General features: G+C 34.7%; 1 long non-coding RNA gene across 1 annotated transcript, besides 2 other annotated features; it reads left to right on the forward strand.

Moving 5' to 3' along the window:
- Nucleotides 20376–20475: an enhancer, noted in NCBI's record as "active region_7805". NCBI's record gives its function as "activates an Ori minimal core promoter by ATAC-STARR-seq in GM12878 lymphoblastoid cells {active_cell/tissue: GM12878}" and the evidence as "EXISTENCE:reporter gene assay evidence [ECO:0000049][PMID:35858748]".
- Nucleotides 22949–60618, forward strand: LINC01075 (long intergenic non-protein coding RNA 1075). Its single transcript, NR_125787.1, has 4 exons — nucleotides 22949–23296; nucleotides 34765–34861; nucleotides 38301–38399; nucleotides 60494–60618. It is a non-coding gene; the product is annotated as a long intergenic non-protein coding RNA 1075 (long non-coding RNA).
- Nucleotides 22963–23257: a silencer, noted in NCBI's record as "tiled region #11307; HepG2 Repressive DNase matched - State 12:CtcfO". NCBI's record gives its function as "represses a minimal TATA promoter and a strong SV40 promoter by Sharpr-MPRA in HepG2 cells {active_cell/tissue: HepG2}" and the evidence as "EXISTENCE:reporter gene assay evidence [ECO:0000049][PMID:27701403]".
- Nucleotides 60619–72089: the final 11471 nt, after the last annotated feature.

Raw genomic sequence — 72089 nt, forward strand, 5'->3', positions numbered from 1 at the left:
TTCTACCAAACATTTAAAGAAAAACTAATAAAACACTTCTCACACTTTTCCAAAAAAAAAAAAAAAAAAAAAAAAACAAAGAGGAGGAATTACTTTCACCTCTTCTTTTCATGAAGCTATCATTACCTTAATATATAACCAGACAAGGAAATTACAAGGAAATATCCTTGAACATAGATTCAAAAATCTTTCACAAAAATACTAGCCAACTGAATTCAACAACACATTAAAGGATCATCCACCATGTTCAAGTAAGATTTATCATTGTGATGCAAGGATGGCTTAATATATACAAATAAATAAATGTGACTTATCATCTTAACAGAATAGTTTTTTTAAATCTGATCATTTCGTACAATGCAGAAAAACATTTGATAAAACTGAATATATTATTTTATGATAAAAACTTTTACCAAACTAGGTACAGAAAAAATAAACTTCAACATAATAAAGGCAATATATGAGAAGCCCGTAAGTAATATTATACTCAATGGTGACATTTGAAAGCCTTTTCTCTAAGATCTGGAACAAGACAAGGATATGCATTATTAGTACTTCTATTCAACATAGTATTGGAGGTCCTCTCTAGAACAATGGGTCAAGAGAAAGAAATAAAAGGCACCTAAATGAGAAAAGAAGAATCGCCACTGCTTATTGATGGCATGATTTTATATATAGAATGCCCTCACACTCCACCAAAAAAATTGTTAGAATAAATAAATAAATATAGTAAAGTTGCAGGATGCAAAATTGACAGATATAAATCAGTAGTGTTTCTATTCACCAACAACAAACTACCTAAAAATATATTCAAGAAAACAATACTATTTACAATAGCTGCAAAATAGAATAAATACTTACGAATAAATTTATCCAACTAGGTGAAAGGCTTGTACATTGACAACTATAAAATATTAATAGAAGAAATTGAAGAAGACATAAATAAATGGAATGTTCGTGGATTGGAAGAATTAATATTACTGAAATGTACATACTACCCAAAGTGATCTACAGATTCAATGCAATACCTAATCAAAATTCCAATGTTTCATAAAAATAAAACGTATATGGAACCACAAAAAACCCCTACTGGTTACAGTTATTATGAATAGAAAGAACAAAGCTGGAGGTATCACACTACCTAATATACTGCAAAATAATTAAAACAGCATAGTATTGGCAAAAAGAAATAGACTCATCAATCAATGAAACATAATAAAGAGTCCAGAAATGAACCCAGTGATTCATCAGCATTGGTCAACTGATTTTGACAAAGGTGCCAAAAATATGCAATAGGAAAGGGATAGACGCATCAATAAAAGTGCTGGGAAAACTGGCTTTCCACATGCAGAATTGGAACCTAATTTTATACCATACACAAAAATCAACTGAAAATGGATTACAGATTTAAACATAGACTGGAAACTCTAAAATTACTAGAAGAAAACATAGGGGAAAAATTACATTACATTGGATGGGACAATGTTTTTTTGTATTTGACCCCAAAAGTGCAGGCAACAAAAGCAAAACTAGACAAGTGGGATTGCATCAACCTAAAAATCTTCTATACAGCAAATGAAACAGCTAACAGTGTATAAAGACAATCTATTCTGAAATGGGGGAAAATATTTGCTGGCCATACATCTGATAAGAGGTTAATACCCAAACAACTTAATAGCAAGCAAAAAAAAAAAAAACAAAAACAAAAACAAAAAATCCTAATTAAAATGGCCAAAGAACCTGAATAGACATTTCTGAGAAGACATACAAATTGCCAATAAATATAAGAAAAAGTGCTCAACATCACTAATCATTAGGGAAATGCAAATAAAAACCACAATGAGATATCATCTCACACCTGTCAGAATGGCTTTATCAAAAACATGAAAGATACGTGTTGGCAAGAATGTGGAGAAAAGGGAACTCTCATACACTGTTGGAGGGAATGTAAATTAGTACATTCATCATGGAAATAGTACAGAGGGTCCTTAAAAAACTAAAAATATAATTGTTATATTACCTAGCAATTCAACTTCTGGGTATTTCTGCCACTCCCATATTCATCACAGCAATATTTAAAATAGCCAAGTTATGGAATCAACTTGAGTGTCCATCAGCAGAGAAATCAATGAAGAAAAGGTTTATATATATATATGTACACAACATACATTGTGTGTGTGTGTGCATCTATATATATACACTATATATATACACACAATATACACACACACACACACACACAATGCACACAATGCAATACTATTTAACCTGTAAAAAATAAGGTAATTTAACCTGTAAAAAATAAGGTAACCTGCAAAAAATAAGGTAATTCTGTCATTTGCAATAACATGGATAGAACTGAGACCATTATGCTAAGTGAAACAAGCCAGACACAGAAAGAAAAATACTACATGCTTTCACTTGCAGGTGGAATCTAAGACAATCAAGCTCATAGAAGCAGAGAGCAGAATGGTGGTTAGAGAAATGGGGGTGGGGGAAAGGGAGATGATGGTCAAAATGTATAAAATCTCAGACAAGAGAATTTTTGTCTTTTAAGTTCTATTGCATTGCATGGTGAATATAATTAGTAACAGAGTATTGCACATTTCAAAATAGCTAAATGTGTACATTTTAAATGTTCTCACCACAAAAAAATGTGAAGTATTTGAGGTGATGAATAGGTTATCTAACTTGATATAGTTATTTCATATTGTGTTCATAAATTATAATATCACTTAGTAACCTGTGCATTTAGATAATTATAAATGGTCATTTACATTTCAAAAGTTGATCAATCCACACACATACATACACACACACCAAAATTTAAACTTTTGGTGAAATAATTGTAGACATAAAAATCAAAACTTTAAAATTTTAGAAATATAAGAACATGTTTTAATATCTTTGATTTTTGGATGTATTTCTGAGTGTATTTAGTAGATTTAAGTAATGTGTATCATGGTGTAATTTCAACTGTTAATTACGCAAACCTCAATAATCTCTTATGTACAATGTGTAAATATTAACATCTAACAAATAAGATAAATCTGTATACGACTGGAAATCTTGGATCTTAAAATTTGATGTGAATTGGAAGCTTTATTAACCATCATTTTAGTAGTGATAATTTTATACATTTAAACTTGTCTTTGCATTTTTTAAATTGATGCATAATATTTGTACATATGTGTAGGGCAAATGTGATATTTACTTACATGCATAGAATATGCAGTGATCAAATCAGGGTATTCGGGGTAATCAACACCTCAAGTATTTGTCATTTCTGTATGTTGGGAACATTTCAAGTCCTCTCTCCTAACTATCTTGAAATATACAATACATTGTTGTTAAAAAGTCACGTTACTTTGCTATCATACATCATAACCTTTTCCTTTTATCTAACTGTATGCTTGTACCCATTAATTAACCTTTTTTCACCCTCTGCCCCACATCCTTTCCAGCCTCTGGTATCTATTATTCTACCCTCCGCCTCTGTGAAATCGACTATTTTAACTCCCATATATGAGTGAAAATATGCAATATTTGTCTTTCTGCACCTGGCTTCTTTTACTTCTTGTCCATTTGCAGAAATATTTTTGCAGACTTTATAGCCAATTACTTTTCTTTGTTGCCTATCTTCATGAATAATTCCACTGACCAATTTGTTGACTAAGTTAAAACTTGAAATCATATTCATATTCCAAGTTAGTAATCATGTATTGGAGTTTTTCTTGCTCAATATATTCTTTTTACATTTCTTAATTTTTCTTCCCAACAACTCATTAAAGACACATTAGCTTGTTTCCTGGATTATTGCAAAACTCCCCTCCACTTTTTTCCCTTACATCAATACAGCATCATTTTCTAAAATCACACATATTACAAACAAATCGTTTTTGCCTAAAATACTCAAATAGCATGGCATAGTTTTTAATGTAATGATTCTAATCATTAGAATCTTGCCTAATCTTTGATCTTAGTTTTAAGCTTAAATAGGTTAAATAGACCCTCCTCTAATTGCACCTACATGGTGAAGGGTGTTTCAGGCAAAGAGAACTTCAAATGCAAAGACTTGAATCATATCTGGTGTTCCTGCAAAAAAACAGAGAGCCCAGTATGACTAGAGTAGATTGAGTATAGAAGAGATTGAAGTGTGATGAGAAGTCATTAAAAGAGTCTGACCTTGGCTGAGCGTGGTGGCTCATGCCTGTAATCCCAGCCGAGGAGATTACAGGCGTGAGCCACCTGGGGGGCCGAGGTGGGCGGTTCACGAGGTCACGAGATCGAGACCATCCTGGATAACACGGTGAAACCCCGTCTCTACTAAAAATACAAACAATTAGCTGGGCGTGGTGGTGGGCGCCTGTAGTCCCAGCTACTCGGGAGGCAGGAGAGTGGTGTGAACCTGGGAGGCGGAGCTTGCAGCGAGCCGAGATCGCGCCACTGCACAACAGCCAGGGCGACAGAGCGAGACTCCATCTCAAAAAAAAAAAAAAAGAGTGTGACCTTATCTATGAAAAGTATCTCTTTCCTTTAAAAGAAGATTTGTTCAGGTTGGGCACAGTGGCTCACTCCTGTAATCCCAGGAATTTGGGATACCAAGGCAAGAGTATTGCTTGAAGGCAGGAGTTTGAGACCAGCCTGGGTAACACAGTCCATCTCTTCAAAAAATTAGCTAGGCATGGTGGCATACACCAGTAGTCCCCACTACTTCGGAGCCTGAGGCAGGAAGATAGCTTGAACCCTGGAGGTAGAGTCTGCAGTGAGTCATGATTACACCACTGCATTCCAGCTTGTGACAGAGCAAGACCTTGCCTAAGGAAAAAAAAAAAAATTTGTTCATACCTGGTGTATGTAAAGACTGTGTGAGCAGAGAGACTAATTAGAATGGGGCTACAGTGGTCCAGGCAACAGATCATATTGCTTTGCGCTAATAGGGTAGTTGTGAGAATTATCAGACTCTGTCTACATTTAGAAGGGGGTGTTAACAGGTTGACTGATGGATCGAATGTGGGGTGTGAAAACAAGAGAGGAGTCAAAATGCTTCCAGGGTTTGAAGCCTCCGTGAATGGGTGATGCTGACAATGTTTATCAAGAGGAAAATCATTATATGAGGAACTGATTTAAAGGTGAGGAAAATGAGAGTTCAACACTTGATGAGAAACTCCATCCTCTATGTCCTTCTCACTGGACAGACACACACCCATGTGCACCTAGACACCACAACATGACGTCACCTCATTGCTCCAGGTGATCTCTTGACCTTCTCTGGCCTACTCAGAGCTATATACTCTGGCCCAGCACTCATTCATTCTTTTCCACTTATTTCTTTCTGGCTTTTCTGGGAAGTCACCAAAATGGCCAATATATCAAGCAGCTGATCTATATTGTTTTTTAAAACCTACACGTTGTTTAGTCTTATAATTATTAATTTTCAAATATGTTTTTCTTATTTAATGATTTCTAATTTGATATTATTGCAGTTAGAAGATTTGGTTTGCATGACACCATTTCATTGAAATGTGAAACTTTTTTAATGTCTTAAAATGCTGTTTACTCTTGTAAAAAAAAGTGAAATTAATAAGAATGTGTATTTTCTAAAGCAGTTTAATATTTTTGCAGTTTATTCATAATTTTGAATAGTGTATTTAAATATTCCACATTAATGGTGAATTTAACAATTTCTTCTTGTAGTTCCATGAGATCTAGTTTTATATATTTTGAGATTATTTTATCAGGTACATGCAAATTAGGTATTATTTTTCTTGTATTGAAACTTTTGATGTTTTGAAGGATGTGATTTTTCTTAAAATGTCTTTTATTTTGCAATCATCTTTTTAAAATCTTTTTTGGAAATCATCTTACTAGTGTATAGATTATCATTTTTTTTACTTTTGAATAAGTCTGGCTGTGCCCTTTTGCTTTATGTCTTTTTAAATTGTAAAATCTGGAGTTTTTTTGTTTGTTTCTGTTTATAAAGAGTTTTTTTATTCCTTTTACATGTGATATAATCATTAATAAATTTTCTATTCCTATTTTCTTAATTTATGCTTTTTATTTGTATTATTATTTCTATTATTTCTATTGTATTTTTCTTTATTTTAAATATTCAACTGTTTTGTTCTACTGATTTCACAATTATTCCTCCCTTTTCTTTTTAATAATTTACTTTTTAGTTTAACTTTTTATGTTTCACAAAGTATGAAATCAATATTTTAATGCTTTCCTGAAAATACAAGAAGGGAGAATATCTCCATCCCAATTTACATGTCTATTGTGAGACTTGCTCATTTTTCACTCCCTGAAAGTAGGGAATATTAAGAAATATATGTCTGTAAAATACTTTTAAAAAAGAATGAAAGTGACTTCAATGTAAAAGGCATTCTTCGGAAAAAGCATGTCCTTCCATTTACATGTTAATTTACATATTGTTTTGTCCAGTTTATACATCATTTCTTGTTTTAACCTAATAAACTGATAATATTTTATTTGTTCTATAGAGGCATACTGTTCAGAATTGCTTAGTTTATTGTTCAGAGTTTTTCCTTTACATCAAAATTATTTCCAGGTTCATTTTGATTTTTCATGCAGCACGAATTTTAGAAATTTACTTAAAAATTGTCTCTTAATAATCATTTCCTTTTCTCTCATTGCACATAAATATCTTTATTTTACATTCAAGCATGAAATAGATTTTCTAGATAGCTAATACTGGATTGACTATTTTTTCTTTTTAGTAATATAAGAGTATCATTCTCTTTTTTAACTTCCTTTATCAGTTTTGACAACTTGGTTATAGATCAAATTGTTATTACTTTGTAGATTTTTTCAATCTTTTATTTCTGTTAAGAACTTTTCTTTGTTGCTAAAGCACTAAAGCTTTACTATAATTATCTATTTGCAATTTTCTTTATATTTCACTTTTGATATATTGTGCCTTCTATATTTATTAATTCATTTTATCAATTCTGGAAATTTCTCAGTCATTTTCCAGCAAATACTACATTTTTCATTTTTTATAGTTCTAAGTCTCGAAAGCTTACTAGATCTAAGCTACATATTCTTAGTCTAACCTTCACAATTTGAACTTTTATACCATATTTTTCTTAAGACAATTTTCTTAAATATACTTTCCAGTTTACTAGTATCCTTTTATCAGTTTTTAGTCTGCTGTTTAGGTGATCAATCAAGTATAATTTCAACAAATTTATTCTTCATTTATAAAATTTCTATTTAGAGCTTTTACCACATCAGTTTGGCATCTTTGGTAAATCTCTTTTTCCTTTCACAATTTTTTTCACATTTAATTTCTTTAATTTTTCAAACAATTGTTTTTTAAATCTATTTCCAATTGAATATATTTTTAAGATTGATTTTGTTATTTCTAATTCATTGTGGCTTATTTCCACTTTTTATAATTTTTGGAGATATCATATTTTGATAAGAGTTCATCCTTATATATTTAAAAGGTTTCATTGGAAAAACTTTGTTCAGGATGAATTTCCATTTGATTCTGCCCATTACCAAGAGCTGTTGCTGACCTGGGACTATGTTAGATCCATTCTAACATCTAAGATTTAAATTGAGTACTCAGATCCATATCCTTCTACTTTGTAGAAGATTGAATTTTACACTTGAGATCCCAATCCTTATATTATCATTTGCCTTTTAGGCCACCCTGTTTTGCATTTATATACTGTTTATTGTTCTATGTTCTGGTTTCAGGTCATTGTACTTTTCTTTGACTCACTCTCAGAGATTTCCCTTAGTTTTGGAGAAACAAAAGATGAAGGATCAAACTGTAGTTTAAAACCTCTACTAGGTTTCCTGTCTAACACATGGCTAAAGTATGGGACCTCGCTAATGTTTTCTTTACAATGTGTCACATCTTTCAGCTGGTATGTTTAGACTATTTTCTTATCCTGTGATGTGTGTGATGTGTGTGTGTGTGTTAAACTTTTTTTTAGAAAAAGCCCTGGACAAGACAGAAAGCTTTGTTTTTGTCTCCCTGTCTTAGTCCCTTTGTGCTGCTATAAAAAATATCTGATACTGAGACTGAGTAGCTAATAAATAATATAAATGTATTGTTTATGGTTCTTGAGGCTGGAAAGTCTAAGATCAAAGTGCTGCCAGGTTCAGAGTCTGGTGAGAGCTACATTCTCCTTCCAACAGGACGCTTCATTGCTGCATCCTTCAGAGGGGATGAATGCTGTCTTCACATGGCAGAAGTGATGGAAGGAGTGAACTTAGCCTCTCAGGCCCTTTTATAAGGCACTAATCCGTGAATGACAGTGAAGCCCTAATGGCCTAATTATGTCTTATAGGCCTCACTTCTTCAAACTCTCTTACTGGGAATTAAGTTTCAACATGAATTTGGAGGGGACACAGTCACACCCTCTGTCATTTATTGACATTTTTTCTTCTATAAAATTTTCTGAAGTTTAAAAGAGCTTCAGGGCCAGGCACACTAGCTCATGCCTGTAATCTCTCCCCACTTTGGGAGGCCGAGGCAGGTGGATCACGAGGTCAGGAGTTCAAGACCAGCCTGGACAATATGGTGAAACCCCATCTCTACTAATAATACAACAACAACAACAAAAATTAGCTGGGCATGGTGGTGTGTGCCTGTAGTCCTGGCTACTTGGGAGGCTGAGGCAGGAGAATTGCTTGAACCCGGGAGGCAGAGGTTGCAGTGAGCCAAGATTGCAGATTGCACCTCTGCACTCCAGCATGGCGACAGGGAGACTCCGACTCAAAAAAAAAAGGAAGAGCCTTCAGGTCTAATATTTTGCCTTTCACCCAAGACCTCATTTTCTGTTTGTCCCATCTTCACTATAAAATGCCAGCCTTTTGGTTTTTGAAATCAACAAACACTTCCAGAAGGGCCATACAGTCAGCCTTATCTAACCCTCTTGTTATTCTCTCTCTTTCACCCTGAAACTATTAAAAAATCCTTTCAATTTTACTGTGCATTTTTAACTTAGTTTTATTCAATTATTAGTATGACTTCTGATAATTTTTTCAACATAGTATATGCACAATATTACTAAAGATAAAAGATTTTATTTCTTCTTTAAATTATTAAAGTTTCGTTTTTGTTATCTATTTAATGTAATCTTGGCCTTGAGGCTCTATCTACTGAAAAGCTTCCTTTACATAAGCATGAATGGTAACTGAATTTACTAACAATATAATTGTTAGTAGAAGTTCAATTTGTTAGAATGTTTGTTGTAGGCAATTCAGTTAATGACCAGATTATCAATAAACAAACATAGGGATAATTAAGTTACTACTTAAGACCTCATTGTTTATTGTGTAATCAAATTTCATATTAATTAAATATAAATATTCTAAGCAGAAACATTTAGAAAGTTAATCCTAACGTTTCCTCTACATATTTATGTGAGAAATAAAATTTGTAATTCATTTCTAACCCAAGGAAAAGTATGTTTCTTTAACAAATGTATAAAAGATGCAGCTGTTGTTCTTTAACAAGCTCTGATACTTTTTTTTTTTTTTTGTGAGACAGTGTCTTGCTCTGTCACCCAGGCTGGAGTACAGTGGCACAATCTCGGCACACTGCAACCTCTGCCTCCCGGGTTCAAGAGATTCTCCTGCCTCAGCCTCCCGAGTAGCTGGGGTTACAGGCACCCGCCACCATGCCCGGCTAATTTTTGTATTTTTTTTAGCAGAGACAGGGTTTCACGTGTTGGTCAGGCTGGTCTCGAACTCCTGACCTTAGGTGGTCCACCTGCCTCTGCCTCTGCCTCCCATAGTGCTGGGATTACAGGCGTGAGCCACCGCGCCTGGCCCGATAATTTTGTTTTCTTTTTTGCATTATGCTGAAGTGGTCATTGTAGGCGGTGTGGGTTCAATATCTTCTTTTTTTAAAAAAAACACAATAAAAATAATACAAATAAAAACAATATAATATAACAATGATTTCTGTAGCGTTTACATTGTATTAGGTATTGTAAGTACTTCGGAGATGATTTAAAGTATACTGGAAGATATGCATAAGTACTGTGCAATACTATGCCGTTTTATAAAAGGAGGTTGAACTTCTACAGATTTTTGTATTTGCAGAGGCCGTGGAATCAATTCCCATGGATATTGAAGTTGGACTTTACACCTCCAATGTCCAACAGCCTACACAATTTGATCTTTGGGCCTCTGATCTTTAATAGTAATTCTTTCGTAAGTTAATTTGTAAAGTGCTGTAGCTACGAAATAACATTTATGCAGATTTTCAAACGTCATTTTTGTTTGTTTTTGAGACGAAGTCTTGCTCTTGTCCCCCAGGCTGGAGTGCAATGGCGCGATCTCGGCTCACTGCAACCTCTGCCTCCTGGGTTCATGCAATTCTCCTGTCTCGGCCTCCCGAATAGCTGGGATTACAGGCATGTGCCACCACACTCAGCTAATTTTGTATTTTTAGTAGAGACGAGGTTTCACCATATTGGCCAGGCTCATCTCAAACTCTGGACCTCAGGTGATCCGCCCGCCTCGGCCTCCCAAAGTGCTGGGATTACAGGCGTGAGCCACTGCGCCCGGCCTCAAACATCATTTTTAAGAGTGCCCTTGCCTGGGGTGATCTCTAGGGTCTGGTTAAAACCCCATACTTAACATTTAACACCCCTAGTTATGATAGTCTATGTGAATGAATGGGAAAACCATTAAGAAAATATTTCAAACCAAAGATCTAGGTTTCTTTTCTTTCACTATCCCATCACTTGCAGTCCAAAAGTAATCACTGTTGATTCTATGTTTGAATTATATTTATAATCTGTTTGCCTCGCTCCCCCAACTGTGCTCTCATTTGAATTCAAACCACCATTATTTCTCACTTGGAAAACTGTAATAGTTTCGGACTGCCCTTTCTACATACAGCCTTGCCTTGCTACAATCCATCCTCTTTTTTGTTCTTGTTATTTGTTGGATTTAGCTTTTAATTTCCTGATAGATTAATCTTTACAAAAATCTTGGGCCGGGCGCAGTGGCTCACGCCTGTAATCCTGGCACTTTGAGAGGTCAAGGTGGGCGGACCACCTGAGGTCAGGCGTTCAATACCAGCCTGGCCAACATGGTGAAACCCCGTCTCTACTAAAATACAAAAATCAGCCAGGCACGATGGCGGGTGCCTATAATCCCAGCTACTTGGGAGGCTGAGGCGGGAGAATCACTTGAACCAGGGACATGGTGGTTGCAGTGTGAGCTGAGATCGCGCCACTGCACTCCAGCCTGGGCGGCAGAGCCAGATTCCATCTCAAAAAAAAAAAAAAAAAAAGTGCTGGGCGTGGATTGATGTGTGCCTGTAGTCCCAGGTACTTGGGAAGCTGAGGCAGGAGAATCCTTGAACTTGGGAGGTGGAAGTTGCAGTGTGCCGAGATCATGCCACTGCACTCCAGCCTGGGCAACAGAGCAAGACTCCATCTAAAAAGACAAAACAAAACAAAACATAGGTAAAATTAGGCCATTCTGCTTCTTAAAGCTCTCCAATGACTTTTCTTTATTCTTAGAGTACAACTAGGCTCTTTACCATGCACTACAAGCCACTACATCTGACAGCGTCTATATGCTTCTCTGACTTCATTCCAAATAGCATTCCCCCAACTCCTAATACTTAGCCACAGTAAATTTCCATTTATTGCATAGAAAGTAAAATTTGAACTTGACATGAGACTTAAACCCATCCTTTGCACTTGAAAACTTTTCTTTCAGATCTTCATTGGGAAACTTCTTGAAATCATTAAAAAATTCCAACATCTAATTCTGAAAGGATATTTCATAACACAATCAAAAATACCCCTCAACCAATCTCTCCCACATGTAATTGTTTATCATATCACCAATTGAGTTAGTTTTCTTCCTGGAAGTCATCATTATCTGAAATTATCTTGCCTGTGTGTTTGTGTATTAACTGAATATCCCATTACATTATAAATTCCATGATAGCAAGAACTTTATCTATATATATTAATCCAGTTAGAGATTAAAAATAAGCATACTAGGTTTATGGAATCTCGTTACATGATTGATAATAGTTGAAGTGATGAGTTCAAGTATGATATTACATATAGACAGTAAGCTGATTATGAGTTTTCTGAAAAATTAGATAAGATAATTTAGATTAAATTTTATAGACAATAGAAAAGTGGTTTACATTTTGCTTTAAATTCACAATAAAAACCTTTTTTTAATAATTTACACAACTTTACTTTCTATGGCCTGAGAATCTAATTATTGAGTCTTAAACATGACAAGTAAGCCTATTTCAAAAGATATGTAGGACAAGAAGTATTTGTGTATCTATAAATGTACTATATTTTAATCTCATGTAAACAATGAAAAAATATTTTAAAAAGTAAAAATATTTTCTTCATGCCACTATGAGGTATCAGTTTAAAAATCGCTTTCACATTTTTTTCTATTGAGAGTTTCTATTGTGTTTTTGCCTCAGAGTGATAAAAGGCAATTTGGCCTTTACTCTAGGGATTTATAAAAGATATTTGCAATAAATCAATTCAACCATAAAATATACCTGCCAAAAAAGATGGGTAAATGACTGTGGTATAAGCTCCTTGAATTTTTTTGTAAGTTATCGTAACATTTTCAACTTTACCAATATAATCACAATTATGCAATTACTTGGTCTCCTTTTTGTGGCTCTTTTTAAGAAAGACAAAATTATTCTGCTTGGCAATCAGAAGGAAGCTATTCCACATATGATTAGAGTAGACATTTAAAGCAATAATGTTCAAGAAGAAAAAGTGGCAATAGAATGACTTAGAACAATTTGAATAGAAAACGAAGAATGAACCAATAACTTAACATATTTTCCAACTGAAGATTTTTGTCCTTATATCCAGCTATAGGCAGCAAGATTAATTCTTCCTAAGATGTATTTACCAATGATAGATGACAAATAGATAAGCAGATAGATAGGTATTATGGCTAAATGAAACAGTCACATCTACTATTTGTTGAATTCGCACTTTACATTAAAATTTATCATTCAATTTTGAACACAAATCATATAGACACATGAAGGACAAATTTTTAAAAATCAATACAGCATGACATTAACGAAGGTGTCAAAGACAAACAAAATGTAAACTTGTGTAACATATATCCTTATCACAAAATAATTGTATTCCAGAACTAAAGGTCACATGGTGATGCTCCAGCTCAACCACCTAATTTTACAGCTAAACTTAACAGAGACACAAAGATACTTACATGTTGAACTTAACAGGCAGGTGGAAGCTAAAATAAAAACCATGCAATTTATAGAAAAGCACTAATAAAATAAGAGATTTTCAATGTAATTGTAAACTGTTAACATTTACTCTACAATAAGAGTATAGCTAGTTAAGGTATCTTGTGTGCTTATTTTTCTTTTTTAGCAATGGAACACACGTTTGTATGTCTCTATATTTCTGGAAATGTTTTATATAATATTTAAATCTTTACTTACATTAGCTACTGGCTTAACTTTATGAATATCAAGATAGATTGGTAGAAGACACAGCATTTGGGTAAACCACAAAACCTGGTGGTGGTTTTATGGTGTGCTTTCAATTCTGATGCACTAAATATAAAGAAAATACAAGCATGTGTAAGTAGTACTTAAAGTGGCTGTTAACAACACTAATTGTTTGCTCTCAATAAAACTATATTACTATCGTACTCGTAAGAACCCCCTTGGGAAGATAGAAGTGTGCGTGTGTGCGTGTGTGTGTGTGTGTGATTGGTATTTTCAATTATTAGAAATTCTTACAGGTTATTGCTGTAGGTTATTAGAGAATAATCACTGAAAGTCTAAAGAGAAAGAAGTTTGAGGGTAGTAGAGAGTTGGGGATTTATATTATCCACTGTCCATCTCTGCCGCCCCTGCAAACCAACAGAGTCGTTTGGTGATGTATTGAAAGAGTGAGTGTGGAGTGCAGATGATAGAAATAGAATAAATCGAACATTTTTTTAAAATTATTCTTTCAATTTTTTTGTTGACTATAATTTATATCTCAGCAAGTGGGATTTTGATAAGTGGTACTCTGCTTGAAATGATGTAATTAAAATGGCTATTTTAATCCAGAAATAAAATCCAAATGTAGCAACAATCTGATGTTTCTTATAATATCGGTTATGAATATTACTGGAAGTCTTTTTAATAAAAAATAATACATTATTTTAAATAACACACACTTCAACAATAACAGAGACCAAAGCCCATAATAATTAAGACTTCATTGTGTAAACAAAACTAAAGGTGAGAAAATTACATTTATTTACCAAGAAAACAGATAAAAATAAATTATGATAACTAGATACTATAATGCATGCCAAAAATTTCCATAAAAATAGATACTATGAATATCTTCTCTTGTTTTCCTTTATGGTGTGCAGGTGAATAATTGATTCTACTGAATAAAACTATATTCAGTAACATATTTTATGTTGTTGTTTGGGGTAGAAATAAATAAACAACATATTTACGTTGTTGTTTTGGGTAGAAATCCAATAATAAGCACGTATACATGCTTATTATTGGATTTCTACCCAAAACAACAATGTAAATATGTTATTGTGACTGAATCTGTTGGGAAATAAGAGCACAAATGTTAAGAGTAGAAATGTTCTTGTATTGGTTCAGAGAACTTAGAAAGCCCATCTTTTTAGAAAAGGATAATATGAGAAGTATATCTCAATATGTTTTCAGAAATTTGTATTCATAGGTGAGTCATAAGAAAAACGAATTCTTTTATTGTCAGTAAAAGAAATTTCAAATGAAGGAGCTAAACCTTACCTCAGTACTCATTTTGCTAAATAGTACTGTACTATTTACATACGGTCTATTTATGTATATAGTACTGTGATGAAGAAACCAGAGGAAGCTGGTGGATAATAAAAATAATTCTTTATATTATCTTTTATGCAAACTTTGAGAATGTTTCCGAAATTGGTAAATGGATTGCAAGAAGGGGAGGGAAGAATAAAAAGAAACAGATTCTTTGAAAGAAATAATTTCAACAAGATCTTGAGAGAGAAGATGAAAAAGAAAGAAAAGAAAGAACATGCTCTTATTGAATAAAAGACCAATTACAGAAAAGATGAAAATGTTTTTCAATCCAGAATAGATTCTTGAAGTCAATAACATTTGAGATTATTTTACAAACTATATTTATTTCTTTTCCAACTTCTTATTTCTGTATTTTCTCCTTTCCCATACTTCCAAAGTCTCAAAATTTTTCTCATGATGGTTTCTCTATCTTGCAGCACATAGGAAAAAAACAAAAGCTGACTTGAAGGACAAATAGTGTTCATGCTATTTAAAATTAGATGAAGCCTTATTAATTTCCTCAATTCCATCATGTCTTGAGAAGATACATAATCTCATTAAATCAAGAATTCATTGTTTACATTATAATCTAATATTATTTGTTGTACTTAATAGTGCATGCCTTATATATTTGATCTATATTAAATCCAAATATATTGTTTAAAGATCCACTTTACTTATCATTTTGAATAAAAAATACAAGAAAAGTGAGTATAAATACATATATGTGTGTGTATTTATTCCAGAAGGAATGTGAGTATAAAGAGTATTAAATAAATCCATACATATATACCTGCATATTCCAAAATATACTATTTTCCCTTACTTACTCAGGAAAAATTTTACATGTCAATAGAATCTAAATTATAAGCACACAATGTAATTGATATGTTACTGAAATACCAGGAGTTTGATCTAGGTCCCGTTGCTCACCACAAAGAAAGTCAGTCACTGAGACAATGAGTATTACCAAGGAAAAAGGCTCTATTTGGATGCTGCAGCTGAAGAGATGGGAGTTAAATCTTTCTCCCCAACTGATTAAAACTGGGGCCTTTTCTAGTGCGGAATGTAGCTACCTGAGGGAAAACAGGAATTGGAGAGGAGTAAGGAAGAAGAGTTTGTCAACAGGAAGCAAGCAGTCAGTTAGGAAAACAGGAATTAGGGAGGGTAAGTAATTTCAGTTACTGGATACTATCTAGGAGGCTTGAGGGTCCGTTTCCTGAGAAAGGAACTCAGATAAGACAAATGTAAGTTTCAAGCTTTAAGACCAGGAGGGTCGATTTCTATGTTTGTCCAAAAAAACCATCTATGGTATAATTGGTCTGGTTTCAGATACAGATCAGAGAGTAGACAAAAATACGTTATTATGCATTATGTTGCATTTAGAGATAGTGCCTATGTTAAGGTTTGAAAGTGGATTTGGTCTCTTTTTGCTCAGTGACCATTCAACCAAGAAACATGCTGGCAAGTTTCAAAAATAAGAACTAAAATTGAAAAAGTATTGTAAGAACAGAACAGAGTGGTGCTTAAAAAATGTGAATTTAAATCTCAGATAATTTTACTGTGGATATTTGTGGAATATTGGAATATTAGCATCTATTTGTCAAGTATGTACTTCAGAGCAGGGCCTTTGATTTAATGATTTAATGACTTGTGATTTAATTGATTTTTATGTGGCACACTGCCTTTATAAAAAGGGAGACTCAAGTTGGGGCTCAAGCGTTTTTCTTTCTTGGATGAAGTTATTTCAACATTTCACTTTTTGAATGGGAAAATTGATTGATCTAAAGGTACCCTAGGTGATATCGGGAACTATCTTGAAGACAAGCATCACTTTTATAATGTAAGAAAACTCTGTTCTGTTTTTGTGTTGTAACTGATACACTTTTATGCATTTAATTTCCATCTTGAAGGCCACCCAGGGCCCATGCTTACACCTGAGTATTTTAAAACTGCTATCATGGATTCTGCTGAAGATAATGCTTCTAAGGCTAGTTAAGTTAGAAATAAATCATACACCTTTGTAGTAAAGGTGAAATATGCCAGTAATTCTGTTGGAGTCATTTTTGTAATTACCTCCAAAGGGAATTATGCAAACCACAAAAGGAAATAAATATGTGCAAACTCAATAATCAGATGTATTGTAGTCACAGGCTGTAGTGTGGATTAATCATAGCTATATATTGTTGCATTCCATGAATTATTCTGAACAAATTTCACAATGAGTCAATATTGAGATAGCCCTAGCACATTAAAATGTATGATTCTGAAATAATATAGTGGGTGGAATTTTATTTTTATTAGTTAAAGTTTCCTAGGAAAGTGTGAGAGACAAGAAGAAAAAAATTGGGGAAAAGGAGATGGAAGAAATTAGAAGAAGCCACATACTCAAACACAAATATTACTATATATGGACTTACTATTATAGGAGGTTAATTATGAATTTCCTTATCAATTAGGAAGGAAAATTTATGTTTATATATATTCAATAATTCAGCATATACAGAAAATTTAATCAAGAACCAAATTCTTTTAAGAGTATATGATTAAAATAGTCATTCTTATCAATGCTCAAATGTGGAAAGAAAGAAAGGATGTCTCTTATGCTAAACAAATTAACCCCTCTTTTACATAGATAAGACACAGGATTTCCCTGTGAATGATTCTTTTTATTGTTGTTGTTCTAAGGTAACTCTCAAATGAACAATCTTCTAGGTGTCAAAAATTTTCTAAGTAACCACTGCAATTTGAAATGGTCAAGTCAGTGTTAGGCCATTTAAAAAGATAAATACAACAATAATAATAATAACAGCAACAATAATAAAAGAACCCAGCATTCTTCCAGAGGTAGCACAAGCTTATTAGTGGACGAGCCAAAGCAATACTACCCAATGGGCTTATTTTGGGTCAGATAGCAGTCCCTTAGCCAGCAAATGTGTGGCCAGGAGATTGATCTCAAAGCAAATTTCACAGATCCAAAACTGAAGAAATTCCTATTAAATTTTGAAAAACAAAGCAAAGGAAGCAGCTGTGATAGAACTTCTGAACACATTAGGGTTTGGTACTGGCTTAGAATACAGGCTCATACAACCCATATATATATATATATATATGTATATATATATATATATATGTATATATATATATATATTCTACTCTTTATAAACCTACCCTTATATACAGACAATTGTTCAGATAATAACTAGACAAACAGAAAGACTGGGAACAAATTCATGCTTTGTCAAACTGAAACTGTCCCAGTTGTCCCATAGAATTGATGTTTGTGGTTTCTTTTGAATAAACATCGAAGTTGACCTTCCCAGTCTTAAAACTTGAAAAAGTTACATCTGTCTTACCTGAGTTCCTTTCTCGGAAAACAAACCATCAGGATAGTGTAAAGGAACTGAAACTTACCAAATCACCACATGTGGACAATGAATACCAGATCCCTCATTCACATGTCTGTATAACCAACCACCTACTTCCTATTGACCAGCTCTCTTCCTTACCCCTCCCTTATTCCTGTTTTCCCACACATGGTTATATTTCTTTCTTGCTATATAAACCTCTGATTTTAGTCAGTTGAGGAGATGGAGTTGAAACTAATTGCCCATCTCCTGGGCTACATCACCTGAATAAAGCCTCCATCCCTGGCAATACTCATTGTCTCAGTGATTGGCTTTCTGTGTGGCAAGCTAACAGGACATAGACTAAAGCCCTAGAATTTCAGTAACAAAATTGTCATTAAAAAAAATAAGCACAAATTTGACAATATAACCAAAAATTCCTTAAAGATTTTATTCTTATGACAAATAAAATAGCACTAATACCAAAGGACTCAAGAAAGTATTCAGAGTTCAGATTCAGTGCAAGAATTGCCTCACCATTTTAAGCACGGTGGTCTTGAGCAAGTAGACTCAATGAATCTCATTCTGTAACTGAGTCCTAGTCTGCGTCAGCAAGGATATCAATCAAGTCATAATGAAATTCTCACTAATAAACACCAACATGCCAGATCTACCAGGAGCGTACTTGTATTCAAACAGAATAGCTTAATGCAGCAAAGAAGAATGCACACTAGAGCAACCATGGTATATTTCAGAAAGGCTGAGTGGGGAGGTATTCTCACAGAGTTTGGACTTGTGGCGAGTGATTCCAATCAAGGATCAGAGAAGCAAAGTCCATTTTATTTTTGTACCCAAAAATAATTTTTTGCAGCTTTTTAATTGCAAAAATTGCAATTACTTTTGCTCCAACCTAATACACTTGATGTTGTTCCAAAAGAAGGGCAGTTTAGGAGTTTAGTATTTCAGTAATCTTAGTTCAAGATATAGAAGGGAAGAAGTAAGGCTGGGGATACTACCTGTAGGACATCAACACTGTTCTCAAAAATGGTTTCTTTGTTATTTTCAGCTTTAGTGTGGGTTTTGCCATGTTCTATTCGAGACATTATTTTATGTTGCCCTGCTTATTTCTCTTTGAAAAATGCTGTTAATGCTCTTTAGGAACATCTCATTCTGATTTTCAGGAGGACGGGATTTCAAACTCAGGCCAGACCACTTCTGCAGCAAAGGTGGCAATGACTGTGAATTTGAGAAATACAAACCTGACCTGATGGCTCTCTTTCCCTCTAAGCTTTAGAATGGGTTTGTTGGGGTATTAAATGCATTTTTTATTTACAATATATTTTATCTATAATGGCTTTATTGTATATAATCTCATCTTAACTCAAGGATTATCTGTATATTGAGAAGTTTGATTCTCCTAAATGACAAAGATTAAAGTTATTTATTTGCCACCTATGAGATTTGTATGAATTATGGTAATTCAAAAATGTAGAACTGACTATTCCACTTACCAAATTCCACAGGGGGTTCCTGATCTTCTTCCCAACTTGTAAAGCTTTTTCTACTACTCTTCAAGCCAAGCATTAAAACCACCATGAGGTAAAAACAGACCCAGTTTATTTTCTATAATATAGTGAATTTAAAAAATCATTAAAAGCATTTTAGCAACCACATCTCTATCCTGAGTCTGTAAAATTATTTCCTTCAGAAAACTGACATCTCATTCACGTTTCAGTGATGCTTGAATCCTTGCAGGATGTTGGAGATATTTTTTTTCCATGTCTAAAACACTTGAGTTTTAAGCTTCCTCTGACCTGTTTACAAATAACGAAAACTAGGGCCCTGCAGTCTGCTCTCTTTTTTCTTTATCAACATTTAATGGAAAGGGGGTAGGGAAAGGAGAATGCTTGCTGTTAGCTATTATCTTTACAAATGACTTGTTAGCCTTTTATTTGTCTGCTCATGCTTCAAACACTCAAAGGACATTTTCAGAATCTCAGTAGATGAAGGTTCAATCTTTAAATGACGTGACAGGCTGTATCTTCCTTAAGAGATTTTGACACGATATTAAGCCATAGTTACAAGCCAATACTTGAATGGGAAGCCCTGGGGAAATCTTTTAGAGCTGGAACACGGCGTTTACAGCAGGAGGCAGGTGTCTGCACCAGTGAAGCAAATAACGATATGATATATTTAGTATCGAAAATGGAAGCGAAACTACTGATTCTTTACACTGGGGACAACGGAAGAAGTTGAATGAGGGAAAAAAATCATCTTTTGGGGCCCTAGGAAATGTTAATTTACAGACAGTATGAAATATACTCTCATCACGACAGGTGCACTCAGAACCAGGTGCTGCTCTCAATATCGTCTTTGAATTTATGTGTTTCTTTTCAGTGATAGGATGTGAAGCAGCTGTACTGGCCATGTGGAGAGAAAGCAAAGAGCTTTTAATTAGCAATTAGGGGGCTGTTAATTTCTTTGGGGATCTCTCTCTATCTTCTCTTTGTACTTTTACTATATTCTTAGGAGTTTCTATATGTCTCCTAAAATACAAAGAAAATCAAGGAAACAACATGGTAGATTCAGAGCATGGGTTGTGTAAAGTTGAGGAGTAAATTTAGAAGCCTAAGTAAAATTTTTATGGAAATCAAATTCACATCCAAGTTATTTGCTACCTTGAATATTCTTTTACTGATAATATTGCATCATTAAATTAAGAAATAAAATGTATTCATTGACATTGGGACATTTTTTCTCATGATGTAATTTTAGCATATATTTCTTTGTTTTTCATGTAAATGATCTACACGGATCAGTTCTTAATTAGTAGTCATTAATCATTATACCTAAGTGATAGTAATATATATTATAAATATATTTATGTCACTATAGTACAGCTATGTACATATAAATACGTGTGTAATCTAATAATACCTTTATTTTATAGATACAGGGAAATAAAATTAAAACTGCCATCTGGAAATTAGGCAGATTTTTCATTTTCCTCTAACCACTAATAATATATTTATCTTCCAATTTCCATTTCTAGAATTCTATGATTGTTAAGAACTTGTAAAATATATTCTAATATAGTTAATGCTTTATATTTTTATATTTAAAGCATACAACTCCTCTTTATTTTGATGTCTTTCCCAGATCAGCTTTCTCTTTCTTGCAATACTTAGCCAATCCAAACTTATACTACAAAATAGCAATCAACAAAAACAATTTATGTCTCACTGGTAAATAAATTGTTTCAAATGAGTGTAATGGTGTGGTCATGTTTCAACAATGTTTAAAATTTTCTTTTACTTTTCTTTCAAAGCCTAGCTTGTTAATACTATAGCTACATTACGTGGAAAAGAACAAGTCATGTTAAGCTCTTTTGTATTGGGAAACCCAGCTTGAGCTGAATCTTAAAATTGTATACCTTCAAAATAGGCAGACAAGAAGTGACAAATTGCTATTAAAGAAAGAACCAGCCCAGGCAAACTTAAAAACAGGAATACGGAAGGTATATCATGGGGTAGTCAGAAGTCTGGCCTTGCTGAAAAGTATATATAAACGTTAGAAACTACTTTGAAGTGCATTTTAGCTAACACGACTTGACACTAATGAAAGATCTGGAAAACTTATCTGAGCTTGCACTTGATATGGTAAAAACTAAATAAAATTAAAATGATGAGCTATAAAATTCTTAAAGGAACCATAGAATGCCTAGTAAAATATAGCAAAGGCTTTAAAGACTTAACAAACAAGTTTTAAGTCTTGGTAAACCCCCTACAGTTTTTTATGATTTGAAAATGAAGACACTCATACCTCTCACCACATATATAATGAGCTATATCTGATAAACTAATCAGAAAACAGTATTTTCTCCCACTACTACAATCAACACAGTGTTGTAACAATATCAGTAATCTTTAACTGTCTTTGCACCTTCATGACATCACAATCAATTTATTTATTTTTTTGAGACGGAGTTTCTCTCATTTCCCAGGCTGGAGTGCAATGGCACGATCTCGGCTCACTGCCACCTCTGCCTCCTAGGTTCAAGCGATTCTCCTCCATCAGCCTCCAGAGTAGCTGGATTACAGGCATGTGCCACCACACTCAGCTAATTTTGTATTTTTAGTAGAGACGGGGTTTCTCCATGTTGATCAGGTTGGTCTCAAAACTCCCGATCTCAGGTGTTCTGCCTGCCTCGGTCTCCCAATGTGCTGGTGTGTCCGGAATTGGTGGGTTCTTGGTTTCACTGACTTCAAGAATGAAGCCACGCACCTTTGCAGTTAGGATTACAGTTCTTAAAGATGGTGTGTCCAGAATTTGTTCTTTCAGATGTTCAGATGGGTCTGGAGTTTCTTCCTTAAGGTGGGTTCCTGGTCTCACTGGCTTCAGCAGTAAAACTGCAGACCTTTGCAGTAAGTGTTATAGCTCATAAACGCAGTGCAGACCCAAACACTGAGCAGTCTTAAAATTCACTGTGATGAGCAAAATAAAAAACACTGAACACCCCCAAGGCAGACCTGAATTGGTTGCGGCTCCTGGCTCCGGTGGCCTGCTTTTATTCCCTTATCTGGCCCCACCCACATCCTGCTGATTGGTCCATTTTACAGAGAGCTGATTGGTCCATTTTGGAGAGAGCAGATTGGTCCGTTTTGACAGAGAGCTGATTGGTGCATTTACAAACATTTAGCTAGACACAGACTGCTGATTGGTGCATTTACAATCCTTTAACTAGACACAAAAGTTATGCAAGTCCCCACTCCACCCCTCCCAGAAGTCCAGCCAGCTTCACCTCCCATTGGCATTTGCCCCTGGACTTTGCACCTAGCCAGGGCAGTCCCACCGCCAGGGGCTTGGCAAGTCCGTGCCCACCAGGAACCCTCGCCGGCCCAGGAGCGCCCGTGCCTCCCTGTCCACACCTCACAGCCAGCAGAGGGAGCTGGTTCCGGCCTCGGCCGGCCCCAGAGAGGGGCCCCACAGCGCTGTGGCGGGCAGAAGAGCTATTTGAGCAGGGCCAGAGAGGACGCTGAGGCCAAGGAGGCACTGAGAGGGAGCCAGGGCTGCTAACACATTGTCACCTCTCACTGGGATTACAGTGGTAAGCCACCGTGCCCAGCCCATCTCAAGCAAATCTTAAAGGTTCTTATTAACATATAGCTATCAGAATAGATTCTTTCTTTTCTTTATTTTTCCTTTCTTTTTCCCTTCCCTTCCCCTCCCCTCCCCTCCCCTCCTCTCCTCTTCCCTTCCGTTCCCTTCCCTTCCCTTTCCTGTGTCTCGCTCTGTCCCCCAGGCTGGAATAAGTTGGTGTGATCTTAGCTCACTGCAACCTCCACTTCCCGGGTTCAAGTGATTCTCTTGCCTCAGCTTCCGGAGTACCTGGGATTACAGACATCTGCCACCACACCTCACTGATTTTTGTATTTGCAGTAGAGATGAGGTTTCACCATGTTGGCCAGGCTGGTCTCAAACTCCTGGCCCCAAGTGATCCACCTGCCTTGGCCTCCCAAGTTAGAATAGACTTATTTAAGAACAGACTACATCAAAACTTAAAACTCATGTTCACTTTGAGTTTCCTTTCATTCTCTCAGTAGAGGCCTGACCAGTGGCCTAGAGACTAGCAGTTGCAGAGGTGGATGTGGGGAGTTGCAGAAATGTGGATTCTTTCAAATTTTGTTCTCTCTCTCCCCCACAGTGGACATTTGTGGTTACTCCAGGTTTAAAGAAGACAGAAGGGGCATAAGTAAAAGTGCAATTTTCCTTTTACTTGGCTGATGTGATAGGAGATACAGTCTCTTAAACCCTTTGCTCAATTCCTGCTTCTAGGACTTCAATCATAGCTTCTTTTGGTAGAAATTTCCTCACTCTAGCTGGCTGCCAACTTAGGTAGATTTCTTTCATCACAACTTCAGTTTCCTCATCTTCCTCTGTCCGTCTTTTCCTCAATAAAATAAAATGTACCCTCGACGTTAGTAAATAGTAAAAACGCAGCTTGGCTAATGGCTCCCCTCTCATAGTGCCTTGTTATCATCGAGTCACCTACTGTCTTCAGACTTTCCCATTTGAGAAATAAATACCAGATCTTGCCTCCTCACCCAATGAATGTGTATATAGGTATCAACAGTGTTGCACATATATGGGAAGAGTGTGAGATAAAATGTCCTCTTATATGACAACCCCAATGTCTATGGGAGGCTTCCCAGGAATGCCCACCTTAGATTGGGGAAAAGAATGGGCAGAAATATCCAGTCTTTTCCTAATAAAATGCCAGATCTCTTTGCATCTATAATTTCCTTAAAGAATCTCCTCAGAAATCTAATCTACCCTTATTTGAACAGTAGATGTGTGATAGAGCTAATAGAGGAATGGCAATGGCAATCTTTTACATTTTTTGACTCACCAAATTTTGTTTAGCACCATTACTTAAAACCTGATCGCAGTAGTGTGCTTTATCCTCCGTTTTGAAGTTCTAGTAAAATTTTGAAGCAACAAGAAAAGTTCCCAAGTATATTCTCATATACATATAAAACACCTATGAATGTTTTACTCAATGAACCACCAAAGTCTTTATTCTATATGTAGAATTAAGGGTCTCAAATTGTAATGAGACAGCAACTTATGTTTTTGCTATTCATACCAATAAGGGATGTAAACAATCAAAATTCACTTTATACTCATATGTTATAATTTCTTTTGTATCATAACGTATGGTGAAGTAAAATAAAATATACAGAGACAAATCTCTGAAGTTAAACATTTTATTTAAGAAGAAAGAATTGCAACTTGGGACACACACCTGGATCGGGTTGTCTTTGGTGGGTCCAAAGAACAAAGGGAAGGTTAGAGGTTTTATGCAAAAAAAGAAACATGTATTACTCTTTGAGAAAGTTAATTGGCATAGTAAGGTTGTGGAGAGCTGGTAAGTTTTGATTAATAAAAGAAGACAATAAGTAAAACTATTACAGTTACAGCAGATCCATTAGATACAACTGGTTTTAGGTTACAGCAGACAGTTCTAGCAACCAGGCTCACCCAAAATTACATTCTTAGAGCAATGTTAGGTGCTTAGTACTTCATTGCCTCAAGCATCTTGACTGTGTTTTAGTTGAGTAGGACAAGAATGAACCAACTCATGATCAACTCTCATAAGTACAGCAGAATACAAATTTATAGTGATATTATTTTTAAAAATTTTAAAGGAAATTAATAAAACTGAAAAACTGAAATAAATGTGTTATTGGATTTTGCAAATATGTTATTCCAGATTTGGAATTTATTATCTTGCTATGTTGTCTTTTTTTAAAACAGATTTTTTTGGTTTTGTTTTGGGTTAGGAGGAATGCAAAATATTATCCCTTTCTATTATTATATTATTCTATTTATATGTTATAATATTTATGGGGATAGTTTTCTAAAAATGAGGTTAATAACACTGTTTAAATATAACAAAATTTAAATATTTTTAAATATTTTATTTAAATATAACAATAATTTGCATATATCTCATGAACTTGTTTCTTTTTGGAGCAAAAAGAAATTATAAATGTCAAATAGTTCAATTGTGTGTTTTTTACAAGGAATTTGAGGTATAGAGAGAAAATATCAATATCTAGGGTCTTATATTTAATAAACAGTAAATGAGATATCAGAAATAAAACTTACAATTCTGGTACTCCAACAGTTCTGCTAAGCCATGAGGCTCCCAGAGTAAGTGCTTCTCTAGGAAGCCTTATGGTTTCTTTTAATAAATTAAATTTTGTGACAGTATGCTGTGTCCCTGTGTGATTATTGGTAGCTATTTAAATAAAAATCATTGGCTAAATTATTAATTCAAAAACTTTTAATAAACACCTGATTTCCTAAAGTAGAACAAGAAGCTTCAACTTTTTTCTAACACAACATCCAATATTTGCCATGAAGTGTTTCCATCTTTTCAATGAATTTTTTATTCTAAGTTATCATAGAAAACATAATAGAAGCATGAACAGATCAACTGGTATTTAATTAACTAGAATTCCTAGGTGAATTGTAATGGTGTTTTGGTGTTTGTCAACATGAATGAATTTAGAAATTCAACATTAACATTTTAACAGACATATTTTATGAAATATAATAGCTAACTTTGAAAAACCTGCAGTTTGAGAACAAAACTGAGTTGATTCATTTTACAGCAGGCTCTAACTTTTATGTTTTCAAAGCAGCAGTGATTCATGAGTAATTTGGTCCTGTGGGTAAATATTAATTATATCAGATAAAACAAAATGTATCATAATTTTATAAACAGCATCCAAGTTTGCCTTTATCATACAAATATATGAAACATTTATTGCAAGAAAAATAGTAAAATATACATTAAAACAGAAAAGCTTAAAAATTTTAAACTATCACCAAGTTTGCATATACATTTATAACTATATATTACACCCACTATTTATAGAAATGTGTATTTTAGAAAGGTCTTTCATAACAATATCTTATTTGACCACTGCAATAACCAGTATATTTAGGCATGGTGGAAAGCTTTTTTTTCTAATTTTATACACGGAGTAAATCTCTATTAATAAAATAACTACTTTTTTTTGTCTTGGTAACATTTTATTCCTTTTTTTAAATTTTTTTAAATTATACTTTAAGTTCTGGGATACATGAGCAGAACATGCAGGTTTGTTACACAGGTATATATGTGCCATGGTGGTTTGCTGCACCCATCAACCCGTCATTTACATTAGGTATTTTTCCTAATGCTATCCCTCTGCTAGCCCTCCCACCCCCCGACAGGCCCCAGTGAGTGATGTTCCCCTCCATGTGTCTGTGTATTCTCATTGTTCAACTCCCACTTATGAGTGAGAACATGTGGTGTTTGGTTTTCTGCTCCTGGGTTAGTTTGCTGAGAATGATGGTTTCCAGTTTCATCCATGTCCATGCAAAAGACATGAACTCATCTTTTTATGGCTGCATAGTATTCCCTGGTGTATATGTGCCATATTTTCTTTATCCAGTCTATCATTGATGGGCATTTGGGTTGGTTCCAAGTCTTTGCTATTGTGAATAGTGCTGCAATAAATACACATGTGCATGTGTCTTTATAGTAGAATGCTTTATAATCCTTTGGGTAAATACCCAGTAATGAGATTGCTGGGTCAACTGGTATTTCTGGTTCCAGATCCTTGAGGTCCTTGAGGAATCGCCACACTGTCTTCCACAATGGTTGAACTAATTTACACTCCCACCAACAGCATAAAAGCATTCCTATTTTTCCACATCCTCTCCAGCATCTGTTGTTTCCTGACTTTTTAACGGTCACCATTCTAACTGGCGTGAGATGGTATCATTGTGGTTTTGATTTGCATTTCTCTAATGACCAGTGATGATGAGCTTTTTTCATATGTTTATTGGCCACATAAATGCCTTCTTTTGAGAAGTGTCTGTTCATATCCTTTGCCCACTTTTTGATGGGCTTGTTTGTTTTTTTCTTCTACATTTGTTTAAGTTCCTTGTAGATTCTGGATATTAGCTCTCTGTTAGATGGATAGATTGCAATTTTTTTTTTTTTTTGAGATGGAGTCTTGCTCTGTCGCCCAGGCTGGAGTGCAGTGGCACGATCTTGGCTCACCACAATCTCCGTCCCCCAGGTTCAAGAGATTCTCCTGCCTCTTAAACTACACACAATTTGCTAATATTTTAAAAGGTACTTTTCACAGTGGGAAAAGTGTTTTTAATACTAAAAAATCAAGAGCCACCTTTCAGATGAGGAAACTAAGGTTCAGATAGCATCAAATACTTATGTTCTACAATATAATGTTACTTCTAACATAAATTAAGGTTTAGCTTTAACCGTAGCTATTCTTTCTTGTCCTTCAAAATACAATTTAATAATTACTTTTTACATGAAGTCTTTTCTCAATTTTATTTCTTCTCATTCTATCTTTTCATGATGGAATACTAAATGATAATAGAAATGTTTATATTTTAAATTCTAATCATATTGCACGCATTCTGATAAGCACTTACCTTCTATTATGGCAGTTAGCCTTAGTAACGTTAAATTTGATTGCTTTCATGTCATATATTGATTAAAAGATTAAATCAATGAATTGATTGCTAATTATTTGTTATCCCAAATTTATATAAAACCTAATACATCTTTTTACATGAGTTGATGGTGGCTAACCATTCTTACAAACACAAAGAGATGGGAAAGTATATTAGAATCCCAAAGAATCCTTCTTTGAACTCATTATAGAGACCACATTGTTTGCCAGCTGGGCCAATATTTGTGAACTGTGATTCAGAAGGGAAAAGAAGGATCGAGGAGGCCCTTTCTGAATTTAATTTGCAAGATTTAATATGCCTGAAATAGCCTGTCATATGATTCTAGTCATGTGGTGAAAGATGACTTGAGACAACAAAAGAGCAAAAAGAAGCAGAATAGTCAAAAACAGAAAAAAAAAATTGCTGTCAGGAATCAGGGTTGGGACTGAGGTGTTTTGGGGTCTTAGCTACACTGTCCTTCCTGTGGTTTAGTTACGTGAGCCAATAAATTATTCTTACTGCCTTTTTACATAAGCCAACATATCTTCAATTTTGCACTGGCAAAGAGTTTGAGATACGTTATCACTCTGTCTCCCAGGCTGGAGTTCAGTGGCGTGATCATGGCTCACTGAAACCTCCCCCTCCCAGGCTCAAGCCATCCTCCCGCCTTAGTCTCCTGAGTAGCTGAAGTACAGGTGTGCACCACCATGCCTGGCTAATTTTTGTATTTTTTGTAGAGATGGGGTTTTGCCGTGTTGCCCAGGCTGCTCTCAAACTCCTGAGCCCAAGCAATCCACCCATCTCGGCCTCCCAAAGTGCTGGGATTAGAGGTGTGTGCCATCGCACCTGGCTGAGTTGTGCTTCTTTTTATTATCAAAAAGAGAAAAAAAGAGAGCTGATAAAGATGTCTCCAGTTCTTATGAGAGTACTTTTCTAACATTTTTAAATACTGTATTTGTCTTTTATAATTAAAGTCCACAAATTGTATTGTCTTGTCCCAATCAACATTTTTTAGGGTGCCATGTAACACAATTCACTGATAGTTAATAATTGCTGATGTTGCCGCCCACTATAGTTTTTTCCAAATAATAAAAACTAACATTTTAAAATAGAATTGTGTTTTTTGTAATAAAAACCAACAGCTAGTCATCTTACCCCACCACCAAGTTGATAATTAAATATTTGTGTCAATTTGCAAGGTATTTCATAATTGACTTATTTTTTTACTCACCCATGTATAAATTTTAACCATGTAAAACTATAAGAAAGATTTTCATTAGATACATATTAACTTTATAATTCATGTAGAAAATTGGTGACAGGAAGCAATATGCTTATTTTAATAGTAGAGGAATTGAAAGTCAAACAATAAATGTGAACTTCATTTACAGTTAAGGCAGAAATATCAGTAGAAAATTACAATTTGTATTTTGTTACCTGTTAATTATATATCAGTAAAAGAGATGTGGTATATTTTAGGATATTTGGGTCTTGAAGATAATGTTACAGACAATTTCCAGGACTTTCCAATAAAATTTCAGTCAATAATTTAAATACAGATACACATCTTTCTGTACAGGTAATGTGATCTGACAAAATTGCTTAAATTTCAGTTCCTGTATGTTTTTGTAAATTCTTATATTTGACATAGCAAATGGAAAATTTTTGGTAACAGATAATTGCATGTCTTTTTGGATATGCATATTCTACTTGCCATATTTTACTACTAAAGTTTAAATATTATTAGTTTACCCATCAATGAGAAAAAGAGAACAATTAATTGAAATCGCCATTTACTTATTTTTCTCTAACATTCTACAAGAATTTACTGAGTAGATTTTTTGCTGGATCTGAGGGATAAATGGTTGAAAAAGACACATTTCTCTCCTTTATGGTGTGTTAAAAAAGCTAGAAGAAAAATTACAATGTAGTGTGATAAATGTAATAAATGAGAGCAGAGAGAGAGAGACAAAGAAGTAAAGCTTAAAAGGACACTGTTAAACCTGGTGTAGGCAGCGCTAGCTTCACAGAGAAGGTGACACTTCAATTGTCTTGAAATCAAGCAAGTTTCCTTGGGAACTTTGGGGGAAAGAGAAGACAAATGGGAAGGATCCAGAGAATGTTGTTTGAAATTGCTTTAATTAGATGGATATTTTATTCGCTAGTACTAGAAGGAAGAAAGAATGAGTGTGGCATTGATGCATTTTTAGGTGAGGAGGGATGAGTGAAGATCCTTTGGTTTGCACTGTATATATCAGTTTTTTGGAAAAAAATGCAAGGAAGTGACCCAGAAGACTGCATATAACAATATGAAATAATAGTTACATAATAATGATAAGGTCAGATAGCCTAAGCCCCAAAGTAGAATGAATTAATGAATTAATTAATTTGCAAGAAGCTAAAACAAGAACAAGAAATTGCATTGGCGTGTATCAAAGAACATAACCCCTGAGCCCCTGCCTCCCAGCCTGACCCAGCACATCCAGCCTTAGGACTGTACTAGCAATAGAAGGATCAAATGTCCTCAGGGAAAAGCCAGTTTAAGTCCTGGCCATTTTATTGAAAAGATATGCAGATGTTCAGCACGACTCAAAGGGAGAAGTTAGATTGAAATACTATATTTATCACAAGAAGAGGCTTTGATGGATTGAAATAAGCAATGCCAGCAATAGTTTCAGAAGCTAATGGTTATTTGCTCAATGTCTGAAGCAATCAAATGCTACCTTTGGAATTGCAATCTAAAAGGAAAGTAACTTCAACATGCTTAACTAATGGTGTCACTAATGACTAGTCAGAAATTTACTCTCATACTAAAGATCTTCAGGGTTTCTTGATAGTTTTTCCTAAAAATGTCAAATACTGTTTTTAATCTCTAGAGATCTATCCACCTGCTAAGAAATAAAAACGGAAAAGCTTCTTCCAATAAATCTCAAATATAATGAAAATCATAGTAGTGTAGGAGAAATTATTTACTTTTTATTTGGACTTGTAGAAAGTAGTTTTCTGTTGTTTGGTTTATTTTTGCCTGAAAGAGGTTCAAATACAACCCCTAGAGCCACATTTTAAAAGACTGCCATCAAAGGGAATCTGCAGGACAGTTCATATTTCTTTTAAATTCTTTTAAATTGAACCCATATTCAAACACTTTATTGCTCCATAAATATCCAATGCTCTTTCTCTATTCTTGAACACCCAATCTGGGTATCTAAAAATATGCCTCATTCTGGTCTGTCAAATATGTGTAGCTGGCCGGGTGCGGTGGCTCACGCCTGTAATCCCAGCACTTTGGGAGGCCGAGGCAGGCAGATCACCAGAGGTTGGGAGCTTGAGAACAGCCTGGCCAACATGGTGAAACCCCATGTCTACCAAAAAATACAAGCTTAGCCGGACATGGTGGCGTGCACCTGTAATCCCAGATACTCAGGAGGCCCAGGTCGGAGAATCGCTTGAACCCGGGAGGCAGAGGTTGCAGTGAGCCGAGATCTCGCCACTGCACTCCAGCCTGGGCGACCGTGAGACCCAGTCTCAAGAAAACCAACCTGCCAACCAAACAACCATAAACAACCATGTTATCTAATTACACCTCTTTGTATATTTGAATAAGTATGAGGAAAAATTAGTGCCAGACATTTCCAATTGATTCAGTCTTCAGTGACGCATCAATTCTAAGTCTATATAGGGTAATTAAGATTTTGCTTTTTTTTGTAGTCTGCACATATTTTTAAAGGCAATTTTAGAGCAGTTGAGCACTTCAGCACTAATAGTACTCTTTTTCTTGACAATGCTTACCTTGACATTTCTAACGAGTGAATGAATTATTTCTGCTAATATTCAAGTAATATCTCAGCATGATGAAAAAGATTCATGTTTAAGAACTTCCATGGAAATCTTTTAGATACCAGGTGGCTACAGTGATCACAGGTCTCTGCAGAAACAAAATGTTCACAGGTTAAATATGTAGGTAGGGCTCTCACCCATCCTTGATCTCTGCACTAGACTATTGATTTCATTAAGGATGCAGTATAGCCCAGAGTCTTTAAGCAAACACATTTTCCCCTTAAAAATCAAATAGAGGAATAGGCAAAGAATTCTCTTTCATCTATAAATTATGAAGCCAAGTTCAAGAAATTCAAACTACTTGAAAAGGAGTGTTTGATTTCTTATGTAATGAAATTGTAAAAAATAAAAATAAAAACTCAATGCAGACTTGCTCAAATGATGAGAACTTTAATATTTTTAATACAAACCCAGGACTCTACATGCAACTGTTATCTGGAAATGAATTGTAAGATGAACACATTATACAAGCAATCAGCAGCAAAGCTTAATCTCAGAATAAATGTTCATTGACTACACTTTCTTTTCAGGAAAAACAAAATTACCATTATGCACACATACACACATACACACACACAAACTTCTTTAAGCCAACATCTTTCTCACTGTCTTTTATCTGGCTGAGGGAAGAGATTGCTCTAAAAATGAGGAAACAAAAAAAAAATTTAAGTACGTGCTAAATTTCTTTCTTTTATTCTGTTTAATTTGAGAAATAGCAAATCTGTAGTCATTACTTACCTTTAAATGATTAAATGACAGTGCTGACAAAAATGACTACTTTAATATATTAATAGACTAGTTTAATATAAAATAGTTTTATATCCTGAAAATATCCCCTTAGAAGACAGTATAAATTTGTTACTTTAAAGCCATTCACAATCTTTTTCACTCCTTTTTTCCCTACCTTTTAGGTGGCAAAATTAATATATCTACCTTCTCACGTGTGCACATATGATGGTCATATAAAAGAAATCTAGTCAAAAAAGAAAAGGTAAAAGTGCTTTAGTAGGACATTGTTCAAAATGCTTCTACCAAAAATAATAAAGATACATTTTTATTAAGAGAAAATGCTCTTTTTCTTTCCTGGAACTCAGACCCAAATGAAGAGTTACAGCACATCTCCTGTTTGTGATTGGAAAGTCACAGATGAATGACAAAAGAGCAGAAATGAAAAATAAAAGAATATGTGCCCTTTGTGATCCATTTGAGCCTTGGGCAGCATATCTGTGAGCCTACTGCTTTAGCACCTAAACCTTACCTAAAGTTTAGATTTTAAAAATTTATAATTATTTGTGCTATTATAGAGTGTTCTCTGTTTGCTGTAAAAATGCAATTAACATTAAATGATATACTCCATAAATAGGAGGACCTTTCCTAAATTGAGCTATTACTTACTGCTTTCATTCAATTCTGCAGTAATGTTGGAAAAATCAGGATATAATTTTTTTGGCTTTTTAAAAACATTTTATAATTTGACACAAGCCTGCCACAATATTATGATCCCTTTCAGAGTTTCTTTTACGATAGGTGAGTCACTTAGACTTGTCAATTTTCTAGGAATAATTTCTCTACTATTTTTACTGGGCTTGTACCTTCTTTCAAACACTCGCAATCTTTCACAAACCACACTCAAAACACTCTACGTGGGAGACAGGGAAGGAGAAAAATTAAACAACATAACAATTTAGTCATTTATACATTATTATCATTATTATTATTGTTATTGAGGAAAAGATTTTTAGAAAAATAATTTGAGTAATAAAAGCTCTTTTTTAGAAATGTGATCTAGACTTGCAGAAAAGAATAGTTGATTTATTTAAAACATGCCAGTTGCTACATATATTTGATATACCTGCCTGTTTAGATGGACATAATCTCTTATTTATATGATATCCATGTAATGGTATGTTTTAAATTATTTTACTATCATATTAACAAGTTACTTATGAATAAAAACTCATTTACTTGCTTTGCTTTAATATGTTTATATCTCATTAAGTACATATGAAACCTGTTGGTTCTGTGGACTGAATGTAACATATATTACATAAAATTATCATTCAAATTTTGAATATTTAAAAGGTTTAGTTGATACACAAAATATGATATATATAACATATACTCATTTGGATTATTGGTGGATGGTTGATCTTTGTGATCTTTAAGTCACTTTCAAGCCTTGTTCTCATTAGTTTAAAGCAATTTTTTTTTTTCTTTTTGAGACAGAGTTTCACTCTGTTACCCAGGCTGGAGTGCAGTGGCACGATCTCGGCTAATTGAAACCTCTGCCTCCCAGGTCCAAGCGATTCTCCTGTCTCAGCTTCCAGAGTAGCTGAGACTACAGGCACACAACCACGCCCAACTACTTTTTTTGTATTATTAGTAGAGATGGGGTTTCACCATATTGGTCAGGCTGGTCTCAAACTCCTGACCTCAGATGTGATCCACCCACCTCGACCTCCCAAAGTGCTGGGATTACAGACATTAGCCACCGAGCCTGGCCTAAAAGCATTTTTTTTTTTACTCTAAAAGCATCCATGTATCTCTGTTTTATTTTTTTATTAAACAGAGTATTTTATTCCTATCTATTCCTAATATTCGATAATAATTCCATCTAGATTATCATATAAAAACATGCAGTATTTAATTTTTTAACATTTACTTTTTTGAATAAAACACCAACTTTGTTTCTTCTAGAAGTTCTGCAACAACAGAAAATGTGTGACAAAAATGCCAGAATTATTATAGTCTCCCTTTAGTTCCTGAATATCATTAAGAAAAGAAAATTAATCTGGTAAGTTTTTCCACAATGTTTGAATTTATATGAATTCAGCTTCTCTGCAGTGACTAGATAGCGATGTTAATTTGAACATGGATGCAAAGTGTGTGCAGGCTAAAGGACATTTCGGCTATAAAAAGTCCCATCTCAGTAATGCTAAGTATTTCTGGCTTCTCATTTCTTGTAATTTAAAGAAGAAGCCTGCAGACTTTCTTATTATGCCTGACACATCTGCCGTTATATCTCCATACCTCCGAAATGTCAGTAGCAATGCCTCTCAGGCCCCAGTTGCATCTGGTAGGTGATGATGTAGACCTAGTCATCCAGGATCCAATGATACAGCAACCCTTGTTCTTTCCTATTCATAAAGCAGTTTAAAATGACTAATAAGAAGTTTTAAAAAGCATATTTTAAACAAAAAGGCAATTTGTTCTTGCAAGTAAAAAAATAGATATAATAAAATGTAATATTTCCTTGTTACCACCAAAGAAAAAAGGAAAAATTAGAATTACAATCCTTCCAATACCAAATTTGTGTATTCCCGTTTTGCAATTCAACATCAGTGTTACTACATAAAGTACATGTGTAGTTTTTGCATAATCCATTCTATTGCCCCTATATTTTACAACCTTTAATATATATTCACTTAAAGTTTTTTAAATGAAAACATTTACTTACTTTTAAAAAGAAACTCCATTTGGGATGACTTGGAAGTTTGTTTTTTCCATTAAGTTAGTGAAAAGATGAATTGGTTATTTTTCTTAAGGCTTCTAAACACATAGTCACATGTCTATTCCTGCCAAGGATTTGCTAACAAAACACCATTATGTGCTAACCTGACTCTTACAAATTCAATATTGAAAGAAAAAAATCTCAAAAAATAAAACCAAAATGAAACTAATTCTCTAAATAAAATACAGTTTACTCAGTTATATTTGAAAAAATTTTTATATTATGAAATACACAGTAAAGAGGAGGTACATAGTAGTGACTAAGCTTTGATAGTGGTAGAAGTCTGTCATAAACAGCTGGTGTTTTAAACCTCAGCTCCACCACTTATAAACTCTGCAGTCTTGAAGCCTCAAGTACCTAAAGTTCCCCATTGGAAAGCAAGAATTATAACAATTGTCATGTAGAGTTAATGAAAAAATTCAAGGATAGTTTCTCTCTTGAGTAAGTACTGAATAAATATTAGCTGTTGATATTATTTTCCTTTTTTTAAATTAATCTCAGTTCAAATTTTCTTTACAACTGAAGAGACTTAACAGAGTTTAGCGTTGTTTACAAGCTAGATGTCTTCCAGAACTTCCCCATCAAATATTAGAAAAAAAAAAAAACAGGTCTCTGGGGAAAGCTACACCTCTTTATCTGATATTCACAAATAGGGTTGACAGATGAAATATGCCCAGTTAAATTTGAACATTTACAATTAAATTTCCCAGATAAAATACATCCAATTAAACTTCAATGTCAGAAAAACAAGAAATAATATTTTAGTATGACCCAAATATTGCAAAGAACATACTTACTATAGGTCATATAATTATTCACTGTTTATCTAAAATTTAAATGTAACAGACACTTCTGTATTTTATTTGTTAAATCAGGCAACGCTTATCCACAATGCAATTAGCATTTAAGAAAACATTATAAGGAAATATGTTGAACTTGGTTTAAGGTAATTATCACAAAATTTATTTGACCATAGAATGTTATTTGAAATTAACATCTATTAGTACATTGATGATCACAAATCTAGAAAAGCTTTTTAATTTCATATTTTAATTTTACAGGTGAGAAAACTAAAAGAACATACTTTACTGAATTTTTCCTTACAGTAGAGGTCAGATGCTAGTCACCTTATCATCTAGGCTGTATTTTCTCAGTTCTTTTCAAGACAATTTTCTGTTCTTTTAATTTTATCTTTTTTCACATAAGAACTCTGAAATAATAAATTCTCCTTATTATAATATACTGATTTGTACATAATTTAGACATCAGTAACTTTTAGCACGTATTATCTTATTCACTTGATTCATATCTACTTTTAAATGATCAACTTTTTAATAGAAATGTATTGATTATATAAACTATGAAATTAGTAAATTTTAAAATTAACTGTACTTGTTCATATTCATAAATAGATTGGCTATAGCTATACCTTATAAATTCTATACCTTATACACAGGAAACACTTAAAAAACAATGAAGTTTGTTATGGAAGCTTGGACAAAGTTGCATCAGAAATCCAACACTATAGGTTCATTTCTATCCACAACCCCTAATATGACAGTGCAAACAAACCAATGAATACACAAGAAAATATACTTTTGCTGGGCGTGGTGGCTCACGCCTGTAATCCCAGCACTTTGGGAGGCCGAGGCAGGCGGATCACGAGGTCAGGAGACTGAGACCATCCTGGCTAACATGGTGAAACCCCGTCTCTACTAAAAATACAAAAAATTAGCCGGGCGTGATGGCGGGCGCCTGTGGTCCCAGTTACTCAGGAGGCTGAGGCAGGAGAATGGCGGGAACCCGGGAGGCGGAGCTTGCAGCGAGTCCAGATTGCGCCACTGCACTCCAGCCTGGGTGACAGAGCGAGACTCCGTCTCAAAAAAAAAAAAAAAAAAAAAAGAAAATATACTTTTATCTCAATAGAATTTTTGAAATACAGGCATGTAAAGGTATGAAATGTGATTGAGAGTGGAGAACACATACTTTCAGGAAAGCTTGCTTTCTTGTTTTTCTATTTTAGTAAAAGCTAAATATTTAACATGTAACAAGTGTTATACAATATTTTGATGAGACTGTTTTCAGACTTGAGGCCATATTTACTTTGCTTTCAGAATTGTTATGCTATTTAAAAAATATATTATTTGGTTTTAAAGTTTTAAAAAATTGGTTAGATAAAAGTTTCCATCTCAGAATAGATTTTTAAAACTGTTTTATAAGGAAAAAAAAAAAACGGTGTAAGTTTCTTCTTGAGGCACTGCTTAAGAATCCCCAAGCTAATCCAGTTTTTATAATAATTTTGGCGGAGTCAAATGACCTATCCATGCAAAGTTTATGCAATGTTAAAAAACAAACTTCTATTTAAAGCCAGGAGTATATGAGAATAGCAGACTTTTTTTAGTATTTACTTTCACTGTATGGGTGTTCATATAACTTAAGAAAACCACTCCTGGGTAGTTCAGGCAGCGTGATGCATTTTTGAAGTTCATGTTTTCCCTTGAAAATGTTTCAAATCCTATAGTGAAGATTAAATCCTTGATCCCTCTTGCATGAGATAAACTCTAGCTTCTCTAGAAGTTCAAAGCCAAAGGCTTACTTAAAATAAAAGGAGTATGACTCTTGAAATAAGCAGTTTTCCAGCCTCACTGTTTACTACAATTGCATAGAATGCCTAGAGTTATTTAAGCATGGTAATATTTGTATATGCTTTTCTTTCTAATAGCTACTCTTAGAAGAGTTCCAGGGCTATGAATAACTATTCTATGAAAAAATAATATCACAGTGAATTTACTTCATTTCCCTAAAACATCTAAGTATATAGGTAAGTTGGAAATTAATTTATAATGTTTTGGGAAATAGTATACAGATCTTTAGATGGAAATATGTCTTGTAGCAATAATTTACCATGTAAACATATATATTATCAATTTTATGTTAGTCTAAATTTTTGTTATTCATTAATTTAAAAAGAAGGAAATAATTTTCTCTTTGTCATAAATCTTTGTTTTCTGTATTTTAAGAAATTTATTTTTGGTCATTAGCACATCTTTGTCTTTGAAAAGTTATTTTGAAGTAATTGGAATTTCTGTGACTAAATTCTGTCACTAAATTCCAAAGCTGGCCAGTTATGGACCAGCTTTGAAATATCTGTTATGAATGCAATGAAAGATCTGTTATATATATATATAACAATGAAATATCTGTTATGAAAGCAAAATAGAATAAACTAACAATGAAATTCTAATGAATCAAATTGCTATTTGGACTAATTCACTTAAATATATTGATTACCTATTATCATCTGAATTTAAAGATCACATGGTGCCTACTTTTATATCATATTATCTATTTATTATTTGTAGTTGTCAAAGTAAGCCCAGTTGTTAAACATTGAAATCTTTTTCAAAATAAGCAAATTATTCATGATATTATAAGACCCAATTATTTAGAGGAAAAATATTGTATGTTTTAAAAATGATAGATTGTAGAATGTCTAATTACTGCAATATATTGCTAAGTACCATTTTAGATATGACTTGATCATAAAAAGAAGGCCTTAAAATCAACAGTGACATATAGAGTTGCAAGACTGGGATAATAACTTTGCAACAAGATTGTGATAAATAACTCAAGTAAAACTGCACTATTTGTAGCAATAACTAGGACATATTAATTTATGAAGTAATCTTTTCTAAATACAAAAAATCTGTCAAATTCTGATGTTGATAATTTTCATAAGAAATGACACCAACGGGTAAATATTTCAACAACCATACAACTACAGAAACTGGCTGTTGATTCCCACAACACTTTGATTTAAATAAAACTGTGTTCAATTTAGTGTTGTTGATTCCAGAAATGAAAGTTAAACCATATGTTGACAATAATGATTTATATGTATAACAAAAATATTGATGTCTCTGAATATAAATCCATGTTTATACTAAAAGTAAGCATGTGTCAGTCAATTCATTCTTTCATATACAATTTTGCATAGTATCCATGTTTCATAATGATATGATATCCATACGTAAATTTTTTAAATTAAAAAAACGCTTTTTATGCAGCTAACCATTTACCTAGTGGTGTTCATACAGCTTCTTTATATTAAAATACCAACCAATGTATTAAGTGTTAACCGTAATAAATAGTCCCAGAAACCTTGTCGTATTGGCCAGGTATCATCACATAACACTGACCTGTTTAGCAAATAATTGAAAGAGAATAGTCTGGGTTGTTTTAGAGACATGATGTGTTTGACAAAGAGAGGAGGTAATTTATCCAATTATCCAATGTGTTGTGGTGATTTATAGAAATAATTTCATACAAGGAAAGATAGCTGGATTAAGAAGAAATATTTTCTCTAATAAGCCTTTTAAGAGAAATAATTCATACATTTATATCAAGAAAGATGAAAAATCATAATGAGAAAAAAGATGAAAATTATAAGGAAATAAAACAGGAAGTTCGAGGAAAGAAGTGAAAAATTGAATTATTTTTTATTTTTATTTATTTATTTTTTTTGAGACAGGGTCTCGCTCTGTCACCCAGGCTAGAGTGCAGTGGCACAATCACCGCTTACTGTAGCCTTGACCTCCCTGGCTCAAGCAATTCTCCCACCTTAGCCTCCGGAATAGCTGGGATTACAGGCACAGGTCACCACGCCTGGCTAATTGTTTTGTATTTTTTGCAGAGACGGGTTTCGGCATGTGGCCCAGGCGGATCTTTCTTTCTTTTTCTTTTCTTTTCTTTCTTTTTTTTTTTGAGACACCGTCTGGCTCTGTTGCCCAGGCTGGAGTGTAGTGGCGCGATCTCAGCTCACTGCAAGCTCCGCCTCCCGGGTTCACGCCATTCTCCTGCCTCAGCCTCCCCAGTAGCTGGAACTACAGGCACCCTCCACCACACCCGGCTAATTTTTTGCATTTTTAATAGAGACGCGGTTTCACCGTGTTAACCAGGATGGTCTCAATCTCCTGACCTCATGATCCACCTGCCTCGGCCTCCCAAAGCGTTGGGATTACAGGCGTGAGCCACTGCACCCAGCCTTGCCGAGGCTGGTCTAAAATCCCTGAGCTCAAGTGATCTTCCTGCCTCGGACTTCTGAAGTGTTGGGATTACAGGCGTGAGCCACAGTGCCCGGCTAGAGAAGTTTTAAATGAAATGATGAGTCTATATTTAATATGGAATAAAGAAGTAAAGAAGTAGTCTTAAGCAGATTGACATTTGTGGTGGACATTCCATAGGATGAACTCCAGTGAATCATTGTATAATCCTCTCCCCTTGATTGTGGTGGGACCTGAGATTAGATTCTAGCTAATAGATGACAATGATAATGGGAATGCCAGTTCCAGGGTTAGGTTATGTCACATTTTGTAATTAGAAGATTTCATTTTAGAATACTGGAGAGAGCTATTCTCTTTTTAGCCTTTAAGAAGCAAGCTGTCATGTTTTGAGAGGTTTGGGTGAGACTCACCCATGAGAGGAAACTGTTCATGGCTTCTGGGACATGAGGGTGCTTCCTGAAGAAGCCAGCAAGAGGTCAGGTCCTGAGTTGTAGAACAAGGAAATAAATTTTGCCAGTAGTCTAAATGAGCTTGGAGGGATATTTGTCTCAGTTAAACCTCGAAGTGAAAATGTAGCTTCTCTGACTCCTTAATTTCAACCTTGTGAGACCCTCTACAACAGACCTAGCAAAACCATGCCTAGACTCCTTACCCACAGAAACTGACATAATAATTGTGTATTCCTAAATCATTAAGTTTATGGTAATTACACAGCAATTGAAAAATAATATGGTATTTTCGCGTAGATGGTTAGTTTGTGGGGACATTTAAGTCATTCGTCCACATAGCCTATTTTCCTCTGTGCACATTTACTGTTCAAATTAGAAAGCTCAAAGTTATTTTCTTCCTTCTGACTATTTAGAAGACAACAACCTCCCTGGTGAGTAAACCTTAAGTACAGCAACAGGATATTAAACATATTTGAAGTATATGCACAGCTTGCTATTGTACTCATTTCATTTTTAGTGTAGTATAGCAAGTTTAACTGCCTGATGCCAATTAACCATAATGAGAATTATGGAACTAAACCACAGTGCACTACACTGAAAATTGAATCACTTGGGTTCTTACTGACTTCATGCTTTTTGTTGAAGGACATATAACTTATATTAAAGACTTCTCTTTTTTCCTACCTAAGAAACATTGATTATCATTAATTGAAACTATATTAAAACTCTGATTAACATATACAAAATTTAATTAATAAAATTACTTTCTAAAGAAAAGACAGAAAAAAGTATATGTACATACCATGTACAACATAATATTTTCAAGTATATGTACATTGGGGAATGACTAAATCTAGCTAATTAGCTTTCCCTAACATAATTATCATTTTTTGAGGTAAAAACATTTTATATCCAGTCTCTACATTTTTCAAGAATTTATTAGTTTATATATAGTTAATATATTATTAACTGTACATTAAAGAAATCTATCGTACAACATGTGACTACAGTTAACAAAGTTAGTGTTCACATCTCTTCTCCAAAGAAAAGCTAAAGTTCATTTATATTATAATGTCTGTATTTAGTTTAACATAAAATACATAAAACATGCTAAATATATTTCCCTGTGTTTCTTCTTAATTATTATACTGGTAATTAATTCAAATTTTAAAACAATTCAAAGTACATTATAAATCCTTTAAATAGCTATAGCAGGGTTTTAAATATAGAATTCTATTAATTTAAAATAATAGCATATAAAACTTTATCACAGATGCTAATTGTGACATTGAACTCAGTAATTTCAGAAACATGAATGTATTCTCTGACGTATTGTTTTAAATAATGAGACTTTGGTATGAAACTAAAAAATTATTTAGAAAAATTAAATCTAAAGAAACAAAACACACACACACACACACACACACACACACACCCCCCACATACACAGCTACTCTCATAGAAAACTCACAGTTACAAACTGAAACCTCAGGAGCATCTTCTTCTCGAAGCCATGGGAGATGAACTTAATAGTTGCCTCTGACTTTTCAGATGAACAATTCAAACTTCTCATCATGATTGTATTCATTCAACAAACACATAGCCCAACACTGTGCCAGAATGGTTCCAAGCACCTCAACAAGTTGGCTCATTAGTTCCTTATAACAACCTTATAGAATTAGTTTAGAGTGATTTTTAAGAAAATGCAGTTCTTGTTTCATTTTTAAACATCCACCCATTTGCTTGATGATTGTAGTACAGAGTGAAGCTGGCTTGAGGAACTTTGTCTCTTTAGCTTTTCCTGATTGGAGAGTTTCATGTACTTAGTTTACTGGCAGAATGGAAGGATGTGGTTTTCTGCATAAGTGAAATCCAAATAAAGGAATCTTACTCTATACAAAGATAATTTTCTGAAAATAACTAGTGGGTTGAGGCTATAAAATTCCCATATTTGTAATAGAAATCTTGTGCTCAAAGTTAGAGGTACAACAGTACATGTCATTCTCTGGGTTCCCAGTCTGTGATACTGCTCCCACCCTTCTTCACTATTGCAAACATTTACTAACCCAGTTTTGAACATGAACTTTATTTTCTCAAAATATGTTAGTATCTGACTAGGATTTCCTTTGAAGAATAACCAAGTTCAGGCAAGACCTATTGTTCCACCACAGAAATCAGTGTTTGTTTCACTACAAGGTCAAGATACAGAGTCTAAACCTCTGTGCCACTGTCTAAGTCATGTTTAAGAGCATAATTTCTTAAAAACATTCAGTTTGCTACAATTGATTTTTAGCAACTTTATGATGGGTTTTTGTTGAAAATTTGAATACAGCTTATTTGATTCTATATCATACCTTGGACACTTTCAAAAGCCATCAATATTTAAACACCCCTAAGATTATTCCACCTTAGAGTCTTACGTCTGCACACTTCTGTGTTACATCTATCTTTATCTATTTTTTCAACCATTTCAAAACATTTCATACTGATCTTCAGAGTTCCTGTTCCTTAGTTACATTCTTGTATATTGCTGACTTCATATTACGGGTTTCTCCCATCTCCTATAGGTCATAAATAAAACTTAGTATTCCGCTGTTGTATTATTAAGTTTTAAGTTCTACTTTATGATTATTATTGTGATTGCACATATAAGGTTTCTGTATCAGATATATTAATTATTGATTCTTACATAAAACTTATGCCATCTCTTTTTGCCTTCAGTTCTTATTACTTGGGCAAGGTGCTGATAACCGTGGCATCCTACACATGTCAGAGTCTGTACCACAGATGAAGAACATGAAAATATGAAATATTTTTGCTTAGATGAGTGCTGCTCCCCTTCACCCTAAAGAAAGGGAGAAAAATCTTCCCTCCAAAAGAAGAATCTTGAGTTCTTACTTTAATTTAGAGTGTAAATAAGTATATCCATAGGAAAGGTAAATCCCAGGACTCATACCTCTCCTTGAAATTTAAAATATAGCTCTGAAGAGGTGAATCTACATGGAGTTCTCTCTGTTTAATCAGTCATAAATTCCATTCCAAGGCTCATTCTTCTAATTCTGATTTCAAGTTTCATTAAATATTATTAAGAAAGCACTAATAATGCAATGCAGGAACACAAACACACATATGCACACCCACCGGCATACACACACACTTCACAATTCCATTGTTACTTTATATTGAGGCTTGGAAGTTGCCATTTTTATTAGGTCACCATGCCGTGATTTCCTACTATAATTTCTAGATCATCATTAAACCACCTAAAGATAAACAATTTCTTCCTTGGAGGGTCATACCAAGCATCTCTTTCTTCATAGCCATTTCACCTCATTCAAAATAGTTACCTATATCCTTACCTTTTCTACTTCTATTAAAATTGAAACTATATGTAACAAAACTCTTCACACGTCTTGGAATAATTTTGAATTCTCTCTCTCTCTCTCTCTCTCTCTCTCTCTATATATATATATATATATATAACTATAAAACAACTAAGCTTACACTTTTGTAATGTCTTCATGTATATGATCCTTCTCTATACTCCACTTCAGTCCAATTCAGGCACCTGTAGATACAGATACTTGCAAGACCTGGTCATCCACTATACTTTTATACCTCTAAAATAATTAATTGTGCCTTCAAATATGTCTCTCTTTTATTTGTTATCACTTAACTTATCTCATTTGTATTAGTCTGTGTTACTAATCGCTGTGTCCCTTGTCTCTATTATCTTTTCTGAAAGGTCATATTATAATAGGCATGACCTGTCAACTTTCTAGCTAATAAAATTCTCTCATCTGTTCCTTAAATATCCCCATATCTTTTTCCAAAACCTCAATTCAATTTCCATGGCAGATCCTTATTTCTTCTCAAATTGTTTGTGACAAAGTAGAATATTTATTAAGTGAGAACTATTCATATCAGTGCCATTGCAAAATCTATAATAACACAAAAGCCTCCAAAGTCATTTCTCATTCATTCTAATAAGGATTTATTTCAAATTAATAATAATTTCCTTAAGATTCCTACTTTAGTATTTGCACCATCATATTTTGCAAACACTCTTGCTTCCTGTAGATATGAAAAAGAATGTAGTATAATTCTTTGTGTTTCTATCCTATTGGAGGATGCTGGTGTTTCTTTGCTTCTTCAGGCATACTGCTAGACTAAATAGCTGAACTTCTTAGTAGTTGTATGTGGCCTTGTACAATTTCTGGTCAATAAATTTGGGAAGAAGAGCTATATGTTACATTAAAGTATGGTTCCTAAAATAAATACCTTACAATATTATATTTCTCTATTTTCTCATCTCCCACCTGGCTTTAGAGGATCCACCAAAAGTTACCATGTTTCTAGAAGATAGCAGAGAAACCAAAGAAGGGGTTCTGGTTTTTGAAATAACACATTTTGCTTCCTTGTTGTTGTTATGCACTACCATGTAATAAAATATTCATTTTAAATAGTGGCTCCAAACAGCAACAGTTTATTTTATCTCATATTTCTGAGTTGACTTGGCAATGCTTTTGCTGTATGTGGTGTTAGCTAAAGGGATGGGATGGCTAAGCTCTCCAAAATGTCCTAAATTCCAGGGCTGGCATTTGCAGCCAGACATCAGCTAGGAACTCAGTTGGGCCTATAGACCAAAGAACTCAGTTTTCCTCCACATGGGCCTTTACATGTTCAAGCTTGGACTTCCTCACAGCATCCATGTCTGAGTTCTCAAAACAAGAACTTGATGGCAGGGACAGAAGCTGTGCACTCTTAAGTCCCTGCCTCACATTGTAAACATTACTACTGCTCATTTTATTAGTTAAAACAAGTCACTGAGCAAGGCCAGGTTCAAGAGGAGGAAAAAGACCCCGTATGTCAGTGGGAATGTGTCAAAGAAATTCTAGTCATCTTTATTTCAACACAGTTCACTCTCGGCTTAAAATTTATTTATAGTCTTCACACATGTAAAATACATTCATTCTTATCCAAACTCTAATAATCTCTTCTCATTACAATATGAAAGTTCAGTCTAGATCCAAGTCTAGATTCTTGTTATTTAAATGTAATTAGGCATGGAGGAGGCTCTGCAAGGTCATTCCATGTGTGTGCACATGAATTAAAGTAATATATTATCTTCATCCTAAACAGCAAATTTACTAGCAGATAGTTTTTACTATTAAAATAAATATAGGATTTGGAGTTTTGTACTTCCTTCTTTGTTGGCAGACATTCAACAGCTATTTCATCCTCTGCCTGTTGATATTAGTTAATGCTGCAGAGAATAATAAATGCAGATAAATGTGATAGAATGTGATGTATATGTATATGTATTTGTGTTTGTCTGTGTGTGTGTGTGTGTGTGTGTGTGTGTGTGTGTGTGCCTGGTATGGAGCAGCTGGATGAATTTTCTAAACAAAGTTAAATGAAAAGTTTGACCATCAGGGTAAATTTTGAGTATAGAGCCAAAGGAAGTGAGATAGCAAGCCATGCAGAAATTGGAAAGTGACAGAAGTAGGAACATTTGTAAGGCCTTTCAATGATCTAGATGAGAAACATTCGTGGCTTAGACCAGAGGATAAACTTGGCAGAGTAAGAAGAGATGAAATTCTGAACATTTTTGAAAATACTGTCCACAGATTTTCTGATAGATAGCATGGGACAAGGGAGAGGAAGAAGTCAAGGAAGAATAACACCAATAATTTTTCCATGATGAATTTGAAGAATGGGTTGTCATTAGCTGACTTGGGAGAAAATCTGCAGGGTAAACAAGTTTTGGTTAAAAGATTAAAGTATAAGTTTTTGATATGTTAAGCTTCTAATTCTTACTAGATTTCTAATAGAAATTGCCAACAATACTAGGCTTTTGGACATTTGACGCTGAAATTCTGGTCAAATATGGGTGACTACTCAAATAAAATGAGGATTAAGGATGGACCATTGGCTAAAGCAATGTCAAAGTTACCCGCATTCTTGAGAGAGCCATTTGAGTGGAGTGCTGGAGGTAGAAATCTGGCTCCAGTTCATTCACTCAGAATTAAAAGACAAAAACTGGAAATGCTGTATTTTGACCACTCTTCCATCTACAGCGTTAAGAAAGAACTTCGCAGTTTCTGCTGATGCCCTGAAGCAGATTTGTAAATTTTTAATAGCATACCATCACAAAGAAAGTTTTCCATTGTCTAGTTCATTATAGAACATTTAGATGTGATAATCTAGAGGTATTATCCACATGTGGAGAAACTAAACAAGTTTACAAAGAAGTTAGAATTATATCCTGATATAGGAAGTGGTAATACATTATGAAATATTCAATCAAAAGACTTGTTCAGAGTAATTCTGATATTTTAAGAAGAATTATCTGAAAATAAAGCTGCCTGATTGAAGGTTAAAAGGCCGAATCCATTATAGGACTTTTCTTTTTAAAACTCTCACTAGCCAAGAATAGTTTACAGATCTGGACATAGAAACACAAAGTTCTGAATTAAAATGTTAAGAAAAGAAAAAGTCATTTCTTTTCTTTATTTCCTTTGACAGAGAATTATATTTCAACTAATTAGTCCATTGTATGAGTAGACATACTAGATACAAGTTAAGTGCTTCTGAAGCTGGAGTAGATGATTCAACATTTTTTGAATTGTTAGAGCTTAGATCCAGAGGTGCTTTTTTTTTTTTAGAGGAATCTTTGCTGTGTCACCCAGGCTGGAGTGCAGTGGCGTGATCTCCACTCACTGCAACCTCCACCCTCTGGGTTCAAGTGATTCTCCTGCCTCAACCTCCCAAGTAGCTGGGACTACAGGCATGTGCCACCACACCCGGCTAATTTTTTTATTTTTAGTAGAGATGGGTTTTTGCCATGTTGGCCAGGCTGGTCTGGAATTCCTGACCTCAGGTGATCCAACCATCTCGGCCTCCCAAAGTGCTGGGATTGCAGGCATGAGCCACCGCCCCCAGCCCCAAGGTTATTTTTAATGTGGTCTTTTAATTGGTGAATTCATGCTCTGATATTCAGTGGTTTTCATATAGTAGGGATTGAAAATGATCAGGGAGGACTGAGTTTATACAACCTTTTAAAATTTTCGAGGTAGGAGCCTGACATCATGCTGCCTTCCTAGGCTTCTCAAAGTTTCCAAGTCCGGAGTTCCTTAGGTCATCCTCCTACTATAATATTATATGCCTGAAAATGTTCATTGATCATCTTTTCCTGCCTATATGCGTTCTTGCTCATCAAAATTGCATTGCAGCTGATTTCAATTAATTGCTAGAAGTTTGGTGATAATTATTATTATTGCTGTTATTATTTTGTGTCTTGTGGAGATGGCAGGGTCTTGCTGTGTTGCTCAGGCTGGTCTTGAACTCCTGGCTTCAAGTGATACTCCAGCCTGGGCTTTCCAAACTGCTGGTATTATAGGTGTGAGCCACTGCACCCAGCCTATGTTTTAATAAGTGTTAATTTAGGGTAAATAAATATGTTTCAAGTTAAGTCATTATTTGACAAATGTCAATTTTATAAAATTAGTTTTATTTTGTTCCAAGAAAAAAAAATCGATATCTATACACATTTTATAAATTGGGACAAATATCCCAATGAAAAAATTTGTATAACTTTATTAACATGAAATATTTAATATCTTTAACATATTTGAATCTCAATAACATAAAGATAGCTTTCTAATATTTCCTTTTGAATTGTTATAGATTTCAGTTTATATCATAACACTGAGCAGTCTTAAACTTTCTAATCCCTTTATTATAAGAAAAGCAACAGAACAAGCAATTGAAAACAGGCAGTGAATAAATACTAAGCCTAATCATTCTATGGGAATTTGAATGTTGAAAGATAATACTATTTCCTTCTAAATGAATTACTAATAGATTTTTTACTCATAGAAACTTAGGCCATAGAAAAATGAAAGAATTTCAGCCTGTGGGAAGAAAAAAAGGCATTGGTTAGAAAGAGAAATAGGTATTTTTCTAAATTATATGTCTATTTTCTTTAGCAGTATGCCTGGAATGTACTACTGAATTTGCTTGTCTTGGTTCTCTACATGATTTTACTCAATAAATTTTGAAGCCATTTATTCATCTAATTTTTCTTTTAATATTCATTTTCTGCTTGCTGGATGATGTGGGATACAACCATAAAGGAAAGAGTTTTGTCCCCCAAAATATATTGGGAATGAAAATATTTTTAAGTAAAAAGTAGATTTACAACACAGTACATGAAGTAGTATAATAGCAATATGCATAAAGGTTGGGTATGTAATTCAGATTATGGGTGAGGAGTCATGGGGAGATACATCATGAAAAGTCTTCCCATGTAAAGGGATGACTTGGCCGAGACCTCGAGAACAAGAAACTAGAAGTCCAAGACAAGTATATGTTTGAATGTTTAGGACAGAGATAGAGCATGGCCCATTAAGGGAATGGAGTGTAACTAAATATTGCTGTAGCCTGTCATTTGAAAGAACCTAGTAGTAAGTATTAAGGTGGGAATAGTAAGCAGGATGAAGATGATTAAAGGTATCCTTGTTAAATCAGTTTAAAAAAAATTTTTTTGAGACAGGTTCCAGCTCTGCTGCTCAGGGTGGAGTGCAATAGCACAATCACAACTCACTGTAGCCTCAACTTTCAGGTTTAAGCAATCCTCCCACCTCAGCCTCCCAAGTAGTTGGGAGAACAGGCACATGGCATCATGCCTGGCTAATTGTTTTACTTTTTGTGGAGATGGAAACTGATTATGTTGCTCAGACTGGCCTCAAGCTTCTGAGTTTAAGCAATCCTCCTGCCTCAGCCTCCCAGAGTGCTGGGATTACAGACATGAGCCACCACACATGGCCAAAAGCTTTCATCTTTATCCTAAAAGCAGCACAGCAGAAATATTTTAAGCAGAAGTGTCATGTTAAGCTTACTTATTCTGGATGGCTAAATGGTGACATTTCCATAGGAATGATCAAATGAAAAAGCACAATTTGTTGTCTGGCCTGTGTTGACTAATCTCACCTCACTGACTTAAGTAATATGACATAGTATATGATTTGAGTGATAGTGTGTACATCTATCTATCTATTGATCGATCGATCGATTGATCTATCAACTGTCTAACCACCATATTAGGTGTCTAAAATAATACCATTAATACTGTGCACTGCTCATCTTGGATATTTTTTTAAAAGCCAAGAAACAGTTAAAGATTGCTTAGCACAGAAATTGCAGGTTTATTGCTTCCACATCAAAGTTATACTAAGGGATTCTCATTTTACCTGTCCTTGCAGGGAGAGGAAAGGGAGAGAGTGAGGGATTGAACAAAAGAAGTATTCACATGGATCACTCTTACATTTAAGAGGTAGATCTGTACCACAGTTTCATGAAAGAGAACTATCAAGCTTGGGACAAAAAAAAAAAATCTCTGTTCTTACTTTATTCTATTATGTGTTGAGATATGGATGATGGATGGACCCTCTATAAAAGACATTTTTAAACCTTCGTCTCAACCTCATATGTGTTTAGACTGGGGGAGACTGGTAGGACAAAAAAGCAAACGAGGAAGAAATGGAAACTCTTTTAGCATCCAGTTATATTTCAGAAGGTACAGTTGAAAAGAGACTAGTGTACAACAATCCCTTTCAGTAAATTACAAAGTACAGTCACCAATAGCAAGGGACGCCTAGATGATCAGCCCCTGAAATGACCTCCAGATGCCTTCCATTTTGCTACCTCATTACATGTTAGAAAGGATCACATTTCAAGATACATTAATTTATTTATGCTCTGTCATGTTTCTTAAAATATGTGGAATGGCATATTATATGTCCATCTATTATAGATAGACATATGGCAAAATGATAAAATATAAATTTAAAGGAAAAGGATCAGAAAATAACATGAATTAAAGAATAATTTCTTGGCCCAGCACGGTGGCTTGCACCTACTCCCAGCTACTCCACAGGTTTAGGTGGGGGGATCACTTGATGCCAGGAGTTTGAGATCAGTCTGAGCAACATAGCAAGTCCATGTCCCTAAAACAAAACATTTTTCATTAAAAAAAAAAAAAGAATAAGTTTTAAACTTAGAGATAAACTTGATCACAATTATAGAAAAAACAATTTTGAATTCAATTGCTATAAAATGCAGCTTAAAATAGGCTTTGGTTATTTTGGTAGTCAAAATGAAAATAATAAACAGTCTTTTTAGATAGTTCTTATTGTTAATAAAGAGGTGTTGCATCAGCTCTCAAGAAAAAAAAAAAAAAGTCTTGCCATGTAGTTATAACAACAAATACTGTTCTCTGGTATCTCTTATCTGAAAAAAAAAAAAAAGGAAAAAAAGAAAAGGATAATCAAGATAATTATCTTCTGAATTCTTTCCTTTTCATTTCAGTGCAAATTGTCTTGGGTTGTCTAAGAACAACGCTTTCTCAGGCCCCCTTCACTCCCTCCAGTTGGGCTTTCATCCTATCATTTATGTCAAGTTAATTTCGCCAGAGTCACAGGCTTAACATTAAGATGCCCTTTGTTTTTAGGTTTTGACAATGTCAAAATCATCCTAACTTTTATTTAATCTTATTTAAAATTTCTGAAAAATGGATAGTTCATTATAGTAGTCATGATAAATAAAACCAGCTTCAGGATTTTATAGCACTTTTAAGGAAAAAAGAAAGGGAAAATAAAAAATACATATACTAGGAATATCACTAAAATGATACAAATTTACATCTTTCATGAACACAAAATATTTCCTGCATAGTAGAAACAAACACAGTTGATCCTGTAGAATTTTCTCAAATAATATTTTTAAAAAATAAATAGAATGATGTATTGCTTAATGATGTAACTATGTTCTAGGAATGTGTTGTGTGACCATCATAGGAGGTACTTACAGAAACCTAGATGGTATAGCCTACTACACACCTAGACTATATGATATAGCCTATTGCTCCTAGGCTACAAGCTTGTACAACATGTTACTGTACTAAATACTGTAGGCAAATGTGACACACAATAAGTATTTGTATGTCTAAACATATCAAAAGATAAACATTTTACAGTAGAAATAAGGTATAATGGATTAAAAAATAGTATACCTAAAAAGGACATTTATAATGAATGGAGCTTGCAGTACTGGAAGTTGCTGTGGGTGTCAGTGAGTGAGTGGTGAGTGAATGCAAAGGCCAAGAACATTACGGTAAACTACTGTGGACTCTGTAAACACTGCACAATTAGACTATACTAAATGTATTTTAAAATTTTTATTTAATAATAAATTAAACTTAGTTTATAAGCTTTTTCACTTTATAAACTTTAAAAATTTTCTAAAATTTTTTACTCTTTTGTAATAACATTTGGCTTAAAACACAAACACATTGCACAGCAGTACAAAATTTTTCTTTCTTTATATTCTTATTCTATAAGCTTTTTTCTTTTTCTTTCTTTCTTTTTTTTCTTTTTTTTTTTGAGATGGAGCTTCGCTCTTGTTGCCCAGGCTGGAGTGCAATGGTGCAATCTCAGCTCAGTGCAACCTCTACTTCCCGGGTTCAAGAGATTCTCTTGCCTTAGCCTCTCGAGTAGCTAGGATTACAGGCACACACCACCACGTCCAGCTAATTTTTGTATTTTTAGTAGAGATGAGGTCTCACCATGTTGGCCAGCTGGTCTCAAACTCTTGACCTCAGGTGATCCACTCGTTTGCTCTCCCAAAGTGCTGGGATTACAAGCGGGAGCCACCACTCCTGGCCTATAAGCTTTTTTTCTATTTTTAGTTTTTTTAATAAACTTTTTTGTTAAAAACTAAGGCACAAAAGCACACATTAACCTAGGCCTGTATAGGGTCAGGATCATCAATATCACTCCTTTTCACCTCCACAGCTTGTCCTGCTGAAAGGTTTTTAGGGGCAATAACATGCATGGAACTGTCATCTCCTATGATAACCATGCCTTATTCTGGAATACCTCCTGAAGGACCTGCCTGAGGCTGTTTTACAGTTAACTTCTTTTTAATAAGTAGAAGGAGTACACTGTAAATTAATTATAAAAATTTTAGTATGGTAAATACACAAACCAGTAGAATAGTTGCTTGCGATCATTACCGAGTATTATGTACTGTATATAACTGTATGTGCTACACTTTTATTTGAGTCCCAATTTAGTGGGTCCATTGACACCAGAATCATCACATACACTTGAGTAACATATTTCACTATGATTTTACAATGGCTATATCATCACTAAGTGATGTAAGTTTTTCAGCTCCATTATAATCTAAGGACCATCATTCTATATATGCTCTATCATCAACTGAAACGTCATTATGCTGTGCATGACTCCCAGTAACCTCCTTGGCATTTACTCAAGTAAATTGAAAACTTACAAAGGCAGAAACCTGCACTTGGGTGATTGTAGCATCTTTATTCATAACTACTCAAACTTAGAAATAATATGTTGATTATATTATTTCTAATATATATAGATGAATAAGTAGATGAATAAGATGGATACACTGTAGTACATCCAGGCAATGGAATATTATCCAGTGCTAACCACAAATGAGCCATCACAGTTTCTCTCTTATTTTTGCTTGTATAAAATCTGTTATTCACAGAGAAACCAATGAGTTCTATTAAAATTGGAAATCAGATCTTGTCATGTCTCTTGCTGAAAATTCCACACTGGTTTCCCATCCCATTTAGAATAATTTCGCAACTGTTTACCAAGGTGTATAATGTCAAACCTGACCTTCTCTCAGCTGATCTCTGAGATCTGATCTTCTGCCACGCTTCCTTTCTCCCACTTAGAGGCACACATTCTGGTCTTCTAACTTACCATGAGTTATGCCAAACTCTTTTCCATTTTAGTGACCTTGCACTAATAACTCCATCTGTCAATAATGAGTTTTATGTAACCTTTGTATGTCTGCCTCCTTCATGACATTTAGGCCTCAGTTTAAATATAATCTACTTAGAGATATCATCTTTAATACCCAATATAAAGTATTACTCAGTGGTTATCTCTTCTCACTGTAAATATTTACATATTTTCCCCTTACATATTATTAGTTCATATATTTGTTCCCTTCTCTATAATTTTGTCTTCAAAGAGTAGAAACTATCTAATTTATCAATGTATTTGAGATGTAAAACAAAGTGCCAAGTCTGCAGGAAACAATAAATATTTGCCAAATTGATGAAAGTGGATGTGCATAAATCATTCTTTATAGGGAAACTTAATAGAGCACTGTGTTGTAATGGGCAGTGTTTTCATCAAAACTCCCTCAGGAAAAAAAGCTTTCAAAAGGCTTTGCAGTTGCTATTTTGTCTTATTGTGTTTGTTTGCTTTTAAGACAGCAATCCTCAATAGAAGTGGAGGAATAAATACCAAAATACTCCAGAAAGACTCAAGATAATATGATTTATGTTATTGGTTACTATTAGCCTGGATTAATGTAAAATATAAGACTTAAAATATATAATCAAGCTTTTTAAAAGTTTGTAATCAATAAACATGACGACTAGATAAAAAGTCCTTCAGCAAAAATACATACTCAAATGCAATGTGTGCTCAAATTTTCATACAATTTCAGCAGGTTCACATTCTATGTAACATATATTTATTATCTTCTTTCACTGAATGATAAAATCTAACAGAATAAAATCCATATTAGTTTATGTTATCACTGGTAAAGGTCATATGCTCTCAAAGTAAAATGTAAAGAAAGTTTTTAAGCAGTCACCTTGGGGTTGTATTATCTGTTAGGAGTTGTATGTAATCTGTGACATTAGCAATTAAACATACACTGTAAAAGTGAGCCCAAAATTTCTTTAACAAATAGTAAATGCTTTTACTGTAAATACTGTATTAAACTCTGGGGACTAATGGGTACTATAAAATGAATTTAAAATAATAGATTCCTTAAGAATTGTATAATCCATAAGTCAAAATAGACATAGAAACATATAACTCTAATTATTAAATATATATAATAACTGATTTATACACAGGATATTTTAGTACCATGGTGACTATATTGACTCAACTAGGACCATTGCAGAGAGTGATATTAAGTTTTTCTGACATAATTCTTCAATAAACTTAATTTAAAAAAAATATAAAGGAGAACAATGTACAGAGAGTTTAGAATAATTAGTATAAAAATTTTTATAAACATGCTTATCACACACATATGCAAACAGTTGAGAATGAATTTTAAAATCAAGATAGCAATATATGGACTGGAAGATAGGTCACTCAAATAATTTAAGTAGGAATGATATAGCAGTTGTGGTTGTATTTTCGGTAGATCATTCTGACTGTATTTTGGAGACTGAATTCAAATTATCCTTGGGACTAGGGGTAGAATACAGAGTCAAATACAATCATCCTGGTTGAAATGGTTAAGGCCTGATTTAGGTAAATAGTAGTTGAGAAATATGATGTATTAGTTTTCTAGGGTTGCCATAACAAAGTACTAGAGATTGGGTAGCTTAAACAACAGAAATTAATTTTCTCACAGTTCTGGAGGTTAGAAGTCCAGTATCATGGTGTTGACTGTAGTGGTTTAATTCTCTCTGCTTGGCTTGAAGATAGCCACCTTCTTCCCTTGTCTTCACATGGTGCTTACTTGTGCATGTAAGTGTCCTAAATCCCTTCTTTTCATAAGGACACTAGTCATAGTAGAATCTGGCTCATCTCAAGGACCCAAGTTAACCTACTTACTTCTTTAAAAACTGTGTCTCCAAATATGGTCACATTCCAAGAAAATGGGGAAGGAAGTCGCCATAGGAACTTTGGAGGGACACAACTAAGTCCCTAATATATGAAAAAGAATTACTTTAGTAAATACTTAAAGGAATTAAGGGAAGATGGAGTAATGGTTTGAGTCTGGACATATAAAAATGTCATTATTGCAACCACATTTCTCTCTCTCTTGATTGGTAGGTAGGTAGATAGATAGATAGATAGATAGATAGATAGATAGATAGATAGAAAGATAGATAGATGTATAACATATAATATTTCTACCAATCTTTACTTTTTGAGAAATACAACATCAGGGCGAATTTTTTTTTGCTAAAAGCAAGTGATTCTTACTATGAAGCAGGAGAGCAAATGCCAAATCAGAATAAAACCAAGAATCAGGAAGAATGACCAAGGTAGTAGTTCTCACCTTGGATGCACATTGGAATCACATGAAGAGTTTCTAAAAACATATTTATGCCAGGGTTCCACCTCAGCACAATTAACTACCAACCTATTGGGTGAAAACTGAGCCACAACAGTTTCCAAAATCTCCCGATGATCCCAGAGTGTAGTGAGGATTAAGAGCCACTGGACTGGAAGAACAATGTGAAGAGAAGAAGTAGAATGACAAAGCAACTGGAATAAAATTGGAACTTGTAAGGCCTCATCAGATTTCATGGTGCAACTAGGAATCAACATAGACTGAGCAAGTTCAATGTAAGGGGCAGGATTACAGAAAACAGCTTATGCAACAGAGGGCCTAGCCAGGAAGAACTTCAAAAAATATGCCATTGTTTCCATGACTGTAAACACCATGAGCCTATAACCTTAAAACAAATTATATGTTATTGGATGAATCAACCCAAGTGCTTTTATTAATGACATGTTTGTGTGCACGTGTGTGCATGTGTGTAACAACATGTTAATGTTTGTGATTTTAACATTGAAGTCTCTTCAAGCATCAAGATAATATTTGCGGCCAGGAGCGGTGGCTCACGCCTGTAATCCCAGCACTTTGGGAGGCCGAGGTGGGTGGATCACAAGTTCAGGAGTTCGAGACCAGCCTGACCAAAATGGTGAAACACCATCTCTACTAAAAATACAAAAATTAGCCGGGCATGGTGGTGCAAGCCTGTAGTCCCAGCTACTCAGGAGGCTGAGGCAGGAGAATTGCTTGAACCCGGGAGGCAGAGGTCACAGTGAACCAAGATTGCCCCACTGCACTCTTGCCTGGGTGACGGAGCGAGACTCCATCACAAAAAAAAAAAAAGGTAATATTTGTATATTTGCTCCTGCACAATGCACCACAGCAGAAAAGTCTGTGTGGAAATAAACATTGGAAATCTAGGAATTGAAGGGGATCAGCCATCCGAAGCATGGGCTGAGTTTTCAACAAGGGATGTGCATAAAATCAACTCCCTCCAAAAAAAAGTCAATATCAAGCCTAACCCAGAGAGCCAGTCAGGTACATACTTCCCCAACAATGTTATTTCTCTTCTTTCTCTGCCCTCCATTTCACCTGGAAGAGTCACAGTTAAGAGTCACCAAGTAATGGAAGAAGTGAGCAAAAATGGGAAAGCAATCCCACAGCTTCCGCAAAGTCTGACTCCCATGAGCCACAGGCCTGGCTAAGGGAAAGAAGAAAACTTCTTGTTCACTGAAGCATAGAGGGCTAATTAAAGATATTGGAACAGAGTTGTAATTCCTGAATTGAGTATGTGTTTTGTAATTTGTGGTGACCATAGGAATTTTGGTTAAACTAAAAGAATCCATAAAAGTTATAGGATCTACTTAAGTTTCATACAGAGAAACAGGAAGAATTATTTTTATTTTGTATTTTATAAGTTAAAAGAGACACTCTAGGAACAAATTCTTTTTAATTACACCCTGTTATAATAAGCAAGGAAAACAAGCACAAGAAGAGATGTGGCCCAACAAAATCTCTTATCCAAAACACTGGCAGATCAGAGTTGGTTTCTAGTGAACAGATGATACAAATTATATAAGGTGACAAGAATTCCCCTGCAGAAAATAAAACAATACTGTAACTTCCTTTTTGATGGCCAATATCATTAAATGCATTAGAATAGTCCCAGTTGAGAATCATTGTTATGAAGCCTTCATAGAGTAACTCAATATAAAGGAAGCTGCATTCTGGAAGATAACCTGGGCTCAGAAAATAAAAAGAAAAATCTTGTTTTATTTTAGTTTGGCATCTGGTTAAGGTGGGAGACTCTGGCTGAAGTCAAAAAGTGATGCCGTTTATAGATTGTGTGTGGACCACAGTAACTGGCCACATGTGAACTAATGTAGCTCTAATCTTAAAATCAAACTAGAAAACACCAGTGAAGGCTCTAAGTCCTGGCCCAGAGAAAGTTCAAAAGACTATTGAATAAGCTTCTATGAGTGATGTGATTAATTTTTAATGTCAATGTTACATGGCAAAGTAACAGTATTGATAGTGTTGGCTTTATCAGCTCCCATCTTCCTCACTTTGGAAGGAGATCTTAACCTCTTTGGACTAAATAACCCTGAATTTCTAGATTATCATGGCTTCATAAAAAGCTTCATAAAAAATGATAAAAAATTAAAAAGAAAAAAGTAAAAATGTAGATTTTCTGACAACTTTTGTAAATGCAGACTACAGCTATTAGTTGAGTTAAAAAGGAAGCAAAATACAAATGTGATTATTTCACAAAATACTGAAGCCTACCATAATAGCTACATAGAGAAGCTTGTACCTCTTTAAGTGTCCATTACTTTTTTCCTAGTGTACTTCTAAAACTCTGTGTGTATATATATGTTTGTTTTGCTCTTCTAAAATTCTGTGTGTATATACATGTTCACACTATATACTATACTATATACTATATAGACTAGATACTATATATACTGTACAGTTAATACATTTATTTTAAAAACAAATACTTATTTTCTTTATCCAGTCTAATATTGATGGGCATTTGGGTTGGTTCCAAGTCTTTGCTATTGTGAATAGTGCTGCAATAAACATAAGTGTGCATGTGTCTTTATAGGAGAATAATTTATAATCCTTTGCGTATAGATCCAGTAAGGGGATTGCTTGGTCAAATGGTATTTCTAGTTCTAGATCCTGGAGGAATCGCCACACTGTCTTCCATAATGGTTGAACTAATTTACACTCCCACCAACAGTGTGAAAGCGTTCCTGTTTCTCCACATCCTCTCCAGCATTTGTTGCTTCCTGACTTTTTTTTTTTTTTTTTTTTTTTGAGACAGAGTCTCGCTGTGTTGCCCAGACTTGAGTGCAGTGGCACGATCTCGGCTCACTGCAAGCTCCGCCTCCTGGGTTCACACCATTCTCCTGCCTCAGCCTCCCCAGCAGCTGGGACTACAGGTGCCACCACCACGCCTGGTTAATTTTTTTGTATTTTTAGTAGAGATGGGGTTTCACTGTGTTAGCCAGGATGGTCTCCATCTCCTGAGCTCGTGATCTGCCCGCCTGGGCATCCCAAAGTGCTGAGATTACAGGCATGAGCCACCATGCCTGACTTGTTTCCTGACTTTTTAATGATCGCCATTCTAACTGGCATGAGATGGTATCTCAGTGTGGTTTTGATTTGCATTTCTCTAATGACCAGTGATGATGAGCTTTTTAATATGTTTGTTGGCTGCATAAGTGTCTTATTTTGAAAAGTATCTGTTCATATCCTTCACCCACTTTTTGATTTTTTTTTTTTCTTGTAAGTTTGTTTAAGTTTCTTGTACATTCTGGATATTAGCCCTTTGTCAGATAAATAGATTGCAAAAATTTTCTCCCATTCTGTAGGTTGCCTGTTCACTCGATGATAGTTTCTTTTGCTGTGCAGAAGCTCTGTAGTTTACTTAGATCCCATTTGTCAATTTTGGCTTCTGTTGCAATTGTTTTTGGTGTTTTAGTCATGAAGTCTTTGCCCAGGCCTATGTCCTGAATGGTATTGCCTAGGTTTTCTTTTAGGGTTTTTATGGATTTAGGTCTTACATTTAAATCTTTACTCCATCTTGAGTTAATTTTTGTATAAGTTATAAAGAAGGTGTCCAGTTTCAGTTGTCTGCATATGGCTAGCCAGTTTTCCCAACACCATTTATTAAATAGGGAATCCTTTCCCCATTGCTTGTTTTTGTCAGGTTTATCAAGGATCAGATGGCTGTAGGTGTGTGGTGTTATTTTCGAGGCCTCTGTTCTGTTCCATTGGTCTATATATCTGTTTTGATACCAGTATCATGCTGTTTTGGTTACTACCATGGAATACTATGTAGCCATAAAAAGGAATGAGTGCATGTCCTTTGCAGGGACGTGGATGAAGCTGGAAATCATAATTTTTCAGCAAACTAAGATGGCAACAGAAAACTAAACAACCTATGTTCTCGCTCATAAGTGGGAGTTGAACAATGAGAACACATGGACACAGGGAGGGGAACATCACACATCAGGGCCTGTCGGGGGTTGGGGGGCTAGGGGAGGGATAGCATTAGGAGAATACAAATGTAGATGACGGGTTGATGGGTGCAGCAAACTGCCATGGCACATGTATACCTATGTAACAAACCTGCATGTTCTGCACATGTATCCCAGCACTTAAAGTATAATAAAAAATAATAATAAAGAAATACTTATTATTTATTTACTTTTAATAATGTTCTCCTTTTCTATTTTTTTCAGTAAAAAGAGAGAGTATTCCCTCCAGACAAAGGCTTTCAAGCAACCACAGGAGAAAATGCCCTGTGTAGGGATAATGAATATTAATCTAAAATAATTTTTTCTAATATATGGTTTAATTCCATCGCATTTCAGTTTCTCTGTTTAGAGGCACACTTTGGTCTGAATGTAGTCTATTAGAGTGTTACCCTAATGACTTATCATTAACAATTATACACTTTAAGGGACTGAACCCTTCTGAAAAGAAGCTTATTTGGTCATTCTCTGTAAGTATGTTCACATGTGAGTATCACAATACTCATAGTACACATATGAGGTCATAGTATCATGTGTTCCCCAACTTCCTTTATCCCCCCTTCTTTCCTCCAAATTCTACTTATTTTGTTCATACATTTCCTTCAAACCTGTGGTTTTGTATCTCCTACAAGTCTGTGTAATAACAGGGAGGCACAGGAGCACATTAGGAAACAGAATAAAGTGGGGAAGACCTAAATGTGTTCCATCAGAAAAGGGATCTGAATTTATATATCTGAGCCTAAACTTGAAAAAAAAAGTTTTTACTTAAAAATATCATCTCAGCCTTGGAGTTTCCTCTCATTAAAAGGCAGAAAATCTTTAGCAAGAACAGGAAAAGAACAATAAAAAGATTATGCAGCTCTGGAAACAAGCATGTATACTGAAAAGATAATATTTGTTTGTTTTAAAAGGCTAACAGATTTAATCTAACGACATAACCACACGTGCAAAGTGAGTGCATTCCACAGCATGACTGAAGTGTAGTTTAAGCTCTCTTAACAACTGATGATTGCATCCAGACTGATCCAGTCCCGATACGTATGAATAACGAAGATAACCAAAAGAATTATTGCATTTGCTGCAACTGTTAGCAGCAGTGAATCAGTTTGGATGAATGGCAACCTCAATTTTTGCCTCCTCAGGAGAAATAATTCAACCAGAGGGCATAAGGCAGATGGAGAGACTGAGGCAAGCTTTAGAGCAGGATTGAAAGTTTGTTAAAAAGTTTTAGAGCAGGAACCAAAGGAAGTACACTTGGAAGAGAGCCAAGAGGGCAACTTGAGTGATGCAAGTACTTGATTTGACCTTTGACTTGAGGTTTTATACATTAGCATTTCGCATGCTCAGTGGCCTGCCAGCACTTGAGAGGGGCCATATGTGAACTTCAGTATGTTCACTGAAGTTGTATGCACGCTCACTTGAAGCATTCTTTCCTTACCAGTCAAATGTTCCTAGGGGAAGGTCATATACCAGCGAAACCCTGGCAGAGGGAGTCTAATTGAGCTGATTAACACAAGCCGCCTGCGGATTGCAAAACTGAAAGAGCACATTGTAACACATGCCCACTGGGGCTTCTGGAGCTATAAACACTCAATCCTAGACTCTGCAGTGGGGTCCGGACCCCCAAAATACCCCCCATGACCTGCCCATCTGCATGCTCCCCCTAGGCGTTTGAGCATTGGGGCACCTAAGAAGCTAGCCTCACCCCTGTCGCATACCCTGGAGGGGGATAAGGGAACTCCTCCCATTTCAACATTTCATAACAGACAAAGAAATTCACTTATCACTTAAACCTGTTTCTCATTTTTGCCCCACCTTAAGATAGGTCTAGGAAGGCTTTTGTAGCAGAGGCCTTATAGTACTTTTACCACATTTCAACCTTGCTCTGATTTGAACCAAATCTGTAGGAGGTGATTCCATAAAATGTTAGATTCCTCTCATAGCTGGCAGGTTTTTTATCTTAAACCAGAGTACTTTATCGTTTCTCATTCTCTTCCAGGGCTTTCTCCAAGCCCATAGAAGTTTAGTTTGCTCAATTTCTCCTCAATTTCCAGAGCTCAGCCGGTTCTTAAACCTAGATCTCATTGATTAAGAGGGAGACTAAGATCTTTTAAGAAAAAATTGTAAAATATCACTGTAAATGTAACTATAAATTTATGTAAATACGTAAATACAAATCCTGTCTTCATCCAAGCTAGTCAGTTCTCCAAATAGTAAATTCATACCCCAACCGCTTTCCTTATCAGGTTCTCAAATCCAAGGTCACTATGCACCCATCTTAATCATCCTGAGACCAGATGCCAGACAACTCTTCCCTAGAGCTTATTAAATTATTCAAATTAGCCAGTCCAAAGGGAAGTCTGGAAGCCTAGATAAACTCCTGTCACTTACTCATAAGCTGTCTCCTACAATTACAACTTGTTGTTACATTGCATTCAGGTGCAACTCTGTGTGGCTTTGCCTGGTGGCCTTCTCTTTTGATTCTGTGTCAGAATCCTGCCTTCTTCTATCCAAGTGTCAATGTGTTGGCTTCCACCATTAAAAATGATCTCTACATCTTAAAAAAAAATGCATACTGTAAATGTTTCCTATTTCCCAAAGGAACTTGTAGCTTTCAACCAGAGTTAAAGAAAGGGAATCAAAGAAAGGGAATGTCCAGACCTTTCAAAGGCTGTGGGAGACAGGTTCTGTAACCACATTAATATTGGGGAACCCACAATGCATATGGTTCCCAGTTAGACTGGTGTTTCTAAAAGCCAGATGGTGTTTAGAGTTCTGGTTGAAGTTCACCTCACTTAGGGTTCACATAGTTTCTTAGTCCATTCATGGGACAAATAATCTTTTTTTTTTTTTCTTAATTTCAACTTATTTTAGATACAGAAGGTATGTGTGCAGGTCTGGTACATGGGAATATTGTGTGATACTGAGGTTTGGGGTACAGATCCCGTCACCCATGTAGTGAGCATAGTACCCAATAGGTAGTTTTTCAACCCGTGCCCTCCTTCTTTCTCTGCCTAGTAGTCTGCAGTGACTTTTATTTCCATATTTATGTCCATGTATGTTTGACATTTAGCTCCCACTTAGAAATGAGAACATGCAGTATTTGGTTTTCTGTTCTTGTGTTAATTTGCTTAGTATTATGGCCTCCAATTGCTTCCATGTTGCTGCTGCAAAGGACATGATTTCATTATTTTTTATTGCTGCATAGTATTCCGGGATGTATATGTACCACATTTTTTTTTTTTTTGAGATGGAGTCTTGCTCTGTAGCCCAGGCTGGAGTGCAGTAGAGTGATGTCAGCTCCCTGCAAGCTCTACTTCCCAGGTTCACGCCATTCTCCTGCCTCAGCCTCCCGAGTAGCTGGGACTACAGGCACCTGCCACCATGCTCAGCTAATTTTTTGTATTTTTAGTAGAGACGGGGCTTCACCAGGTTAGCCAAGATGGTCTCGATCTCCTGACCTCGTGATCCGCCCGCCTGAGCCTCCCAAAGTGCTGGGATTACAGGTGTGAGCCACAGCGCCCGGCCATGTACCACATTTTTAAAATTCAGTCTACCACTCATGGGCACTTAGGTTGATTCCATGTCTTTGCTATTGTAAATAATGCAGGGATGAAGAGTACATGTGTCTTTTTGATAGAATAATTTATTTTCTTTTAGGTATATACCCAGTAATGGGATTCCTAGGTAGAATGGTAGCTCTGTTTCAAATTCTTTGAGAAACGTTTAAAACGCTTTCCGCAGTGGCTGGACTAATTTACATTCACACCAAAAGTGTAAAAGCATTCCCTTTTCTCCACAGTCTAGCCAACATCTGTTGTTTTTGGCTCTTTAATAACAGCCATTTTGACTAGTATGAAATGGTACCTCATTGTGGTTCTGATTTGCATTTCTCTGATGATTAGTGATACTGAGCATTTTTTCATATGTTTGTTGGCCACTTGCATGTCTTCTTTTCAGCAGTATCTGTTCATATCCTATGCCCATTTTAATGAGTTTATTTGTTTTTTGTTTATTGATTTAAGTTCCGTAAAGATTGTGGATGTTAGGGCTTGGGACAGGTAATCTTAATAGCTTATGGTACTCACATAATTGTATCTCTCTCTTTTTTTAGTTAAAACAATTATGGTAGGAAACACCAACAGGAAGTCCCTAGAAAATACTCCCCACCATGCTCAACATCATAAAGCTGAAGCAATACCACAACCTAGGTAGAATTGCAGAAATTAGCTCCAGCATAAAAAAATTTGAAGACCACATTAGTGGCTTACCTATATTCAATTTACTTTTCTCTGCAAAAATGGATGGCTTATACAAGATGGCAATGGACTACTATCCATGGAATCTGAGGTCAACCTCAATGGTAGCTATTTAAGCTGAACTTGGTATCTTTACTGAAACAGACCAATATAACCACTGTTGAAAAAAAAAATTCAATCACCATCAATGAAGAGGATCAAAGATGCTTGCAATTATATGAGAAGGACTATAGTGTGGGTTTACATTTCTGACAGGTGCCTAGTCTAACTCTTTTGTTCCATGTCACTGTATAATCCCTAGAAACTGATTATTTTCATGTTTTACAGGACATCCTTTAGCCAGCTAAATAAATTCCATTGTTTTAAATAGCGCTGTAATTAATTATAATTGCACTATATTAATAAATTATGGCAACGGGCAAGTAGCAAATTTGTATGCCAGAGAATGGAAGATAAAAATTATGGGCAACTGGATTAAACTTTATGAATATAATAGTCTTGGTCATATAGGATTATAGGTTAAGGAAAATTATTAAGCCTTTTTTTACCTGAAATTTTTAAAAAGTATAGCATTTGTCGGGGCTTTGTGGATTTTTGAGGCATCATATCCTGCCTATGGCAATGCTTTTCTGTTCCATTTGTTTTGTGATTTAGAAGGATGCCCATTTTTACTATGGCTCAGAGAAAGAGGGGTTCAGTTGCATTCTAAGCTTCTTATGCAATTGTGCCTCTGAACTGGCGAATTCAATGATATTCATTGTGACAGGAAGGATATGTGAAATCTGGGTCAAATCCTGATAGGACAGGTACAGAGCAGAACCTTAGGATTTTTGAGAAGGTTTTGCCTTTTAAAAGCAGCAGTTGGCCTGTATTGGGCCTTAATATAGTACCCCACCATGAGACATAATTAAACTACAAGACTAGAACTAGAAGGTCGTGAGGATGCAAGTAGGTTAGATGAACAGGTTTCCCCAGAGTTCCACACCAGGTTGCATCTCTACTTTTCCATCAACCACTCCTCATGTAGTATTTCCCATGGTCAGCTGATAGAGGAGAAAGACTTACTGCTAAGACATTCCTTGAAAGTAGAAAACTGTTTTATTTCACTTTAATTTCTATGAACTAAGGTTAACACAATATTTGATGAATTTACAATCCACTAGTGGCAATTGTGATTTTTTTCAAAATTTGTAGATACAAGTTTTTTTTCTCATTGGAAAGCAATAAAAATATTTTAGACTTAATTTTGTAAAAGGCATTATTAAATATAACACCAAAGTTTACTTGTTACTACATACATGGATTCTATTTGGACATAAATAACTTCTAAATAACAGGAAGTTATGAATGATTTATTCTTGTCAAATTTTTTCCAATAGAATTCTTTCCATTTCCTTGATGATAGTCTTTCCTGGGGCTTCAGTGCTGTATTTCCATCCTTGTGTATACCCCATGAAACCTTCTGGAATACATGAATTGGGTCTTAAATTTCTGGATGTGATCTCGTTAGTTATTGCGTATGCTTCCTCTTAACTGAAATAATTCCAGAATTTAAGTATACATGACAACTCCTTTAGTTCAAGTCATTTTATTTATTTATTCATTTACTCAACCTTAAAAATCTGAATTGAATCCTAAAAATATGTCAGATATCCTACCAGTAATTGGAGAAAGGAAGATAGATAATTCATATTTCTTCCCTTAAATCCTTCTAGTCTAGTTATAGAGAGGAGAACATAAAACAATGATGGTATGTTTTTATAAGATTATATTTATAAGGAATACTTTGACAGTGCTGATGAGGTGATGGTAAATCAGGATAGGGAGGTGTGATATTTGAGCAGAATTTTTAAGAAATGTTAGATGGTAAAAACAAAGTAAGGAAACTATTTTTAATGGATGATATAAATTTAACTCTAATAGTTATTTCCATATATCTAATGGCATTTAAACTACACTATAATGCTTTGCAATTATTCTTTTTTATTTTTAATACATGAGAAAACTGAGATTCTCTATGTTTTGCTAACTGACTTGATTTTACTCAGCTTATATGTTATGAAGTTTTCAAGAGAAACTACAGCTGGATAGTAGTTAAAGCAGTTGAAGCAGATATTTTTCAGAGCTATTGCAAGAAGGGAAAACACACCTCAGTATAGAAGTAGATATAATTCTGAATACAGCATGCACAAGTGGGAATTCATAGCAAGGAGAGGCTTGATGGATAGAAAATTTCTAAGAGGAAGTGTCAGATGTAAGGGAGGATTCTAGCTAAACCGTTAATAAGATTCTGATTGAAGACAGGCCAGGGTGATTAGATATCACCTGGGTGATGGTGGAGGATGAGGAGCCCATCAGATGTCAGGATGATCAGATAAATAGGATAGGAGATTCTTGGTAAGTTTGGATTTTACGAGGATGTGCAAGATGGGCCCAGGAGAAGTTTCAGGAGCTTAACTAAAGTTTGATCAACAAAGCATCTTTGTCAGAAGAGAGTATTTAAATTCTGGCTATAAGCCAAAAAACAGATCATGTACAAAAACGTGGACACTGGAGATATTGAAAAAATGGTGAGAATAATAAATTTTTTGAAAATGAATCATTCCTAATATTTCAATCCAACAATCTTATCAGTTACTACTTTGTACAGTTCTTATTAGATGAATAAATTCTACAGGAAGGAATTTGAAAATGCAACCTAATTATTTGATTACATTTCATTAAATACAGACTTAAAAGATCTACACAACTTCTTCACAACTTATTTTTCCCTGGCCATTATACATTAGGAAAAGTAAATTATATACAGCCCTGAGTTGTTATAGGAAAGAAGGAAGATGTGCTGGTAGGGGGAGGTCATTAATTCTTAGTGCGCCAAACCCAGAATTGGTTTGAGAATGGAAATCATATGTGCTATGTAAAAGACAAGGTGATTCCGATACACTTCCACTTATATTTTACATATTATAAAACTATCTTAATTGTGAAACCACCAGACAACATGGCTATTTTAGGTTCTATTTAAATACTATTTTGCAAAATAACTGTTATGAGGTTCTCCAGAGCAACCATCATAATTGTATTTAAAAATAAATATAAGCTTCATGTATTGAGAAAAGACAATATAAATCTGTGGCATTTGTAGAATTGCCTTAGAATATTCCATAGAATGGAAAATATAGGAAAAATAGATGGAATCCCTATCTCATAAGTCACTTAAAGCTAACCCACAGAATCTACTTTCCAATATGCTTGGGGAATAAGTCCGTATTGAATTTGTCAATTTCATTTTGCATTTATGTTGCTTGACTAATGCATTCACCAAATTTGTTTGAGGTTACTTTGCACCCAGACAATTTCTCTTGGAGCTCTTCATTCAAATCACTGTGAGAGTTATATTTAGCCTGCCAAAATATTATTTCAGCCCTCTAAATTACATTTGCACTTTTCAATTAGTTTTTTTGTCTTCTGAATTCATTTTTTAGTGAATTAAGCCACTGTAAAAAGAATACAAAAGTAACTTCAAGCTGAAATAAAATATCCCTATATAATTGTGTAAGAAAATGCTGTAATCATATTTAAACAATCACCTTTTAGTAGTCCCTGAAGTTAGCCATATGATTGGATCGTTTCTATGTGATCTACCAACTATCCAACTATTCCATTTCCCCTCTTATCCCAGTAGAATTGATGCTGCCATAATCAGAGTAATTTCCACAACTGTTAAAAGCCTAATATAAGCAGAAATAGATAGTATTTATTGAAAATAGACTACCATTTTCACATGTTCTTTTAAGAGACGTGTTCATGTGTTTTTTGTTTCATTGGTTACTCTTTATTTTATTTTATTTTTTTGTTTTCTTTTGCTTACGATGCTTTCTGCTGACTGACCTCACCAGGGAAATTTAAAATACTGCAAATTCCTTAAAATTCTTTGTTTTCTGCTGAGTATCAGGGCAACTATAATTCCAGCCTATTATTGAAAACACTGCAAACTTTCAGGACATCATCATCATCATAATGGCAGCATGAGAAAATTAAAGTTATTCAAAATGTGGTGAGTTCTGCTCATTCTTAAAGTGTTTCTAGCAAACTATTGCAAGATACAAATTACATAAAGTGGCATACCCTACAATTAAATAATTTTATGATATTCTTGACTTTAAAGAACCCCAATTAATACTAATAGAGATAAGAAGAGAACCGGATATTTATGTGAGATCTATGTATCCCAATGTTTTGAATATTTGAATGTATCCAATTCATGTCCCCCTAAGTATTATTGAAATTTCTACAAACACTATGCTTTCTCTTACTCAATATTGTATCTTCCTCATGTAAAGTAAATAATTCAGAGTGACATTCACAAGATGGCAGAATAGGAGATGCACGTACTCAACAAAAATAAGCTAGAAACTATTCAAATACAAGAATACCACCCTAAGTTAATCAGAACTCAGGGGAGACCTCCTGGGCCCACAGCATCAAGAGAAATCATAACCAGTAAAACAAAAGATGATTTAATTTTGTGCTGACCCTCCTCCAAGCCAGCATATTACCGCTCATAATTTCCCTAATCCCATGGTTTCAAAGGTGAGAAAAGGGAATTTGATATAAACACTTGATCTCTGCCTTAGTCTGGAAATCTTCACGGGGAGCCCACACCAGCCCTATCTCACAGGAGCCATTCGGAGTATCAGGAGAGCTGAACCTCTGGCACTATATGAAGGACAAAGAACAGGGCACTGAGTGCAGCAACTGGTGCAAAGATATTGGTAACTACTCTGAATTCTGATCAGCAGGGGCACCACATTGAAGGGACTGGCTGATGCCATAGTCCTGCAGGGGGCACAATCTGTGGAAAGGCCTGAATCCCTGGCATAATTTTTCACACAGCCAAGATGCTTGCGTGGAGCCTTGCCCTGGGCTGGAAACAACTAAAAGGTTTGAATTAAGTTTGGGTGGCTGCTTAAGTGTTCTCCAAACTGGAAAAAAATATCAGGGCAGCAATTTAGTTCCAGAGCAGTGTTCAAGTTCCGTTGCTTACCATAAGTCTTCCCAGACCAGAAAACAGTAGCAGGGCAATGAGTTGCTCTAGTGCAATGTTTTAGTTCTAATCTTCACTATAAGTCCTCCCTAGAACAAGGAGAGACAGCAGGCTACTGTTTAAGTTCCAATATTAAGTAAATAAGGTCTACCACCACCAATGAACACCTGCAAAACCTGGAAGAGGTCGCAGTCTCCTTATATTGCAGGTATCAGTGTAAAAAAACAAAGAATGTGTAAACTCACAGAGCTCCAGCAAGGGACCCAGAAGAATTGAAGATCTGTCAAACACTGGAAAGAGAATTCAGAATTATCCTCTTAAAGAAGTTCAGGACATCACAAGAAAATGCAGAGAAGAAATTAAATAAAATTTAGAAAACAATCTAGGAACAAAATGATAAATTTGAAAAATAAACAGGAACAAATATATATAAATCCTATAAATAAATAATACAATAATTGAATAGAAAAACTTATTAGAAAGCCTCAACAGCAGAATTGATCAAACACAGGAAATAATTCATGAACTTAAAACATATGACATTATCCAATCAGAGAAGCAAAAAGAAAAAAGAACAAGAGAATAAAGAAGGCCTGTGAGAATCATGGACACCATCAGGCAAACTAATCTCCACATAATAATTCCCAAAGGAGACAAGAGAGAAAAGAGCCTAGAATGCATATTTAAAGAAATAATGCCTGAAAAATCCCCAAATATGGAGACAGACTTCACCATGCAGGTACAGTAAGCATAAAGGCCACCAATAAAATTCAACCCAAAGAGGAAATCCCCAAGGCATATCATAATCAAATTAGCAAAATTCAAAAACAAAGAAAGAGTACTCAAATTCGCAAGAGAAAAGAAACATATTACATTCAATGAAACTCCAATATGGCTTTCAGCAATTTCTCAGCAAAAGCCTGGCAGGTCAGGAGAAAATAGAATGCTATACTCAAAGTATTGAAGGCAAAAACTGCCAACCAAAAATATAATGTTTAGCAGAGTTATCCTTCAAACACGAAGGCAAGATAAAAACTTTATCAGACAAGCAAAACTGAGGGAATTCGACAACACCAGATTTCTCTTACAAGAAATACTAACAGGAGTTCATCAGTCGGGAAGAAATGGATGCTAATATGTACTAAAAAAAAACTGAAGGTATTAAACTCACTAGTAAAAGAAATAAAACAGACTAATTTAGCATATTCTAATACTTTAATTGGAGGAATTGAACCACTTATATCTTAAATGTAAAGATTAAACAATTAAAATTAATAATAACTTCAATTGGCTATAAGATAAGAAATATAAAATTTAAATTGAAACAATAAGTCAAAATGTGCAGGAGGGGCTGTGTTAAATGTAGATTTTTTTGTTACTTTTCTTTATGATCAAAGTTATGTCGATCAGTTTAAAATAACCTGTTATAACTAAAAGATGTTTTGTAAGTTTCATTGTAACCACAAAGCTAAAACTTATAATAGATACACTAAAAATAAATAGCACTAGCATAGAATCAAAATGTACTAGTAGAGAAAAATCACTTAACCTCAGAGGAAAAAAGAAATGAAAGAGCTACAAGACAGCCAGAAAACAAAAGCCAAAATGGCAATATTGTGCCATTACCCATTAATAATAATCATGCATGCAAATAGATTAAAATAATCAATTAAAAGATATAGAGTGACTGAATAAATAAATAGAAACAAGGCACAAATACATACTGTCTACAGGAAACTCACTTCACCTATATAGACATGCACAGACTGAAGGTGAAGAGTCAAAAAAGGTATTTCATGCAAATGAAAACATAAAAGAGCAGGAGCAGCTAAACCTATATCAGATAAAATAGATTTTAAGTCAAGAAGAGTAAAATATACAAAGAATCCCCTTATATAATGATAAAGTTGTCAATTCAGCCAGAGGATTAACAATTGTTCATTTATATATACCCAACACCAGAGCACTCAAATATATAAAACAAATATTAATAGACCTAAAGAAAAATGTTGACTGAAATATAATAATAGTAGGAAACATCAATACTCAACTTTCAGTAGTGGGCATACCATCCAGACATAAAATCAACAGTAACCAAAAAAACTAGAGTTAAACTGCACTATAGACAAAATGGACCTAACAGGCATTTACAGAAGATTCCATCCACCAGCTGTACAATACACCTTTTTTCTCAACATCATGTGAAATATTCCCTAATATAGGCCATATGCTAGGTAAAGAACAACACCTACAAATTTTTTAAAAATCAAAATTATATCAAGTATGTTCTCTGACCTTGATGGAATAAAACTAGAAATCTATAACCAAAGGGACATTGAAAAAATATAAAAATTTGTGAAAATAAAACTTGTTCCCAAACAATAAATAGATCATGAAAGAAATTTAAAAGAAGATTTAAAAATCCCACAAAACAAATTAAAATGAGAACATGACATACCAAACGAGATATAGCAAAAGCAGGTCTAAGAGGGAAGTT

The sequence above is a fragment of the Homo sapiens genome, chromosome 13, assembly GCF_000001405.40.
Source record: "Homo sapiens chromosome 13, GRCh38.p14 Primary Assembly".
Taxonomy (NCBI): Eukaryota; Metazoa; Chordata; class Mammalia; order Primates; family Hominidae; genus Homo; species Homo sapiens.